Genomic DNA, 72,089 nt, shown 5'->3' on the forward strand with positions numbered 1-72,089 from the left:
TGTTTCTCGTTTTGTTTGGGGGGGGGGGCAGTTGAGCGAACTGCTTCTTCACCCAAAGACACTGTCTTTCTCTCCCTGCAAACTGGAGTGCCCTCCTGAGCAGTATTCACAGGGACTAAAATTGCTGCGCTGGGACACTTGCTTGGGAATAAATCCCATTCTTCGCCTGCTGCAATTTTCAGGAGAAATAGGCTCTGAAATAGTCTTTGAACGTGCTGTGGAGCTTTCAAAAGCAGCAGAACGGGAAGTGGCTTAAAGGGGGGGGGGTATTTAAACGAAGATGAATGACAACACTCCTTCACAGAGTTGCGTTTCTAAGAGCAATGGCGTAAAGGTTAATATGTCGGTAGATAAACAGATAGATAGATATAAATATATATAAATATAGATACATGTGTGTCTGTGTGTATACACACACACACATATACATATATCCTCTCTTTTATTTCTATATTCTCTTCCCCTCCGCTATTCAGTTCTAATTGCTTTAGTCTCCACAACTTAAGTGAAATACCTACCAACCTACCTACCTACCTACCTACCTACCTACCTATACATCTACCTATCTCTGATTTCCCTTAGTTTCCCCTCCCTTTGGAATGTAGGGATGCGAGGATAAGCTGTGGCTATCCTTCTTTAAATGAATTTTCATGGAAAATATGGCACCTGGAGGCAGTTGTTGATCACAAAGAAGGTGGGGAGAGTGAGTGAAAGAAAAACTTATCTACAACTTTCTCTTCAGGCAGGCATTCAATTACGCTTGAGTTTCATTAAAAATTTAGCTCTCTCTTTTCAAATATTTAAGCCCTCCTGACATTATACAACTGGCTGAATATGCTGAATATGCCTTTGGCTAAATTGGCACAGGGGTACCATGTCTGTATCACTGTGGGAAGAGAGGGAGAGAGAGAGAGAGGTGTGTGGAAAATAAGTTGAAATCCAGATCTATTGAAAACAATTGGGCAGAGGGGGGGGGTCAGTTTGATAGCAATTGCAAGTGTGAGTGTGTGCATGCATGGGATGAGTATGAGTGCCAAGACACCTTTCTAAATCACCCCTAGTGAGTTGACAGCTAACATTGCCTTCTACAAGACAGAATCGCTCAATCAATAAATCTCTGCACTTTCAGTTGCAGAAAGTTGGCTAAAGAGAGGACCTAACTCTAGAGAAGTTCCTGCAGATAATATAACAAATATACAAACAAATAAACAAGCCAGGCAGCGTCTTTGAAGCACAGTGTAAGCAGTGCAAAAAAAGTTTGAAGGAAGTTTCAGGCTGTACTGCCTGCTGCTTCAGATTAGAAGAAAAACATTTCCTGCTATATCTGGGTAGCCATCTGTCACCTAACATGATTGGGAAGAATGAGAGGGGGGAAAGCAACTTACTATTGCAGGAATTCATTCTCTGCATCCAAGGGTATACTGGCGTGGAGCACTTTTGATCCTCGTTGTCCCCGAAAACGTGCTTGCTCTGTGAGCATTCTGACTTCCGGGCTTGTTCCTGGCCGAACTGAACAGGCTCCTCTAGGCTAGAAAGAGAACAGCCTGTCTCTTTCTCCCTGTAAAAACCAGATGTCCCGTAATCGCAGGCTGGACTCCGGTTGTAAGCTCCGTTGGTTTGCTGGTAGTAAGGCGCGGCCGCGTAACCTTTATCCTGGACCCCACCGCCCCCAGTTCCATACGTGCTTGGATAGTGCCTTAAAGGATCCGCGTAGCCCGTGGAATATAAGGGGAGCTGTCCCAGGAAGGGTTCTTGACCCCCGGCTAAGCTCACCGGAAAAGTAGAGTTGACAAAATAAGAACTCATTGGAAATAATAATAATAACAATAACAATAATAATAGTTAACCAGAAGAACAGCGTCTGTTCTTTCCCTTGCTCTTTATGATTTGTTGCGTTTTATAGTCCAAGCGGTTTAGCTATTAGCAGTATATGGGAGATTGGGTTTTAGCTGAAGGGGGATGGCCGCGTGCCAACCAGGGACATAAGGGAAGAGAACCATCTGATCACGCGCTGACCAATAGCAGGAGTCGGAGGCTGCGAAATAGCACCCTAGAGGGGTTAGCTCTGCACAGGGGACCCCCCAGAACAAACCAGTGAAAGCATCTCTGCCACCAACACTATCACCTTTAAACAACAGAAACGCCCCCCCCCCATGCACCACTCTTTACCCCTGTTTCTCTCTCCACACTCTTTATCACATATCTAGGAAAATCTACTGGGGGATATATAAATATATATATGGTAGTAATAAACAAACATGGGAAAAGTGAAAGATATGAAAAATGACACCAATCTTATCCTTGCTGCTACTGTGGAGAGGGAGGAGGAAAACATGGGAAATATTTTCAACTTGAAAAGTTTGTGGTTTTCATATAAGTACCTGGAGGAAGAGAGTTGGAAGGCATATTATCTCCCTCCTCCACACACCTTTGGGTTCAAGTGGGGGCAATGGGGAGCCTTTTCTGTACAGCCAGTTCAAGCGCTCAATTGCTGCATCTGGAGAAGGGAGATAAATTCCAGCCAGCCTCTTTTGGTGCGTCCTCTGAGCGCAGGACAGAGCTCAGAATTATTAAACTCCTCGGGAGGTTCAACCGACCGGGCATCTGGAGGATGGGTTTACAATTTATTCTCCGCACACCCGTCCCATCTCCAACTTTCCTGCTTCCACCTGGGTATGTGTTTCTACCCTCACGCGCCTATTTTGTGTCTCGGATCTAACCCAATCCCTCCCGTGTAAGTTTGCGCCCGTGTCCGAAGTCCGAGAGAGCCATTGCCGGTGTTCGAGCTCCGCTCCCACGACATTCTGCGCAAAGAACGGTGCCCTCTTGCGTTTTTACAGTTCAGGCCGCATCTTTGGACAGGTTAGAGTTAAAGGCAGCTGCTGGTCTGACTGCCAACCCCCCTCCCCCATTGATCATCTAACATCAAATTATGAAATTCAAAGCAGGGGATAGTCCCGGGGTGAGAGATGTCAGAATGGTTTATATGAATTTTGGAGGCAGAGGGGGAAATTCCGGTTTTCTATTTAGTGCGTTTGAATTTGCAATAAATTCGGGAATAAAATTAAACTCGCTTCTAATTCTTTGGTCTGCTTTAAAACTTTTTAAAAAGATAACTATGAGGGGAATGAAAAAGTTGACCTAAAGGCTGGAGTTTGAAGTTTGACTTCTCCTCACCAGTTCTCACACTTGGCGGGCAAGCCTCGATCTCCAGCGATAAAATTACCCTGCCTTTAGCACGCTTATGGCAGATAGTTTTTAAAAGATGTGCCCCTTTATTCCACTCTCCCCAATTCCACTTCTTTTCTATGCAATTGTGAATTCAAGCACTCTTATAACAATGTTCCGGTTTCTTCTACAACAACAGGAGTAGTTTCAAACTGTAAAATGCTACTTGCCCTGTGTATCATATTGCCACCACTGTCATTCTCATTCTCTCTGTGTGTTCTCTGTCTCTCTCGCTCCTTTTACCCCGACCAATTTATCCATCCGTTCATCCAGCTCCTCTTCCATCTTTTCACAAAAAATAGCCACTACAGCGTGCTGTTTTCGATTCTTAAAAAACTTTGAAGCACTGTTTATCGATCTCACATCCTTCATCCCCAATCTGCAAACATACACACCTCTTTCTAAATTCACCCGTATTCCTGATTTCCTTTACCTACCACAGGATTTCCCTGGGCTTTTGAACAAATGAAACTGTAATGCAACTAATCTCTCTATCATCCCTTGATTACAGATGTGCAATCTGTTCATAAGAATTCTCTACCACACACCCTCAATTGCTCCCAGACCGGATTTACATGGCAATGCTATCCCTTTTAATGACCAATGCGATTTTTTTTTCTGTCAAGGGTTAAGGAACCACAAAATACTTTGGTTTACTATCTAATTTGTTAGCCTCTGTTTTAATGGCATAGAAACCCACATGGTCCCAACACTACTATGGTAGAACTCTTAGAATGAAAGGAAATTGCAAGCAGGGGGAGTAATTTTTGTTTGTTTGTTCAAGGCACTCTTTCCTTTTCTTTCTTTTTCTCTCTCTCTTACACACACACACACACACACACACGCACACACACACACACAAAACACACACACACACACACACACACACACACACACAAACTACCCAGGTCTTTGATTTGTGTTCCTGCTGATTCTTTCCCCCTTATCCTTTATGTTCTGAGTACCTCCTAACTTTAAACTAATCTGTTTTACTGATATGTAAAAATGGAGAAAATTGGGCGGAAGAAGAGTAAGAAAGTGGATCTGAGCAAAAACAACCCTAATTAATTTCAAATCAACACAATACTTCTGTTACTTGCTTAATAACAGGGAAATCTCACAGATTGGTGAGTGGATTATTTGATTATTTTAATATTTAATGTTAAGAACTGGTACTGGAAATACACTTTGTGGATGGGTGAATGTGGGCAAAGAGGCATTGGTCTGGTAAAGGATGGTTTAGGGAACAGAAAATAGCTAAAATTGAAATATATAATAAATACATTAAAGAGTCTCTAATTTATACTCTTTACAATGAGAAAAGCCTAGCCCTTTTCAGACCTTTTTGTGTGTTGCAGAAAAGTTCCACTATTCAAATTTGGCAATTCAGATGGAACATTTTAAACGATGCAAAATTTTTGAAACTTTAAATCTGAAAATAGGTAAACTCGAAAGTTAAACCACAGATTAATTTATGCTCCGCCAGTAGTTATTTATTGTCCAGATATGAAGAAAAAACTTCCTATGTGCCAAATCCTGGAAATAATAACTGCTTTCTATGTAACACATGTATTTTGATTTTACAGCTGTTAAAAAGAATAAATCAATACCAGAAAATGACTTGAAAGCCTGCTGAATGCTAGTCTATCTTTTAAGTTGGGTGTATGTTGTACTAGTGGGGAGAGAACAGTTTCAGTAATCAATATTTTGGGTCAGAATAATCCCTTTTTATTGCAATTTGTTTATCAATCTATTTATTTGTTTGATTTCTATATCAGCTATCAGATATTATCTAAGACCATAGGTAGTTGAGAATATTTATTTTAATGCATAGCCCACCAACCTTTTCTTCTTCTCTTCTAAATCTAATTTTTCTTCCTCCTTCCCCCTCTGATTACTGTGAAAATATAGGGGAAAATATAGGTCCCTTGGCAAACTTTTATGGTGGGCAAATATTTTTCAACTAATATTTTTATTAGTTGAAAATAACATGAGCCAGCTATAGGGCAAAGAAACTCTTTTCTATGCCCTGTTATTGTTAGGGGATACTGACAGAGCTTTTTTTAAGCTCAGAAAATTTATCTTCACCAGTTTAAGGCATAAGTATGTGAATAATTAATAAAAATTAACAGTATTTGTTTACAGAAGTATGTAGCTGGTGCTTTGCTGAAAATGTGCTCCATGTTTCTGACCCTCCCCCTCCTGTTTCCTCTCCATTCTTTCCTGCCTTTTTGCTTTAGCAAAATCCAATTTTAGAAAGCACCAGGAAAAGTGCTGGTGCTGATGTGAGATAAATGAAGGGATTAAAATCTACACCTAAATATTTCTTTAGGCACATGCTAGGCCAGGGAATTATTTAGGGGCAAAAGGAGGGGAGGGAAAAGTTGAAGCAAGCTTAAGCAATCATTAAATTTTCAATAAGATATAGAATGGCAAGCAAGTAAGAAAATTCTATTTTTCCTTTGTAAATGGGAGTGTTGGAATTCAGCAAACAGCATGATCTTTGACAGAAGAATCAAATTGGTACCATAAACTTAAGATTGGCCTTTAAACACACCCTGCGCGTGCGCGCGCACAAACACACACACACACACGGAGGTGGGAGGGGGAGTGGAATTGAATAGCCTCATAAATTTATTTAGGATCATAAAAGTATTCACAAGAGATGAGCTTCTTTTGTCTTACCACAAGTCTAACTGATGTTTATATTGTGGGCATTTATAAAACCTACTAAAGGCATACAACTCATCACACACACACACACACACATTTTGTCTTAGCCTCTCAATTTCCTCTTTTCAAACATATAACCATTCAATTTTAATTTTCAGCCATTTGTGTTTAATTTACCTCACTTCCCCTACAATGTATAATTATCTTTTTAATGGGATCACAGGGGATTTTTTTTCCAAAAAGAGCATGGGGAAACTACCTTTCATTACTTTATCAAAAGGATTTAGCTAATAATTAACTAGAAGGGGAAATGGGTGTTTAGAATAAAGTCAAGAAACAAAACAAAACAAACTAGCTGCCACCACATTTTTTAAAAAATCTTTGATTTAAAAAAAAAATGCTGCAAAACAATGTTTTAATAGATTTTCCAGCTCTCTGAAAATAACAGAAATAGTATTTGTCACTTGGCTATCTTGTGTGATGAGAGGTATTCTAAAATAAAAGTATCTCAAAAATCCTGAAAGAGGATTTACCCCATTATAATGATATTTACACAAAAATCATAGTCTATATTAACTGGAGGAATACATATAATTCAGGCATGAAGATAAAATAATTATATTTAGTCTGATTTGGATAATAAGTTTGTGTGTGAGAGCGAAAGAGATGGGGGGGTTTCTACTCCCCAATAGCCTATGATTAATAAAATTTTGTTTTAGAAAAATTTTGAACAGTAATCGCAAACTGTCTTTCTGTTGAAAAATGGAATAGGTCTGTCAGACATACATTGAAAAAAGTATCTCATTTTTATCAGAAACAATTTACCAGAAACAATTTACCAGAAACAATGAAGCAAAATATCTTACATAATTCCTTAGGAAAAATATTCTTAACTGTTACAAACATACGCAGGTCCCATCTTAAATGTTCTTAAACATTCTACAAAGCTGTAAAAATACTTCATGCAATTTAAAAAGAATAATTTGCTACCATGAATGCACTTTAACACATACTAACACAATCTTAAATAAAATAGACGGGTAGAAATTCTCTTCAGTCACTTTTCCAGATTCTGTAAGGCATGCCTAATCCATTACATGACAAAAATACATTAAATGTAGAAAATGAAAATCTTGGTCTAGTTAAACTAGTTTTCATGGGAAATTAATCATTGTAGAGCATGGAAAGGAACTCGAAGAGTTATTTAATTGGCCGGTAGATGGCAGCAAACAGCACCGAATGAGAAGGCAGAGGAAGAGTAAAAAGCCGAACAGTTAAAATAAAAGAATATGTGCTACATAGGGGAGGGGTAAATTGCACACATATAAACAACTTAGCTGTGTTGTTTAAGCAATAGGAATTCTTTCACGAGTGGCCTTTATCTAAATGGGTAAAACCCACTTACAGGCCATCTTTTAACCTGAGTGATACTCCCCCCTAAGAGCAAAAAAAAAAGAAAATGAACACATGAATATCGGAAAACAAGCGATTTAGAAATAGTACTAGTTTGAAAATGGAATAAAACCTATTGTATTAATACAACAACGGAAAACAAGCGGTTTAGAAATAGTACTAGTTTGAAAATGGAATAAAACCTATTGTATTAATACAACAACAACCATGATTCAACTCTCAAATGCCTGTATAGTACAGAAGGGTACAGAGAATCAGAAAGACCACATTAAATCTATGTCCAACAGTCATAACTGCATATGAAAATGAAGAAGACATATAATATGCATGTTTTCATTCCCCCCTTTTTTATTTCATGCAGTTGTGATTTATTTGCAGCAAGGTAATGTTGATTAAAAAAAAACCTTCAAAGGCTACGAAGTTAGATCATTTTTGTTTTTAAAATGTTTAACTAGCTGTTGAATACATTTCAAACTGTAGAAGCAGTATTCGGCACCAGGTAACAGTAATTATTTTTCAATAATATTTTTCAGATACTTAAACACTTCACTGGCAAATGGTTAATTGAACACATCAGTCAATAAACATGTTAAATTATTCTGTGAAGGTCCCTCCCCCTTTCAAAAAGAAGCATATCAATTAGAATCCATTCAAAAATATTATCATTTATGGAGCAACAAAAGGAAAAACAAAATTTCTAAATACAGATGGAACAACATGTTCAAACATTATTATCATCATCTCTATACAGTAGGGTTGTATCTTGCAACACATATACATACATGCACGTGCATTTTCTGTTAACGCCCAAATGTGGGCAGTGGATTATAGTCTGTTACCGCCCTTTTATTACAGTGTTGGGGTCTTTTACATCTTTCGTTTAAAACCTAGTGCAGTTGAAATTTTTCCTTAATTGTATTTATTAACTGTTGTGACCATACTCTGTGTTCTGTCTCTCCTCACCCTCCCAGCCTTACATAGACGAACAGTTCGTTAGAAGAAAAATCACCTACGTCCATACAGAACACCCTGGAGAAAAGGATCTAAATCGAACTGGCTGCTGTACAGAACTTCTTAAAATGAGTGGATTCTCTCGCTGACAAGTAAGTCTGGATAAATCGTTCTTCCTGGGATGGGGAAGAGATTTGAAGGGTAAAAAAAAGAATGAAAAGAAGCCTACAGAAAGGGTTGTATCCCCCTATGTTAATATATATATATATATATAATTATTGAGGTAGCTCGAATTCTCTAGGTGACATGGATATCTTAAGCCCTCCCCCTCCTCCTTCCTTCCTTCCTTCTTTCCTTCTTTCCTTTTTTCCTTCCTTCCTTCCTTCCTTCCTTCCTTTCCTTCTCTTATACGATACATTTAACAATAGCTTTTTACCATCTCATATTTTTAATGTATATATTTTCATATAAAAAGAAAGCAAATCTGTATTCGGTTCTTTGCTTCCTTCAAATAATATCAGCTTCAATTTTAGAAAATTATGAACTTACCTTTTGATGCCCATCCTTCTCTGGATTGGGAGGAGGAGGAGGAGGATGAAGAGGAGGAGGCGAAGGAGGAGGAAGAGGGGGGAGATTGAATTGCGTTTGCTTTTATATGTAAGCTGACAAATATTGTCCCAACCTGATAGCCGTCCATTGCGACTTCTGATAGCTTTTTCCTTTGCCGCGTCCTTTTGTACAGAAAACGGAGTAACTTCCCTCTTTGAAAAATGACCAAAGCTTCCAGACGGTACCGATTCTCCATTTCCCCCTCCATCATTAGAGAGAGAACCCGAATCAGTACAGAGAGAATTGGAAAAGGAAGGATAGGTGGGGAATCAATAATATTAGCTATTTAAGCTTAGTCCCAAATATCTGCGTACATCTGTGCGAGAGTATGTGTGTATGTGCGTGTGTGTGTGTGCATGAGAGAAACTGTGTGTGTGTGTGTGTGTGTGTGTGTGTGTGTGTGTGTGTTTGTGCCGGCGCTTCCCCTGCTCCTCCTCTATTTTTAGCCCTATTGAGCTTATACATGAAAGTAAAAAAAATGTTAAAAGAGACGACAGTCCTACAGAGGACAGTGATCCGACCCAAGGTACAGCGGCCAAAAGAATGGTAGAATAACCACATGGGAAATCATAAAAAGTTCATGTTCACGGTTAGCAGTCCACATGACCAGCTCTGGCCAATCGCAGAACCCAGCCACTCATAAAGTTCTATCACAAAGTTGTAAATTTTCATAAAACAACAAGGAATTTATTGCATTTCTTCATGACTGCTTTAACAGCAGTCTTTTTCTCAGCCGCCATCTTTTCTTTAAAAAAAGAGGGAGAGTAGAAGAGAGAAGAATATACGAAGATTGGGGGGGGGGGGGTTTCCACATCTCGGCAGGGGGCCTTAAACGACACCTCCTTCATTAAAGGTTAAAAGAACCTCCTCTGCGAAGCCACCTCTCTGCACAAGCCCTCCCAAGCTTTCGTCCCTTCTTTCGCTGTAGGGATCCACCACTGTCCCCATACCTGTAGTAGTCTGGAAATGCGGGAGGAAGGAGGGAGGGAGGCATGGAAGCACTTGTTCTGAAATTGTTTTGTTTCCTTTAAAGCAAAAGTGGTTCTCCACAGCTTAATCGGACTGGGGTGGGGAGGAATATTCTCTCCCGTGATTTCTTTTCCGGAAATTCTCTACGAAATTAAAACATTAAATGCCCCAGTTTCAAGACACAGAAGGAAAAAAACAAATATATAATCGGGTCGTAAGAAACATATTTACGGTGGCAAGCATATAGATGTAATTATACGTATGCATTTGTATATGTATGCATGTGGAACATGTATATTTACATATCTATGCATGTGTGTTTGTGTGTGTTTGTGTTTGTGTGTTTGTGATGTGTGTGTACACACAGACATACAAGGAGAAAGAAAAAGAGAGAGAAAAGAGAAAGAAAAAGAAAGAAAGAAAGAAAGAAAGAAAGAAAGAAAGAAAGAAAGAAAGAAAGAAAGAAAGAAAGACGGGGCGTATACCCGCACAGGCGCACTAAGGTTTTTGAAGGCGTACACACTACCGCAGTGGTACATGCCATGAACACAATAGTAGTGGTCCAATGCAGCAAAATCTCATAAGGTGAGTGATAGGACAGTTCAGGAATTCTGTTTCCGCCCTTAGAACTATCCACTGAAATTATTTATTTTGCTTGAGAAAGGAACATACATTTCTGCTTATTTGGTCTTTCAGATCCAACCCATTTCAAAGAAGAAATTATAGTATTCCTTCTCCTTATTTCTCTGGATATATTCAGAGGGGTACAATTGACATGTTTTTATCATGTAACCATCAATTAACAGCAAAGCGATTATTTTCTAATATTTTATTTTGATAATTTTATATGTGCGTATCTATTGCACTATATTTCTATTGCACACACATACGCCCAATAATACACATGTCTTCTGTGGTTTGGGTGAGGATAAGTGTAACTGTATGCAATATTATAAGATCTTATCTAAATATTATCTATTTCTTTACATAATCTGTAAAATCTATAAATGATCTTTTTAAAAATTTCTTTCTCAGAAATATTAGTGTACAGTTGAAGCCAAAGTTATAATTGAAAAATACTGGAGAAAATAATTTTAAACATCAAAATGTTACAGAAAGTGTGAGTGAGTAAAAATAATCTATTTCATCATTTTATTTTTACTTTGTTTCATTAAGAAATGGATGAAGCTTCACTTTGATTTTTCCTATTTGTCATTTATCTTTACATTTTGACCATTTAGCACCTTATCACCAATGAAAACAAAAGCAATTCTGTATTTTTCAGTTATAAAAAATAAAATACTAATTATTTAAGATACCACTCCTTCTAATTCTGCAATTATTGCTTCAGGATGTGAAAGTACAAAACTGAAAAACTAAACTGAAATGATGTGTTGAATGTTTCTGAAATTTGTTACAAATTTATGTTGCCTTTCTGAGTTAAATCACTCTCATTTGTACTATTTTTTATTAACTTTTACTTGCCACAGATAGATGTATCCCTATAAAAAGCTGAAAGGATAAATAAATATAGAAATTGAGATAAATCCAAGGAACTGAACATTCATATTTGGAATTTCATTTTGTTGGTATTATTATTAGTAGTATCAGTGTATCTTATTTACTGTTCTTTTGTCTTTGAAGACGCTGATTGAGAAAAAGGGAACCACAGGACACAGTTTCTCTTCTTTTCTTAACCAAGACTCTTTTTAGTCAACCCTTAAGCAGACCATCACAAACTTTAACCCTCCATTCTGTCCCCAAAGTGGCCAATCTACTGACATTGGTAAGCTCATATGCCGATATGCAGTGAGAATAAAATAACGTGATTTTAATATGATGTGATCAATTGAAGAGAATGCTGGATTTTTGCAATAGGATTGAGAGGAATTTTAAAATATGCCTAACAATACATGGAAGAAAATAGGAGTAGGGATTGGGAAGGAATATTTGAAATCTGCTCTCAAACATAGGCACCAGTTGGAGAACATAGGAAAACTTCCCTGCTCACATCAAATGAATGATAATCTCACCCATGTAAAGAAGCTCAGTGTCACTTCGCACTGTGAGATGAACGCCAATAAGTTTGACATAAATAAAAAATACAGTCATCACTGGACACAATATTCATAATGTTATTTTTAATTATTTTCCCCTTTTCTACGCATAGTAATCACAGAATACAAATCAAAAGGGTTGGTAAACTATTAAAGAATTTGCTATCTATCATATACATTGGTTTTACTCATCACAATATTAATTTCAGATTTTCTAGTGACAGTAAAAATGAAGTGGTCCATTGCCAAACATGTAAAAATACACATCAACAAAAACAGAATGAAATAAAATAAGCAAGAAAAAAAACAGCACCAGTAATCAGACGTAGAGGCACAAATCTACGAAGTGGAAGACAGGAATCTTATAGAATTATGTACAGCAATCGTCTTCTGCTAAGTTTTGTGTTCCCTTCATACATTTGGAGTTCACGGTTTTCTAAGGAAAAGTGCTAACCACGTCCACATTTTTACTTCATAAACCATTTCTTTTAAATTACAAGAGGATCAAAAAGAGAGGTTTTAAACAAGAAAATTTACAAATACTTGGACTATATGTATACCCACATAAAAACAAAACAGTTACCTAAAGAGACATTTAATAAGTAGATTTCTTTTTTGTTGTACAAAAACAAAATAAGAGAGAGTAATGTTAATATAGGTAGTTTCCCAAGTGTCAAGAAGCAGAAGAAAGAATCCTTTCAGTTTGCTTAGATGTTTGTTTCTTGTTTCAATGTACAGTCTATTATGTTAATTTTTACATTTTCTTCTAAATTTGTGTAACAGTGCGGGTCAGATTACTTTCTCTCTTTCCTTTCCTTTCCTTTCCTTTCCTTTCCTTTTTTCCTTTCCCTCCCTTTCCATTTAGTTCCATTCTCTCTCTTTCATTTCCACGTTCACCCTTTCTTTTTCTTTCACTCTTCTTCATCTTCTTCAGCCTCTGGTTTTTCCTGGCTATTTGAGCCTGGCCCTGCAGGTTTGTTTTCTTTTTTCCACTTCATTCGTCTGTTCTGGAACCAGATTTTGATCTGTCTTTCTGTAAGACATAAAGCATGGGCTATCTCAATGCGTCGCCTTCTGGTCAAGTAACGGTTGTAATGGAATTCCTTCTCCAGTTCCAGGGTCTGGTACCTGGTGTAGGTCTGGCGGCCTCTCTTTCTGTCAGTCCCTGCAAAACAATAAAATAGAATTTTACAAGCTTATTTTGGTTTTTCACCTTTTTATGTGCGTCTGTGTGTGTTTTAACATGTTTACCTGCAAGGATATATATATATACCTAGTTTTAATAACATATTTTACTTATATAAATTCTGTATGTTTGTCACCATTAAAACAAATTAATAGAAAAGTATAATATTGCATACTTTGAATGAATCTTTTTCAGGTTCTTTAGGCAGGAATTTAATATTCAGTTCCGTAGTTTCAAATAAATAATGCAATTATTAGGTGCACAATTTAGGTTTACTGATACTTATTTGGAGGCATATCAGGTTGAGTTCAGGACAAGGATTGAAGGAATTTGGGACAATTTAATGGTGATGCAAATTTTATTCAGGAAGATACAATACGTTATTTTTTTAAATGTCAAGATTCCTGTTATTACCAATGAAGATCAATAAAAATTCTTTTTGAAAAATGCACACGTGAATGAAAGGATCTATAAAAAGCTTGCTACTTGTTTTCTCATAAGATGTGTGATAAGAGTTAAATCATGCAAGAATTGAGGTGGATGAAATTACAAGGAAGCTTCTTCCCTGCAGAAATTTCCACATCTGGTAAACTTCTTTAAGTCAGTGAAGGTTAATGTTAGGGTAACTTACTTCCTTCCTTTTCCAGGTTGTGTTTTATTTTATTCTACCCCTTCCCCTGAGCGGAGAAAAATGGTATTTGGATTTTTTCATTAGGAATTTCGGAAGCTGCTGGGCTCAGTTAGTCGATATGGGAATTCCTCAAAGCAAGCATCCTGTCTTTGACCACAACTATTTTACTCGGGCATTCAAAGAATCTGGATTCAAACCAGAAATCAATTCTGCAGTCATTTCTTGCTGGCCTAATACAACTAACAAGGCTTTTGAGTAAATGGATTTTATCACTGGTTCTTGCCAGAGTTAAAAGACCCCCCACTTTACCTCTCTGAAATGTGCAGATTAGCTTAGTATGTTTATTGTTTAGCAAAAAAGGGAGAGGGGATGTGAGTCTTTGGCTCTGTAAAAAGAGCAATAAAGCAGGATATAAAGGGGGGGGGGGTGGAATAAGCTGTCTGTGGAATGTGAGTTGTAAACTCTGCTGAACGGAAGGCTGTAAATGGCCAGTCTTGCTTTGGCAGTGGAATCTCCTAATTCCAGGCAAGGCTCAAGGAAATGCAGGGGTGGGGGGAGGGGGAGATAAGAGACAGAGGAAATAAACCCCAGTTTTCATTGCATTTGTCCAAATGGGGAAAGAAGCCATCAGACCCTCAATAAGGAGTGGGGAGTGTTTCATGCCGTGCCCTGGTTGTGCTCAGTCCTTCAATATTGTCTTCTTCCAGCACCAAAGCATAAAGGAGAATTTGCCCTGCTACCAGGAGCTGCTGCTATTGCAGGTTTCTATAAAGTGGAGGGGAAAAAGAAAGTTCTTGTTGACTCCCACTCCTCTACCCCCACCCCACAAGACTACAGCTGGGCTTTAACATGCAATCTCTAAACCATGGTTTATGGATTACCTAATAAGAAAGAAAAGTTAATTTGTTATGGTAGCCCCTGAAATTACTGAAGCTACTGTGCCTTCATGTCCATACACACACAGCCTTTGTTTCCCCCTCATCCCTTTTGGTCTCCTTTCATGCCATTTGGATAGAAATCTAGTCTGAATTTTTGCCTCAGCTCCCACTTTCCATCCCAGAGGTATCAAATAACTGCATGGGGCATATAGTACTTTTAAATAGAACTTTACCAGGACATCCCCCACAAGCCTGGGACTACAGCTTATATTGTAGCTGACCATGATGGTAGGTGTAGTCAACACATCCAACGGGTATTGGAGTGAGGAAAGCTGCACTAGAATATCACTAGAAAATTGGCGGATTTCAAAATAGTAATGGGTGATAGAATTGCCAAAGAGGGAGCCCTTCCTATTCCTATAGACATCCATTTAGTTTTCTGCCTATTGATCTGTGGACAACCTCAAGACTGTTCACTCTCAGGCTGAAATGACCACTTCCACTAACAATTCTAGCTGTAGAAGAATGTGTGAAACTGGCCCTTTGCAATATTCTCATTATCTCTAGCCTTAATATTTGGGTCCAATAAAAGTCTAATCAATTTTCCTACATTCAGTTATTGAGGAGGGGGGAACCTCCCAATGGTTGATTCATGTCTTCTCCACCTGTTAATTCTTAAGAAGCACAAACTTGAAAAGGCAATATTAAGAGACACATCACCTTTTACAGTAGGTCCTACATATGACTACTTAGAGGTCAATACTAGTTATTTCCTTTCAGATATGAGTGCATAGGATTGCAACTTAAAACATATTTTCCTTCCACTTCAAGCTTGAAGTGTTCTGTGCTCCTTAGAAGTCTGCCTCTGTTGGTTTTAATACAATGTGCTTGTTCTACTGGGATCCTGTAACAGTAATTGGTATAATGGAGTTGATTTGTGGGAGTAAGAAAGGGAATCACCAATCCCACCAAGCATGGAAGAGAAATCTGACTCTCAAGAGTAGCACGGAGCTATTACTGAATGTGATAATGGTGCTATAACGGGTTAAGGACAGTTGAGCTTAGAAAGCCCAGTGATGGAAGCTTCCTTTCTTCCCTCTGGATTTTGCAAGGTGCCTTAGAGTTTAACTTACATTGCCTTTCCTAACAACAGTACAACATCAGGTAAAAGACAGAGAAAAGTAGGCAGGTAGGACTGTTGGTATTTAATAGACTACACACAATTGGGAAAGGCGATATTAAGTGTAACAAGCTCAACCGGTGCATCTGTTCTACTCTTATATTATAGAGTCCTTTGGTTCCACAAGTCTTTCATGTACATTTCTGTTCCAAAATCTGACATAAGCGCATATTTTAATTTGATAGGGCGGGTGGTGGTGGGTGATCTGATTCTCTTTCCAATTTCCAGAATCTGGTGAGTCTGAAGTGCATCTGCAATTGCACATCCTAAGGAGAGGAAGGTGTGTGTGTGTGTGTGTGTGTGTGTGTTAGGATTCCTGTTCTGATGGAATGGCCCTTTTGAAAACAAAACAACCCCACCGGGAATGTGTGTGTCCCCCATCTTTTTAAAAATATGAAATCTGTGAAATCAAAATTGATGGCTATGCAATCAACAAGAATCAACCTCCAGAGCAGGATCTGAGAGAAACTTCTGAGTTTATGTGTTTGCAATCCCTAAGGAAAGTAGGGAAGGAAAGGGAAAGGAAAGGAAGGGAAAGTGAAACAAGACCGACTTTTTAATAGTCTGTCTCTTTCTTCTTCTCTTCCACCCTCCACCCTACAGGGTGGTTTTCAGAAAACACCCTGTCTTCAGCATACAGGAAGCCAGAAGCAGAAACAACAGAAGAAATAAATATTTAACCATTTGTTTGTTTAAGGGTTACTTTTGTAGGCAACCTCAGCGAGAGAAGGGGGGAGGGGTGGGAGAGATTCCTTTGGAGGCAAACGTCATAAAAGGAGTTCAGCACCATCTTAGCCTCCCCCACCCCCAATATTACCTCTTCCCCCCCTTCCCCCGGCCGCTGATCCTGGTTTCTCCCCGAGGCTTTCCCGCCACCTCCACCATTCTCCCGAAGGATCTCACCTGTGCTTCGCATCCAAGGATATATTCGCAAGTTGCTTTCGTGCCGCAAGTCCGTGTCCCTCTGGTCGCTTTTGTTGGGCTTGGACGCGTCTCCCGGACACATCATGGAGAGGTTTTGCTCAAAGGGGGAACAGTGCATGTTGAAGGAGCTGGTGTCCAGACCGTAGCCGCTGGAATACATGCCGGGGGGTTGGGGGTGCATACCTCCCCCGCTAGGGTAGAGACCAGGCATGGAAGCAGCGAAAGAGGCCGTGGAACTGGAGCCATAGCCGGTGCGCTGGGCATTGGAAGCGAATGCGCAAGAAGTTTGCTCGGGAAATACTCCGGAGGGGAAAACCGAATTTGCGGCCTGATATTTAGAAAATAAAGCATTCGCATAATACAATGAACTCATAATCTGGCCGGGTGATTTGTAGGCCGGGACGTTTTAGTGTCGGTTTTACGAGGTACCGTGATATATTACGGAATTAGACTCCAGATTTACACCAAAAAGGACCCCCTTTTTCCTCCCTTGGCCACGTGACTCTAGTCCACGTGATCCGAATAGCACCAATCCGTTCCGACCTTCCTCCTCCCCTCCAACTCTCCTCCCCCCCCACTGGAACTGTACCCCCCCCCCGTAATATGGAAAAGGGGGGAAAACACTATGTATGGAGCATTGGCCGGAATTTATACAATACGATGCATTATTAATGATAGGATAGATACTGAATCTCCCAAGCTAGAAGCTGGGAAGGAGCGAAACCACGCGCAGCGGAGTCGGTAACCCACTGTTTGCTTTACCAGTTCTCAAGTGAAGCTAGCAGGGAAAAGGTGCAGGAAGGAGGCGGCGTGGCAAAGAAAATAAGATTAAGATTTGCAGTGGGCAATGGTGGCAAGCTAGGGCAAGAAGAGAAGAAATAAAAGAGAACTGCCGCGAAATCAACGGTGGGAAGAAGTGAGATGCAGCAGTAGAGAAACGGACCCACTTGGTCGATCCAAGCAAGGGAGGCAGCCTTAGGGATTACACAGGGTAAATTCTTCCCGTGGGTTTGATTTTGTGTTCCCTCTCTCTTTGAAGTCTCTCCAGGCTGGGTATACACATTACAGATATAATCTTCTCCTTTCTACCCCTGTTCTCCCTCCTGTTTAGTACCCAAGAGAAAAACGCGGGCTTGAGAAAGTCAGAGAGTGGAGAGAGATGCCCGCCCTAACTCGCGGTCTCGGGGCGGGTTTTATAAGCCGACATTCCACTGGCATCTGCCGCCGCTCCCCATCCCCACCCCCCGCGAAGATACAGTCTCTGACCCGCACCAGCATCGCCCATCCGAGCACTGGGAGACTTACTATTTACTATTTCAGTTGCTGCCTCCCCATCCCTCCCCGCTCCAGTAGCTCCCCTTCTGAATGCCATTCAATTCTATATGTAATTTATTCCACTGCCACAGGCGTTGAGCCTCGGAGCTCGCTTTGCTTTTTCTGGTGGCGGAAGGGGGAGCGGAGGGGGGGGGGGCTGCGATGGAAAGATTACAACAGATCTCTATTTAAGCGTGTCAGCTCTTCTGCTGGACTCAATTATAGGGAGAAGGAAAATGTGACCAGCTGGTTACTCTGTTTTTTTGCTGGGGAAGCAAGGAAAGCTTCCAGAAAAAAAGGAGGGTGGAATTGGGGGGGGCAGAGGGAAGAGAGATTAAAAGACACAAGTTTCACTGAAACTTATCAAAGCACTCTGTGACAAATAAGAATGAAACTGGCCTTGCAGATTGGCCGAGGACCTCCTTTCAAGGTTAAGTTGCCCCCCCCCCAAAAAAAGTGGAGAGGGATATGGATGGGCATGTACACATCACGAAGCTCCTCATAGAAGGGTGGGGAGTACCAAAACTGACAAGTTTCCAGAGTCTGTGGGGCTGGGGGGAGGCGGGGGGGGTGTTAAGTCTCCTATTAGGAGCAGCAAGACTGGAATTCAGCAGTGACAAAATAAAGGGACATGCAGACATCAATAGCATAACTTTCTGAAACTATTTAGCCAATCTCCTAACCTGAAGCCAGGGTAGGTCTGAGACAGCTTTCAAAGGAAAAGAAATCCGTCTTCTCTCTCTGCCTTCCTTCCCTTTTCCCAAAATCCCACCAAAATGTCAGGTGTATTTTTCCCTGAAAGCAATAAGTTTCTTCTGTGCCTCTTAGAAGGCTTTCCTGAATGGCAGTAGCTGTTTGGATGTGTGTTTATTTTCCCAACCCTTCTCTTCTAGATATCCAGGAGGAAGTGTTAAGCAGAATGAAAAAAGAACAATGTCATGGGGAAATTGTGGCTTGCAAACTTTATTTTAACTCCTTTCTTCTGCCGTTTCCAGCTTCAACAATAGAACAAGGTGAAGAGAGAACAACAAAATATAGCATTAGTTTCCCCACCCCCAATAAAGTAATTCACGTATACAGTATACATTCTCTTTTTTCACAGTAAACCTAGGGGGGAGGAGACAAAAAAAAAACAGAAGGGAAAAACACTTTTTACAACTTCTTCCACTGTGTGCATGCCAACTAAATGGGAAAGGCAAGAGAGAAAAGAGAAACACAACTTTTATTTTTCTTTTGTTTTCCTTTTTCTTTCTTTTTTAAAGGGTAAAAACACTTTAAAAGACAAACAGATAAATAAAACAAAATGAGAATTCAAAAGGTAAGAGGGTCTGTGACAATCAAAAATGAAGACAACTACAGCATAAATAGGCAGTTTCATGTTGTTGGGTATATTTTCAGAGCTACCTGCAGAAAGGGAGTTTAACCACAACACAGAAAAATGCAGAGAGAGACAAGGAATGAGAGGGATACACACACACACAGACACCCACACACAGAGAGAGAAAGAGAGAGAGAGAGAGAGTCAGAGAGAGAGAGAGAGACAGAGACAGAGACAGAGAGAGAGAGAGAGGTGTATTTCAGAGGAGGGATGAGAAAAAAGAAAAATAGAAGTAAGGAAGAAAGTCTTCAAAAGTGCAATGCTGTGTATATTTTGTACATCATTTCCATAGCACTGGTCTCGAACAAGAAAAGGGGAAGAGAAGGAGGGGAGGTGGAGAAAAAAGAGGGGGGGGGGACAGGGAATTTTTTCACAGCCATGGTTAACAGAAGCTATTGCATTACACTATTACTAATTCTTAACTGGCCAGAAGATGAAAAATAACAAACAACAAGGCTAAAAAGACCCCAGGATGTTTCGGTTTTTTTTTTAAATATATAGTTCATTGTATGTATCAAAGGACAACCGGGAGAAGAAGACGCTCACAGCTATATTGTTTTACAGCAATAAAAGGCGAGATTCCCCTCCCCAAGCAGTATTTATCCTCCCCCCATCGGAACCACCGCTCACATTAACTGGAATTAATGGAAGGATGGGGGGGGGGGGCTTTCTGAGGCTTGCCTGTCCAGTCTTCCAGCGCCTACTTTTTGTCCCCCGTCTGTGCTTCTCCGCCCTCTTCCACCTCCTGAGCCCTTTCCATTTTCTGTTTCTCCAATTCTTCTTGCTCACATTTGCTGCTGGGGAACTTATCTTTGTTGTTCTCCTTTTTCCACTTCATCCTCCTGTTTTGAAACCAGATTTTCACTTGCCTTTCGGTCAGTCCCAGGGCGTGCGAGACTTCAATTCTCCGCTTTCGGGTCAGGTAAGGATTAAAAAGGAACTCTTTTTCCAGCTCCAGGGTCTGGTAGCGACTGTAGGTTTGCCGGCCTCTCCTCCGTCCAGCGGCTGCTGGGGTGAGGGGAAAGAAAAAAGGAGATTGAGAAGACACAGCCACCAGGTTAGGGGACAGAGGGGGAGAGAGAGAGAGAGAGAGAGAGAGAGCGAAAGACGCGCGCGCCCGTGTGCGCGCGCCCACACACACACATACAGAGACACACAGAGACACACAGACACACAAAGGCAGCGGCGGAAACTGCCCTTCTTGTACGGTACAAAGGGGAGGTTAATTACACAGCTATGGATGGGGAGAGTCCCTGGCGAAGAGGTCCACAGATGCTCCATCTCCTCTGTTAGCCCGAACTCCAACCTCACCCGGGTTCTTAGGTAGCTTACCTCGCTCTCTCCTTTCCTCCCATCCTTGTCATTTTCTTGGGGAAATTATTCCTTTCCCGACATCCGAGGTTTCTGGCGAGAAAGCCCTTCCTGGCCGTTAAAACAACCGCCGCCGCCGCCGCCGCCTGCCCCCCTCGCATCTCCAGAGATTTAAAAGATAATAACCAAAGCGGCGAGAGGAGGGAGGGAGGAGGCGGAGGACGCCAAGGAGAGACACAAAAAGAGGGTCTCGGAGGTTGTAAAAGTACCATAAACTTTAGGGGAAGCTTCTCCGATTGAAAGAAGGAGGGGAGAGAAGTCCAGTCCTCTCCATTCAGGAGAAAAGGTTCCTTTCAGGGTAATTAAGCGATAAAGCAATTCAGAGGTGCAAAAGTTTACGCTCATAAAACAGTACAAAGTAACCAAGGGTTGGGGTAGAGGGGAAGGAGGGAGGGGATGAAAGATAGTGGAAGAGGTGGGAAAAAAGGAAGGCGAAATTGCTTTATGGGTTCAGGAAATGCCTTCTCGGCGGCTGGACGCCTTGCCCTTCCTGAGATGCCTCCTCACCTTGCGGTCTCATCCAGGGGAAGAGTTGTGTGGGAGACGGGCTCTGCTCCGAATTGTCTGCGTCCTCTCCCAGGCCGGTGGAAGCTAGTTTGCAATCCGGATACTGTACCAGGTCGGATTCCTGAGCGCTGAAGAGGCTTTGTCTTTGCAACGGGTCATAGCCGTAGAAGTTGCTGGGATCTCCGTGGCATGCTACAGCGCAGGGATTCTGTTGGTAAGGGGAGCTGGAGAGAGAGGACGCCCCGTGGTAGAACTCCTGGATCTGGGTGGGGTGCTGGAAAGTGCCCCCCGTGCTCGGCCCGTACACCACCGTCGGTCTCCCTCCGAGTTCCTGGGCGAACCCACAATCGTAGAAGTTGGGGCGCAGGGAGTCCCCAGTTTTGTACTTGGAGAAGAGGGAGTTGACAAAATAGGAGCTCATTGTCATATGAATAGCTTATATTAAATAGGTTTAGATCTAGGTACCAGGGTTAGGGGAGATGAAAAGCCACAGGATGTTAGAAGATAACGAAGAGATGCCAACCCACGGATCTTTGTGATTTCCAGGAATATATACAGATATGCATAGATTTTTTTTAAAAAAATTCTGAGGATGGAGTCAAAACTCTTTTCCAATGAACATGTATCGGATTCCGCTTTTTAAAATTGCTGCTGTTGTTGTTTGTGACTGTTGTTATTATTATTCCTCTCTGTATGTGTGTCTCTCTTTCTCTCTCTCTTCTCCTTTTTCTTCTTTTTTTCCACCTTCTTCTTTAACCCCCCCCTTAAAATATATATGTATATATATCGGCACTTAAAAAAAGTTCTCGCTTTACATTTCCAAGGCGAGGTGCCAGTTCATAAACAGTTTTCCGTGATTTACTTCGGAGCAAATGAGTTTGTTCATATTTCGCAGTGTCTTTTCTGGATCATTTGCATCTATTACGGAACCCTCATCCTATTGGTTTCCACATACTCCACACGGACTCTGAACAGCCTGCGAGCAGGAAGGAGAGTGAGTGGGAGACAGAGAAGGAAAGAGAGAGAGAGAGAGAGAGAGAGAGGGAGGGAGGGAGGGAGGGAGGGAGAGAGAGAGAGAGCGCGGAGAGCGCGAGGGAGAGAGGGAGGGGGTGGGTGGGGTAAATATAGAGATTAAATATGCTAAACTATCTACGTTAATGAGATATCTCTCGCCTTCGCCTCGCGACAAATCATCTACCTAAGCCCACCCAAAAGATTGATATTTGGGGAGGGTTGAAAAATTAAAGAGAGGCTTTGCTCCCATCGTTAATTTTCATTTTTTTTTAATTTTATTTTAACGAGGCAGTTTTAGCCCTTTGGAAAATGTCAGAGTTGCTTTGGAAAACTGTAAAAAGAGGCCGGATTTAATTGCTATCCCTTTTTTTTCTAAAAGCCTCCTATAAATGTAATTGGTATTTTAATACCAAGTTATCAAATCCTACGGCGTCCTATAGCCTCAACATATTTTAAAACAAACGAGATAGTCAGATTTAACATTTTAATGATCAATTTCCTTATTATTGATAAAGGCTTAAGCATCAGCGCCAAAAGAAAGAAATGATCCATTTGTAAGGGCCTCCTCCCCAAAAAAGACAGGGCCTTAAACTGTTTAACAAACTATACTGCACACAAGAAATAAAGCTAAGTAAAAAGATGTGGTGACACACAAACACAGACATACACACAGAAAGGGAGTCAAACAAATAAATATTTAAAAAAGCAAAACAAAACAAAACCGCACACACTCCAAGATGCTCTTGCTGGTTATATTGCACTACATAAAAAGCTGTTAGAGGGTTTTTATGAGTTCTTTCTTCCACAGCTATAAAAACCCAGGTTTCGATTGGCGCCTAAACACCATTATTGCAAGATGTTGGGGTGTCAATACTGAATTAAAATGATTAGAGTTTTTCATATATAACATTGACTTTTCAGCTCCCTGATATCACCCCTCCTACCACACTCTCCTGTTATGTCTCCCCCCCAATCCTCCTCTTCTGTTCCAGCAGAGAGGAAGATATCTCCCACCTCCCCTTAGCTCCCAACCAACACAGTTGTGAGTCTTATTAACTGAGCGTTCACATGTGCCATCTTCAGAAGTACCCCCCCCCCAACAAAGCCTAGTTCAAACCACAAGGTGCTTTTAACTAGGAAGGATGCTGAAGAAAAATGGGGGGTGGGAACAAGAGTGAGGTTATAGGAGAAAGGTGGGATTTTTTCCTATTTTCCTGACATCGCTTTAACTTGCTTTCAGCTTTTGCTAACTCAACAATCCGACCACCACCATATGACCACGGAAAATAAATTCTAATAGTCCTTTAGGTCTATCAGCAATTATTTTGTTGGAGCTTTCTGTGTCCTCCCTGCTCCAAAAGATACCAATCCTAATCCTCAAATATAAAGTTTCCCTACTATATAAGCTTGTTTCTCCAGGTATCTTTCACTGATATAGAGAAATGTCATTTCTGCATTATCTGAAATACAGATTTTTGCACCGCTGAGTTCTCACTTTTTGCATTGGGAAGGGCCCAACACTCCAGCTTCTCTTCTCTGCCTTCCTGCCATCGTACAGTTATATTTGGTTAACATCCCAAAGATGAATCAAAATAATTCCAATCCAAAACAGAAATGCCCTCTGAAAAGAAACCATTTCAAAGTCCTGTACCTCTTTTAAGTCAAAATCCTGAGATATATCTTTTGGTGGGAAAATAATTCATATTACCTTACCATGTTCAGCTGAGAGGGAAGGAAGAGGAAAGAAACAAAACAAAATGAGAAGGCTTAAAATTATATTTTAAATGTAAGAACAAGTCTGTTTCATTTCTTTAAAGGCTGTTTTTCCTCCAACCCTTCTCCCCTTTCTAAAAGATAATAATTCCTTGAAATACTTGAAATGAGTGCTTAAAAATAGAGCTTTTATTTCTATATTTTCTTTTCCCGTCCATTAAATGTAAGAAACACTTTTTAAAAAAAAAAGTTTGATTATTGCTATTCATAAATAACAGAACAAAACAGGGGCCAGCTTTTTTATTTTCCAATATTTTCTCAGATTTATAAGATAACCTTTAAGACTTTTACTGGGAACTTAACCCCCGTATTTCCTTAACAACTAAGCCACAAACTTTCTAACATTTACCTGTGAAATGCAGTCCTATACCACTGAATATAATAGGTATTATCTCTGAATAAGGATTGCTCCATAAGCTTTCTCAAAAACAATTCCTCACAACCAATATGTATTTACAACCAAGCCTCAAATACTTAGAATTTGCTGGCATTTAAAAAAAAAAGATCTACCTGGATGACATCTTGGAAGGCATTTGTTAATCTGCAAATGCTTACCAGGATGTGTCTGTGTATGTGTGCATGTATGTGTGTTTTGGGGGGGGGGGATGAAAGGGAGAGAAAAGAGAAAGAGGAACCAGAACCAAGATAAGATAGTTGAGTTATCCTGGAAGTTAGCATTTTAACCAACGTGCAGGGCAATTTAGTGTTTGATATCCTATGAAGAATTGTCATCAGCATTAAATCATTGGTATACTGTACTCCGGGCCTCTGATGAAAGGCAAATGTTTCTATTATAGGGGATATGGGAGAGGGGGGGGGAACCACTAGAGAAAGTGAGAATATAATTTACAAATACCCAGCGGAGGAAAGATTTATTAGAAAATCTTTCCCCAAAATACATCACTTGGTAAATTGTAAGTTCTCATTGTTTTATAGCTTCATGAGTGGATTAAAAAAAGAAGGTTTTTTTCTATTAATTAGCACAAAGTACATCTGGTTAAAAGATTGCAGCTTTTATCTATTTTAGAGTTGCTGAACATTGCCAGGAATTCCAGTAGAAAAGGGAGGATGGGACTCTCTGTTTTCTTGTTTTCTGACTACCCACATCCAATCTCTCTCTTTTTTCCCTTGAAGTTCAGTTTTGTAATGTAGAAAATCCGATGGGCGTCCTTTAATCAATTTATGGAATCTTGACTGTTTCTGACATTTTGTTACCATTTTTGTACATTTTTCTTTATAAACCATCTTTATTAAAATGGGTTCTGATTCTAGTTTTTAATATCTTTCCCCGCTTCCCATTGGGTTCCTTTGTGGGCTGACAGTGCCTTTGAATGGGACATTGGAAAATACTTCTTTCACCTACACACAGAGAAACCATGTATATAGATATGGGTGCGCACAAGCACATATGTATACTTTTACATATACACACATACACATTTATATCCTTAAAAAAAAACAGAGATAGGATGGTGTTGAAGTTACTTGGTCCTAGTTGTATTTTGAAAGAATCACATTACAGGTAAATTTGTCTTTGATTCACTACTTTTACACACACACACACAAACACACACACACTTTAAAAAAACAGAGAGGTTGGTGTTGCAGTTACCTGATCCTATTTGTATTTTGAAAGAACCACAGGTATATTTGTCTTTGATTCATTTAGAAAGTCCCTATCCTTTTCTAATGTAACTAAGCACAAACACAAGATATTCTGGAATTTGTGTTGCCAGAGAATTCCTCCACATTCTTCAAAAACTGGACAAATACACAGGAGAATAAACAGCTCTTGACACCACTGCAAATATTTAAGAATATTTATGACGATTCTCATAAAATTGCCATACTATATAATGATCTACAATGATTCCCATCAAAGTATGCCCAGATCTCTGTTGGCTGGACAACACATGTCATCTCCTAAAATTTGTGACCTATCTTTCCTCTCTAGCTAAATAAATCCTACATTTTGAAAATAGCCAAATCCTTCTGATATCACAACACAAGTAGCGGGGCCAAAGAACATTGCTTGGATTGTGTCGTTAATGCGTTAAAGAACTATTTGCTTACAATCACACACAGAGAGGGGGGTGGGAAACAGAAGCGCGCGCGCGCACACACACACAAACACACAAATACACACAAGCACACACACGTTTAATCATACTCTGGGTAACAAGTTCAGCATTAAATTGTTCCCACAAAGCTTTGTTAAGACAAGTGGAGTTGCGCAGAAACAATTATACAAACTCGGGGTGTGTGCTGGCGATCTTCTGGCGGCCTTTGTGTGACAAGTTTTCATCTTTCCTTCTTTGCTCACCTTCCAATGGACCGAGTATTTATACCTTCTGAGAAGAAACGCTCCAGAAAGATCGCCATGATTAGTCCTATATTTTATGCTTGGGAATTTATTCACAATGGTTTCGAGCAACAATTCCGTTTATTGTTCGTAATGAAATCAAGGTGTAGACTCAAGAGGGAAAGATACCGCGGTCCGGTTATTTCTACCATGGAGTGATAGCACCATCTAACGACCATTTGAAGTAAGACGCCCGTAAAAATAATAGATGGTAATAAGCAAAGATGGGTTAGGGAGATTGGTTGTGATGCTTTTATGGATCCCATCTTTTCTTTTCCATTGTGTGCATTTTAAACGATTGTTACCAATGATAAATCATGGAGGAGTGTATAAGAATTCTTCTATGACTGTAAGTGGAAAGTGACCACTGTCTCTTCAGAATTCTTGGTTAGTTCTACTGCGTTGCTTTCCATCCGGTCGTTTTCAGGGCAATAAATGACAGAGACGGGGATTTTGCTTTTGAAAAACCACCATTGTTTCAAAGCCCGAGACTAAACAATTGAAGTATTCTGCTCTGGAAGGGAAAATTTGGGCTGTAAATAGATTAAAAAGAGAGGCAGAAAAAGCTTTTCAAAACCAGACGTCTGGCCAGGACTTGGAGTATACGTCTACATGTAGTGGTGGTGGTGGTGGTGGTGGTGGTGGTGGTGGTGGTGGTAGTGATAGGGTGTTTTGGGGTGGGGGGAGAGGAAAGGGGATGTTGCTGAGAGTTTATGATCCAGGATGCTGGCAACTTGAAAGTGATAAGAAATGACCGACAAAGGCTGAAGCAATCCAGAACACAGGGTTTTCACAAGATTTGGATAAATTAAGAAATGCTTCCTTTGTCTCTCCCTCCCCACTCCTCCCCGTTTCATTTTTCTCCTCTTTTTAAATGTTCCTTATTTCTGGGTGAAACGGATAAAAATACTTCCCTGCTTCTTCTTCCTCCTCCTCTTCCCCCACCGTAGAAAGACGTTCTGGTAATTTAGGAGCTTCTGAAAGTTTCCTACTCTTGTTTGCTTTACAGTTGCTTAGTTCCTTAACCTTCAGAAATTTATACCCTATAAAGTTTTATGGCGGTCATATTCTTTTATTGCAGCCTACCGCACAGAGTTTTCTTCTCTTTTTTATGACAAGCTACTCTCCTACTTCTACTCCAGTAATATCCAGCATCTAGCAATCATTTCATTCACCTTTTGGAATACACCGCATTTGTGTGTGTGTTTGTGTACACATACATACACATGCATGCATGTATGTCTGTGCTAATGAAGATAATGTGCTTGTTTTTTTTAAAGGTTTCATAATCTTTCAATAAGTTGTACAATTATGTGGATTTTGGATATAAACAAAAATGGAAACAACTATGCATGATTTTCTTTTGAGTAGAGAATAAAGATATCCAAGTGACTTTTACAAAATCTAAAATATTATTGTTTTTAATCTGAGTTACTTTTTGGTTAAAATTACAAGACAGTTGCTGGGGCACTGGAAATTTTTTAGTTGGTCTTCCTTCTTTTCTTCCTTCCTTCTCTGAAGAATTCTGGATCATTACCCTTCCATCCCTGTGGAAAACAACCTTCAGTATCTACACTGCTTTCCTGTACCAGGTAAACATCACATTCATTCACTCATACATATTCTCACATTCATTCATTCATCAGTCCTTTATTATTTGTTTTCTGGTCTAAAAGTAACAAGAAAGACTCTTAACTCTTTTAAATTGAAAGACAGATAATTGCTTTATTTCTGTTTTGTTGAAGAGATTCAGGGATGGAGCCGACTTCACACAGAAAGAAATAAAAATACACTGAGAATGAGCTTTTTCTAAGGACAAAGGAGAGAATCTCCAACAAACCAAATAAAACCTAAAATATCTTTATAATACACGCTAAAGAGCCACTAAAGAAAAACAAACACAAGTGCAAATATTTCTGCAGTTTTAGAAGAAGCAGTATAACACAATGAGATATAGGTCAGGGTCCCCTTTAAATCGATTTTTATTCTGTGGGATCAAACAACTGTAGAAAATACATTTTGACCTTATAGAACTGAAGAAACAATTTTTTTCAACATTTTTCCTCTACAGAGACTTTTTTTCTAATGAAATCAACTAGTTTCTCTTATTAATCCATGCATTACCAAAAATGCAGCTTTCAAAAACATCTCTTGTCTTCACTAATAAGGTCTAGGAAAGCATCTATGTCTAAAATCAGTTAATATGCTAATACATGTGTGGAGAATGTTTTTCTTTACAAAATGTTCATATTAATCTCGAAAGAATTTCAGAGCAGTTTTTCTGCAATCCTCGGGTTGTCTGGTCAGCTTTGAGAATTATTGGAGGCAAATAAAAGCCGTGGATAAACCGGATAAACCGCCAAACCACTCCAAATCCTCCCATATTCTAGCTGGTGCGATGGGCTCTCTTAATGCTGGCAGTTCTGTCTAAAAACCAAACAATACTTCCAGCTTTCTTTTTATTAGGAGAAGTTAAATAGATAAATGCAGAAGCTCCGACTTTTTCCTTTAAAACCCAATATAAAATTGGTTTTGAAAAGAGTATGAAGTTAGTAGAATTTAAGCCTAGGGTATACCATATATATTTCTCCCACAGCAACTATTTGTTTGCTTTGTAGAGGATTCACCCCGAAATCCTTCTCCCCTGATCCAAGACAACTTGTCTAGGATGTGGGCATTTCAAGTTTTTGTTTCCCCACCCCTACCCCACCCCCAGGAAACAATTTTTCAAAAACCCGCTAAAATATTATTAAAAAACGTGAGGGAGTAAAAGGTTTATTTGCTTGCCTTTTCAGAAAATCCTTCAAACCAGGCAATGCTATTTGAAATGTAAAGTTAAAATCTGCCTATCAAATTTTGAAAGAATGACGGCAGACAAAAACAATGGTAGAAAAATTCTGTACATCACTCTATGAAATTAGATTTTTCTTCTGGGACTCCTGTCTACAAAGAGAAAGAGCCTTACACTTAGGCAAGTATTTCCCCCCTTTTCCCCCCTTCCTCATCCCTGTTATGTTATGAAAATTTCTCACCATAGAATGGCGTTACATCTAAAAAGTGGGAGTGCATAATAGCAGTGGAAATCAGTTTAGAAATGTGGAGCCTTGTCTGTTTAAAAGCTTAAAATGGTTTAAGCCCCATTTTACATTCTTAAAAGCCACAGAAAACAAGAGGAAGCTTCACAAGAGACATTCACAAACAGTTCTCCCTACAGAAACAACAGCCCTCCCACACCATATAAGCCTCTTGCACTAAAGTAACTTACCTACCACCCCCCTCCTACCTGAACTCCCCTCCATCCAAGCCCTCCAAAAAGTGGGGTTGCACCTCAATAATCATAAAGGAAAGAAAATCCCAAGTCTGATTATTTAAAAGTGAGGAATGGGGCTACCAAATACATGGAACCACCCTTTTTATCTAATGGGGCTGTTTTTCTGTTTGTAAACAAAGGAGATATAAAAAGTATTTAAAATCAAAGAAAGCAATTTCTATCTCAAAAGCAATCAACTACCCTTTTGTGTACGACTAAAAGTGAAATGTGGTTGTATCCTCCAAGACAAGGAAAGGAGGTAGATCCCACAACATTCAAGTATTAAAACTTCTCTGTGAAACTGAATAAGTGAGGCTTGATTCCGAGATCCTCTATCACACTTGGTACTTGAGTGCTCTTCTGAATAACTCTTGTCCTTAATAAATTATAGATACCAAAAGCAAAGAGTCCTCTGATTTTACAAATTTAGGTAAATTTAGCTTCACATGCAGCTCAAAGGGCTTTTGCTTTCTGACCCTCCTTATCTCCTTAAAAACGTCTTAGTGAAGAAATGTGAGCAAGCTGGAAAGTTCTTCAACACCAAATAAAGAGAAGGAAAGGAATAAGCAAATCAGGGAGTGTAGATTCTTCCCCAGATGCTGGTCAAAGTTTACTTGGGGCAATGTTTGACTAACCTATTTTTTTCTTTCTTTCTAAAAGCTGCTTATCAAACAGGCTAAGGGAGAAAAGAGAGATGCCTTCTGAATGCAAGCCCTCAAAAAGTTCATGGTTTATAAATGATTTTCCTGGCGTTTTCTTCCTTGTACTCCATGAGTAGAGGGGAGATCATATCTGTCTTAAGAAAAAGAATGTGGTATAGTGGTTGAATTGGGGTTCACTTGGGTATCTGCACAGTTGTTGGTTCTGGATCAATCCAGTTCCAGCCTGGGGATGGGTGTGGGAGGACATGCCCTTAGTTGATGGCAGGTTTAAGGTCAGCCTTCTTTTCCTTTCCTTTTCTTGGCTTAATCAATAGCATTCAAAGCAACCCTCCTGCAATGACTGCCTTTCCAATGCCTTGCATTACATTTCTTATTTATTTTGGCAAGTTGGGGGGATTTGAAGCTCACACTGCTTGGAACACTTCAAGTTTGAGAAGGTCTAGCAAACAAAAGGGAGTAGCTATGCTTACAGACTATTGCCTGTCAGCAATTACCTTTCAGTGCATAGCGTCCCCCACTCCCCTTATTGCCCCTTGTTGTAAATATATCAGTAAATATATATTAAAAGTGGGGAGGATGTTAAATGGAAACAAGCATGTGTAGTCTTCTGAATCCTTTGCCTACCACCCAAGAGGAGACCTCTTTCTAGCTTGCTTGCTTCTGAAGTCATCTCAAACACAGCTGAGAAGGAAGTCATTGACCATAAAAAAACATCTAAGTTTGGGAGGGATGAAAATTAGGTAGAACAGAGAAAGGGGAAAGAAAAGGAGGAGGAGGAGGAAGAAAAAGAAGAAGAAGAAGAAGAAGAAGAAGAAAGAAGAAGAAAAGGAGGAGGAGAAGAAGGAGGAGGAGGAGAAAGTTTCACTCTTTTCCCTGTTCCTTATTCATTTTCTTCATTTTCATTCTGCGATTCTGAAACCAAATTTTGACTTGTCTTTCACTCAGGTTCAGAAGCCTGGCCACTTCATGTCTACGGTCCCTGGTGAGGTACATGTTGAACAGAAATTCTTTCTCCAGTTCCAGGGTCTGGTACTTTGTATAGGGGCATCTTTTCTTCCTGGAGGAACGAGCATGCAACCAGTTGGCTGCTGGATTACCTAGAGGGAGGAAAAAACAAACCCAAAAAAGACAGGGTCACTCAGGAATTGACATCAAATCCTCCCAGGTTCTCAAAATCTATTTGGACTAACTTTTGAATTATTTGAAGACAAGCTCATGTGCAGTGGATACCTACCAAGTCTTGCCTACAATATATTGTTGGAAAAATAGATGTACAAAATATATCTGCCGCATATCAAAATAGTCATGTTTGACCTGCAAATAGCAAACAAGACTTTAGAAAGAAAAGGGAGGGAAGGAAAATCGAAGTGAGTATTTTATCTAAGAGATGGAAGAGTCTATTTATTTATATATAAAAGACAGGAAGGAAGGAAGGAAGGAAGGAAGGAAGGAAGGAAGGAAGGAAGGAAGGAAAAACGGCACTTTATTCAAATGTTTTAAATGAATCTATTTATATGGTACTTGGATAGGTAAACTATCCACACATATCTTTTAAATATTGGTGTGAAAAGGCATATTTTCTGTCAGTATTGGCAGAAAATAGAAATTCCTTCCTTCCTTCCCCCCCTTTTTTTGTGCTACAAGGGAGAAACAAATTGCCTGTCTATGGTCTAGAACACCCGTGTTTTCATCATGACCCTCCTAATCCAGCAAAGTAGGGGATCAAACAGAGAAGGAGGGGTATCCTTTCTTGGAAGCCACAACAGTCTCCCCAGCAGTGGCATATAGCACCTTCTGCTCATGGATATTCTTTTACCCCAAGCAGAGTTTCAGAAGCAACAGCCCTGATTTGGAGGATTCATGAGACCTTTTATGAGGGGTAGAGAAGGAGAAACACTGTGGCTGGAAGCCAAGTCAATAAAATGCTAGAGGTGAGTAAACAGGACTACAGTAGGTCTGCTGTGGCCACATCTTCACCAAAGGCAAAACAAAACAAAACAAAAAGGCAGCTGGATATGAGTGTGTTTCTGCATGTATTGTGTTGTTGTGCTGTTCATGTAAAGGCAAGCTAGTGTTCTTTCACACAGAGGGAATTCTGCTACCAAGGGAAAGGGCTGCAGCAGAAATGGCAGCTCTTGCCTGGTTTCCTGGCCTCCTGCTGAAATTAAAAGCAGCCTTGCAAGTCTCAATTCTTATTGAATGGCAGAAGGGGGTACAGACGCCATTTCTCCAAGGATAAAATGAAATCCATTCTCTCCCTCCCTCCCTCCCTCTCCCTCCCCCCTCTCTTACACACACACACACACACACACACACACACACACACACACACAGCTTAGTTTCCACTCTCTTCCTAATCATCTTAGCAACTACTTCCTTCACAGAAGTGGCTGAGTCTAATAAGCAAAAAATTAAATATTAAAGAGAGGCATTGCTGTTAATAATTAATACTGCTACCTATCTTTAATGGCAGTCTCCACAATTGTCCCGTTTTTTTGTTTTTTTTAGGGATATGGATGTGCGTGTGATTTCTTGGCATTTCATGGAAACATGAGGTTTGGCACAGGAAAAACAAGTTTATTTTTCATTTCACACAATTCCCCAAACAGGAAACAAAAGACAACAAAACAAGAGAAGGAAGGAAGAAGAAAAGGAGGGAGTGGGTGTGTGGAGGGGAGGGGGGGAGGTTTAGTTAGCAGGATATTCTTAAACCCAAGATGCACATTCATAAATACAGACACAAAAACATACATGCACATACAAAAACGGGGTGTGTATTAGACTCAAGGTAATGCTTTTCTTTCAATGAAGAAGTGTAGGAATAATCTGAATTGCACAGAGATGAAAGCCCAGCTTCTATTTGGGGCAAAATGGGGTCCTTCTCTCCTTTTGCTCCCCCTCCCCATTTCTGCCTTCCCTGCACTTTCACCCCACAGAACTTGATGCCCGACACCCGTGGGCAATTTGGATCTCTAGGAATTAAGTCTTTTCTTCACAAGTTCTCTCTCCATTCCGGGGCTGGTGAGAAGGTGAGGGGTGGAGGGGGGGGCACACAAGCTTTCTCTTCAATCTTCCCATTCTTTTCAAATGCTTCTTTCCTTCTGATCTGGATTTTCTGCAAATTCTGCAACACAAATCTTTCTTTCCTGCTTCGGTCCATTCCCAAGGGCAGGAGTTGTTCATGAAATGCTATCAAGACCAAGATGCTAGCAAAATGCACCGGGTTTTAATTTTGAGAAAAATTCAAAAAAAAACAAAAAAAAAACAAAAAACCACCACCGCCATCATCATCACCATCATTGGCGCCCTCTTTCCTTCAAAAATGAAATGAAATTAAATAAATAAACTTCTTGGGAACTCATCTTCTAAATGAAATAACCTACATCCTGATTTGAAACTATCAGGGAATTTACACATATCACAATATTGAAGTCAACTCTTTTATTGGAAACATCTCCGGCATTGGGCAATGGGCAAGGAGAAAGAAGCCAACTCGCCTTTCATTATAAGTTTAATTAAAAAAAAAAGATTCGAATTAAATTTTGTCGCATCTCCCTTCTTGACCCACCCCATCCTATCCCCAGTTTTTTTCCACAACATTTTTCCTAGAGTGTCTGTGTGGTTTTTTTTTTGGGGGGGGGGGGGAGATAATAGCGATGAAATTGCAGAAGCAAACATTATTAAGCTTAAGAGTTCTATGCTATATTTCTCTTAGTAAATTTGAAACAAAGAAAAAAACCCCTAATAAACCTTGCTTCTTTTATTTATTTATTCTGTTTTGGGGAGAGACAAGGGAAGGCATTGGCTCTGAAATATTCATAGCCACGCGGAATGCACATTTCATATCCAAACAATAATAAACAAGGAAGAAGATAGCGCAAGCTACCAGGGATCGAGGTCCTCCAAGGTAAATAAAGACCCTTGGAGAACTGAATCTCCCTTCTTAGTTCTCAATGGGACCCCACTTTCCACACTATTTTCATCCTTCGCGTCTATTCCTTTTTTAGTCTCTCTCCAAACATGCACATGGACACACACACCGAGGCACATTCAATACTCCCCCAATCTATTATCGTTGTCCTCCCCCACCGCCAATTTTTATACATACAACCGAAGTCCGCGAAGCAACTGCCTCTTCCTCAAGCCACCGGCTGCAAGCAAAGTCGAATCGCGTCCCTTCCAACCCTCACTGTCCAATTTCCACGCTCATATCACTTTCAACAATACACTAAGCCGAGCAAACCACCCACTCCAGAAGCCCCAGCCCTAGATTAACACCAGTGGCTTAGATGGGGGAAGGGGAGATTTCTCTTTTAAAATCTTTTTTTAAAGCTTCCCCTGCCCATTGTGTCTTTTATGACACCCCCTCTTAGGTTTTTATGATGTTTACTTCCTCACTTTTTATAACTTACTTTGATCTGGCCTGCTTTTGTCCTCGCTTCCTTCACAAACTTTATTGTCCTCGAAGCTGGGCCTTTGACTGGAAGCGATCCCTTCCCTTCCAGCAGAAGGGTCTAACTGGTACTCCTGTGTCCCCTGTTTACGGATCTCCCCGGGGTGTCCCAGCAGCGGTTCTGTTTTAACTGGTCCCTGCCCGGCTGCTATGTTTTCTGTTCTGGGCACTGGGTCCAGCCAGCTTCGTAGATACCTGCTCTCTGAGGTAGGGATGTTTTGATGCTGGAGGTAGGGATGGTAGACCGAAGGAAGGGTAGCAGCAGTGTGTGGCGGCAGAGGCGTCCAGGAAGCGCTGAAAACGGAGGATTTGGGCTGGAAACTACAGGAGGGGAACTCGAGGTGTTCAGTGTGGGTAGTTTGCCTGGAGTTTGAGTACTGCCCAGAAGAGAATTTAGCGGCGGGAGAGTCTTCGTTGTCATGGCTTATAATGGAGTCGACATAGTAATTGCTAAGAGTTCCAGAAATTGACATTCTTGGACATCCTACGAGCACCACGGTTCAATGAAGGGGAAAGCAAACCAGCGAGCGAGCGAACAAGCAATAAAAAAATAAGGAGTAGATCTCTAGTTAAGCTGCTGTACAGATATTAGAGTATATGGAGAGGGGAGGGGGGAGCTGGTTGAAAAAAAAACACAAAACAAAACAAAACACCAAACCAGGCGACACTCTCGCTTAACCCCCTTTCCTCCTCCAGCATCAACTTCCCAGCCAAGAAAAAGTACAGTCGGGACTGCCGGGTAGGGAGCTTCCAGCAAAATGATTGGTCAAACTTTTTTCGTGAGGCTGATAAAGCGTCAGGGCAGGCGTAAATCAATCCTGGCGGAGCGGGGCGGGCGGGCGGGTGTGTGTGTGTGCGCGCCCAGGCTGTCAACCGCCCTCTGCATTCCACATCAAAGATGGATTGCGTTCTGTCGAGGCGATGTTGCAAAACGTCGGGGGTTCAGAAAGCGAAACGTACAGTGCAAACGGGGATGGGAGGGGGGCTCTGGACTGAGAGGTGGAGGGATGCTGCAGCGGTGTCGATGTGGGAGGGGGATCGATTCCCTCCCCCGAAATATGAAAGAGAAATGCTGAGTTTTGTCCTCTCTTTGCCTTCCTTAAGGCTCTTCAGGGGATTTCTCCTGCTTTCCCCCCAACCCTCCGCTCCCGCCCCCACTACCAAATGTATAAGCGGCCATTCTGGACTCCTTCACTCGCCTTCGATATGTCAAGGCTAATTATCTCAGTCGGGAAAATGCAATATGAATTGTGCTTTCTTTTTTCTAAAGTTTTCCAGAAGAGGGCGGAGGGATGAATCGGGTTACAAGTCCAAGGTGTATGGATGCACGTACGCGAAAGATGCTTTCCACATGGTGGTTGTTGTTATCACTATCATTATTGTCGTTGAAAGCTGGCTGTAGATGGAGAGTAACCTATTGCAAGAGCTTTTAATACCGGAAGATTTTCCCTGTGTCCCGTTCCCCCCACTCCACCCGCCCTCCTTGCTCCGTTCAACATTAACTGCCAAGGATTTGTATATAATCCCTCCACGACTGTATATTAAACATTGTCGCGCGTGTGCATTATATATCCCGGTGTGGATGTACAGGCGCATGACCTGATGATGCCTGAATGAAATCTATAGCTTGTAGTAAAACGGTCGCTTATACGGTAAGCCTATCTACACACGGATACATATATTCACACTCACTATCTATCATCCCCATATATATTTTAAGCATGTGTATCTACATGCAGAATCATTGTGAATTATATGTTGCTCTGATAGGCAAGATTTTAAACAGGCAGAGCGTGAACTATAGGGCGGAGGGGGGGGGGGAAATGCCGGTTCCGGACTGCAATAGCCCCATTTGTTTGGAAAGCACTGGAGGGGCGGAGGAGGCTTGGGGGAGAGGAGACGGATTTGCACTGCTGAATCTCACCTCCCCTCTCTCCTTCTTCCCCGCCATATACACGCACTTTAATTTTACTACCCTTGTAAAATGTCCAATTCGGTACCGCTTCTTTTTCTTTCCTCACAGAAGGCGTTAGACCTGAGACGGTTAAATAGTTGAATAAAACTTACATTAGCTTTCTTTGATTTTTATAGCCTTGAATTTACTGCCTGTGGAAAGGGAGGGTATTGGGTGTGTGTGTGTGTGTGTGTTGGGACGGTAGAGAAGCCAGGGATGGGAGAGATGTCTTGAACCTTACAAGAACCCTCTTTTTGCCCTCCTGCTGTTCAACCTTCTTAATGCTGCAGGATGAATCCAACACAATTCAGATCCTTATGGATTTCCATTACTAAATCTGGCTCAATGCATTTGCTTCCGAAGAGTTCTCCCATTCAGGTCAGCGGCTGTGGAGCATAGATTGACAGCACAGATCCTAAAACATATAACTGCAAGTTTATGTTCTCTTTTCATTATTGTTTACTATCATTTACTTCTAAGTAAATATTTTTCATTATATCAGCATTGATTTATTATACCAATACGCTCCGGCTTAACTGCCTTGCCAAGCTAGCTGTCGGTCAAGCATCGTAACAATGCCTGGTCGTAAATTCCTCTTCCGTAACCTGGTAGATCCCGTTTTCTTTCTAATGGAGCAGGAAGTGTTGGGGGTGGGGATGTTCTGTCCCCCCCCAACAAGATTCAACTGTTCTAAAAATAAAAGCAACAAGAAAAGGAGAGATCTTTAGGTTTTCAGCAAAGAGCTTTAAAACGGTACAAATAAATATTCAATATGAATGCAGAAAAGGGTTGTATTCTGTGACTTTGGAAGTAAAAGCTCCCTTTTCTAAGCACTGGCTTTGACCGAGTAATTGGTCTCGCTGGGGCTTTGGACAACCCCATTAGTCCTTCTAGAAGAGGTCCTTCTGGCAATGAAAAGACTAAGTCCAATAACAACTATGACAGATAAAGAATCATTTCGCTCAAATATATTTTCTTCTTTCAGAGTGAAAGTGGCTATAGTGAAGATATGGACCAGGATGATGTGTGTAAGTGTGGGGTTTGCAAAGACCATAGTTGGGTTGGTGGATAGTAAAGTAGATCTCATCTGGCTTGAGAAATATTTCAATGGTCAAAAAATTGGAAGATAGGTGCTTGCATAGATAGAGTGAGGCATTCAGAGAACGAACAGAAATAAACTTTCTTTCTGGCAGAAATTAAAATATATTAATTAAAAGAGGGCCACTGCACTACAGTTCTGAGAATAGTCCAAGTAAAAGGTCCTTAGTAATCCTGGGACCTCATTTGAGAATAAAGGTATTGAGAAAGAAAGAAGTGGGGGAGAATGAGACAAGAATTAGAGGTCATCTGAACTAGTGGAAAGCTGATGCATTCAAATGCTGTAGTAATTGATTTCTTCTTGAAGTAATGTTATATATGTGTGTGTGTGTGTTGTATTTGTGCTGATAAATAAATAAAATTAACTTCCTCCCATATTTGGGCATACCAGGGGTTGTGACATACACACACACACACACACACACACACACTCACATTACTTCATATATATATATATATATATATATCAATCATTTACTTTTATATATATATATAAAACACATGGAAAACCAGACTGCATTCCATTCTTATCCAACTTATGATCTTCATTTATGGTTCAAAGAAAGGCAGAGGTGTATAATTGGAAGAGTTGGAAGAATGAAGACACTTTATGTCTTAACTTCAGGCACATCTATTTTGCACTAAGCAGGTTAATTGAGATTATTTGCACTAAGCAGGTTAATTGAGATTATTTTCAAATAAATCTTTAAGGACTGCAAATATCCAATCAAATGTAAATTATTTGACCTAATTGTTAAAAATAGTTTAAATAGTCAAATTTAGCTAGGTCTTCCTTCTCTTCCTGCAATCATTGGATTTAGTAATAGTAAATATCAGGGCACCTCATTGAGTTCAGTAGGCTATTTAAGGACTGAAATCTGAAGAGTGATTAAATATGGATGAATAAAACCCTTCAAAATGAAATATACAACTGGTATATGAAAATGATACATTAGTATTTGAGATAGATTATTCTGTTCCAGTTAGTATGCAGAACAATCCAATTCAGCTTGATTTGAGCTAATAAAGTAGGCTTTTTAAGTTTCTCCTAGACTCAAGGAACCATCAATGTCTATTGTTGTTCTTGCTGCTTCTAAGGCAAACTTTCAAAGGGAAAGAAAAAGCATCAAAATGTTTTCTTTTAAATAATCCCTTATTTAAAATGTGGCTGCTACTCAGTTTTGTGAACATGTTCTGGTGAGACCATCTGACAATGTATATATTCCTTGATTTATTTTAATGATTATATTTAATAATAAATATCATTAAATAATAACATGTTTAATAATAATAAGACTATAAAATAAATCAGATTTTTTATGTAAAATGGACATTTTCCAACAATTAAAATAAAGAAAGCATAAAATAAATACAGTTGCATGGCATTTTTTTATTTTTACAAAATCAGATTTGGAAATGTCCTCTTACACTTTGGGCATTCAAAAGTATATGTGGACTATTTGAAGGTATTATGGAAACACAGGCTTTCTCATTGGCTAGAATTTAGATCAGTAATGGATTAGCAAGCACTTTTGGAAGTGGTTAAAGGGGTTTTTAAAAGAAAAAGAAAAAAGCTATGAAATTTACTGAAAATTAATTGAAAGGAAACACCTGTTCAGTGGCTTTTTTGCAAGAGTATTTGTTCACATTTTACCTATAATGAATATATTCTTGGGAAATCCTCAGGCACCTTCTATAAATAATTATGAGGCATGCCAGCAGCTGAGTTCATAATTTTGTAGAGTATATAAATTTATACTCAAATGTCATCAGAAGAGTTTCTCTGAAAGAGAATCCAGAATTTTCTCTTGTAGAGAAACCACACAAGAAGACCTGCAAAAACCATTTGCTTTCCCATGTCCTGGGGGTTTTATCCAGGGATATATTCATTTTAATTTCTTCTCTTTCATATAAAAAAAGGACCACAGTGCTCATTCATCCACATTATCAAGACAGACTCTTTGGATATTCTGTTTAAAATGAGAGATCAACTTTAGTTCATTTAGTATATAAGGATCTTTTTTTTAAATTGAGGTACTTTTCATTTTTCATTTTGAAAATATCATTCAGACTAATGTCTGGAAAAAAGCTTTGCTTTTGGAGAACTCTGTTTCCCAAAGCCCTGGTGTGTTAAACAGGCTTCCCTCATCTCAAACATTTTCCAAGGCCATCTACTAAACACAGCAGGGATAGCGAGAAGATTACAGACAAGAGTAATTACTAAACAAGATTTCCAGATACTATCCAATCTAGAGAACTTTAAGCCAAAAAGGCTCAGCACACATAAATAAAAATCTCTTGACTCAGTTTGAAATACCCAAATTTGCTTGAGAGTGTAACTTATTTCTGCTTGTTAAGGCAAAGGACACATTCTGTTTCTTTTTTTTAAAGCTGGCTTTCAAAATCTTTGACATATTTAGAAAGTGATGGGGCATTTATAGCCAAAAAATTAAGAAGACGTATTCCATTTTAAACAGAGAACAATAGCTATCCCAAAGTAGACAACAGTTGTCTGTTCAAAAATACATTTACTATTTTGGGGAAGAGAAATTCAAGCAATGTTTATTTCAGAAAATTGATAACTATCAAGTTGCACGTTTCACAATCTCTAGACCTCTGTTTAATGTGTTACATATACTGAGAATTACTTTCCTGAAAATATCCAGTAACTTAATTAAATGTAGCACTATTATTTCTTTCAAATCATGGTTTCTCCACCAGTCTTCATTTATGTTTATTGCATTATAATTTCAGATAACATCTATCCTGTCTGACCAATTTTTCATAGAAATGATATTCCCACCAGGCAAACTTGGGATTACAATACTTATAAACTTTTCTTTTATAAATGGTAACTGGTGATTACTTCTTTTAAAAGATCACAAACATCACTAGCAATCCCTCCCCGCATTTTCTTTGTTAGTAATAAACCATGTCGAAAAAAAGTTATCCTTTTTCCCAAGGAACAGTTTGCCCTTTCTATGTTTTTCCTATCATACAACTAATAACTAAAAAGGAATCTCTTTACAGCTTCTATCTACCTGATTAAACTGTATCAAATATTACAATGCTCATTGGAAGTGCTGGAGATTCTAATAATAATTTCTCTTTCAGACTTTTGAATGAGCACCATTCAAAATGTAGACTATCCTTCCACATACCTTGGGAGTGAATCCAATGAATTTAGTGGCAGTGCAGGAATACATTGCATATAGATAAATTTAAATTATTCAGAGAGAAAGAAGCTTCTGTAAAAACCGGAGCTAGAAGTTTATGCACACGTGACTTTCATTGAAACACACACACCCGTCCGCTCGTCCATCCGTCCCCCGCCCCTCCATATGATTGTAAACGAATTCCCTTCGGCTATAATGGATCTAACTTTCAAGGAAGTATATTTGGGCTTCAGTTGCAATCCGAAGTAGCCAAATAAAGCCTAAATTGGATTAAGAGGATGAAGGACCGTAGACCCATGAAAAAGTTTCTCCCCTGGCAGAGCTACCGACTGTGACACACTCGCGCCTCGGCAGAGATTTCTTCCCCAGAAAAAATAGCCTAAGATTTCAACCTATTCGCGCAGCTCCTAAAGGATTCGCATCCTTTCGCTTACTCCGACATTGACACGCTTGGATTAATGGAGAGGACGAATTTCAAGGCGGAGATCCAGGCAGTTTTACATCGAAGCCGGCGATCTGCTAGTTTCCGTTTTTTCTTATTCTAAATTAAATGCCTTCTCTGAGGATCGAGTCAGTTCTTGACGTTTGTAGTTGTTCCTTCACAGATTAAATTACTCCTACGCACAACATGATTTGCTTTTTTCAAAATACTAATAATAATCGGGAAACAGAATTCCAAAAATAATTCAACCCACCCACCCCGCCCCATATTGGAAAAAAAAAGCGAGGGGAATAGTTCAGAAACAAATCTTTGTAACATCTCCTTTCGGTTGTGAATGAGACTTCAAAGTTCAGTGAGTTTAGGAAAAGAGGGGAGGTTTAGGGTGGTTGAAAGCTCTATTATATGTATCTAAAATATATATTTTTAGAAGGTTGGATTCGATCTTTCTGTATTTCTCATACTGCCCAGAATTCTGCAAGTTTGAAAAGTTTCTTAAAGAAGAAAGCAAGTGCAGTGATGAGAAAAGAGTCAAGGGAAAACTGCCTTCTAGAGAGAGGAAACAGATCAGCAGATGCAACAAAAGATCCCAGAAGTTGAAGCTGGAGGACTCAAATTGGAAAGGAAAGTTCCAAGCCAGGTTTATCTCCTTATCAGTTAATAAAGCATTTTGATATCTTTTCCTGAGATCTGGGCACAGAAGAAGAAAGAAGGCTAGTTTAAGAAAATTTAGGGAGGGAGGAGAAGGGAGAGGCAGATGTTGAATTTTGGTTGGGTAAGATTGGCTCACCTTCATTGAAAATACTTCCTTTGAGCCCAGCTTGACTCCTGGTGACTTCATGGACAATCCACACACTTTTGTTTTTCAGAAGTGGATTGCGTCTTTCAAGGCTGCCCCCCATCCCCCACCTTACAAGGCTAACCTATGACTGGTATTCTCCAGAAATCACCCATCCAAGTACCAACCAGGCTTGACCCTGTTTAGCTTCTAAGACAAGGTTAGTCAGAGAGGACAAAAACTCTACTTTGAAAAACAAAGAGAAAAGGACAAAAAAACCTTATCTGAAAGATAAATTTATAAACCAAGCCCTTCAGCAATTAAATAACTTTAACCCACAAACCCATGAGTCTAAATGTTGAGGGCTAATCCTTTTTATCAAGGAGCCCTAGTTGCATTGGTTTAGCTGTGAATAATAACTGCAGAAAAGTTGAGTGAATGGGAGCTTTCATTTAGTCAGAATTTTATTGCACATGCAATAAGAAAGAATACTAGGAGAATAATGGACATAGTTTCAGAAAGGAAGCAACTATATTCCCTAAACTAATATTGATTGCAACATCATTGTAATCTTTGGTCTAATTTAATGATTAACTATGTAGAAGTCATAAATTTCTACTTCACACAAGCACACTGTAAGTGTATCTGTAATTATAATTGATTCCAATAAAAAGTTCAGGTGCGTCCTGATTAATCTATTAGTACTACAAGGCAGAATGCAACATAATCAACTCCATAGAATTCAAGAGGTAACCTCTGAATTTTGTGATGAGACTTTCTTCCAAGTAAGTTTTGGGATGCAATATACTTTTTGTACTTCTTTGTTGTCGTTCTGATTTATTTGGATAATGGGTACAACAATTCCCCTTTAAGTCACTGCACAATATCTTAACCCACGATCTTGTGCTTATCTTCTACTTATGAATGAATTTATGTATATGACCATTCTGCAAAGGAACATAATGACATCCATCTCCATTAAGAACCCAGGAAAAACACTTACTGCATAATTCTTCACATATTTATTTGGGAATAAACCCTACTAAAGAAAAGACATTTCTGAGATTTCTTACTATGTGTCCAAGATTATGCTATCAGATCAGTAGCCTTAACTGATAGAAGCAAAGAAGAGGAAGAAAACATTACAAAAACTTTCTAACATATAGAGAACCCATTTCCAGACCTTACTGTATTTAAAACTTTCTTAGACTAGGCGCTGGTGTAACAAATCTGGATGTGCAGTGATTGGCCACACCAGCATGTCCTCACCAAAGGATGCTTGCATGGAGAGGCAGGTAATATACACACTGATATCTGAAGTATTGCTCCAGTACCCTGTGACACGGTGGAGGAGAGGCAAAGGGGCAGATTGAGTCCTCTATTCACACTGTGCAATATTTGAAGACATAAGGACCATCTGTTATGGGATGAAATGGAAAATCAGATTTTAAAAGTAAGGAACTATGATTTCAGGGGGTCAGGAGGTAGAAAGAAAAATGATGAGTTCCAGTGAATGGATTTATCAAACTATTTTTTTTATGTGGCATGTGCGTAGGAAAGGGGGCAAGGGAAGGAGAAGAAGAAATAAGCTTTAGCCCCCCAGAAAGAATGTGTGAACTTTTCATTTTGCAGAGACTGCATTTTAGGCTTTTAAGAAGTGAACTCAGATTCAGGTAAGACTGATCTTATTTTCTTACTTGGAGATGTTCAGAAAGACTTAAATCTTTTCTTGAATGGAAAGCAACAGGCTTAAGAAAGTTATTGCTTAGTATGGACGTCCTAGAATCAACTCAGTATTTGCCTAATGTAGTTTTATAGGACATGAGTATAGGTGTATATTCTTCTATTCTTTAGTTTGAAGGAATATTTTAACTCCAGTTGTAACTAGAGGACTTATTGTCTAAGCCTCTAAGGCTATTTAAGGATGCAGGCCACAGGAAGCAGGTCTGTTACACATAGGAACATGGTATAGAGGCATTTAGAAGCTGGGCGTTACTCCAAATTGCAATAAACTGCTCTGATTTAACTGGGTTGTGGGTCGAGCTGTGTCAGATGTGGATGCATTAATTTATTAAAATTAATCTGTGCAAATGGGGAAATGTAAGGGCTTGCTGTTGTTATTCAAATGCCAGCTCTGCAATCTACAAGCTATTTACTCCAAACCCTACTCTTGCTAATTGGACTGTTCCGGAGTGAGTTGTTAATTGCGGCCAATATACATTCATAGATTTACAGCCACAATATGAAGCATGTAGTTTTGGAAATAAATCCCATTGATTTCCATACTATTTGCTCTGGGATACCCATACTTCTATCCTAGGAATCCTTAACAAGTTTTAAATAAATCTTCCAATGCATATTTCCTTGTAACTTATTTTCATAACTGGGGATCCTAGTTTTGCTCTATATCATCTGAAAAGGTTATTTGAGAACAAGTTCAGCAAGTTCAATTCTGGGTTATACAATCAAGTTTGATAAAGGGCAAGGCATCATATGAACAACTTTCTCTACAAATGTGATGTCCTTTTCTTTGCTGCAGCGTTTCCCTTCCTGTATCCGCTGTTCTCTTCCTCTAAAAGGAAAATACTGCCAAAATACTAGTGTGTTTCTGGCACCATTCTTGTCTTTTTGCTGGGCATAAATGTATCCCTTTCTTGGAAAATAGTGACCAGGTTAGGAGGCCATATAGCAGTAGTTTCCCCCTTGTTAAATAAAAATGCATTTCTATGCATACTTACTCAGAAGTAAATCAGATTGAAAAAATCACTCTCCCAAGTAAGCGGATATAATAGGATCATCACAACTTTCATGTGTTTTAACATTGAAGAACTCACATTCACTAACTGAAAAACATTTGTGTGCTTGTGTTTGTTGACTACAGAAAAGGAGAATAGTGCCTTCCTTACCTTCTAGAGTACCAGAAAGTTCCCCCCCACTACCTTTGTAATGGAATTATTTATTAGAAATGTGTAAGACTTATTGAAAGCTATTGAAAAATACAGTAAAAAAGAACAAAGATGCAGTTAATATTTCCATGCTAGATTAATGTTTGGCAACAACCATCTTTCTTTATATGTTTTACAGTTGTTTCTTTTTAAAAGCAAATTTTAGATTATTCTTGCATGATCCAATGGTCAGATAAAGTCCTGGGTTCAGATGTTCCTTAGGATAACTTGGAATACTTATAACAATATGAATTGACATTCTTGTTAGAAGAAATAATATTGGTAGAGAGGACATACATTGAATGGAAGTTGTGTGAGTAAACCCTGCTGAAGTTCTTAGAAACTTTACAAGATTTGGACACAGAAGTCCCAAACTCTGGTTCACCTCAGACTAGACTCTCAGGATCTTACAATTGCTTTTTGCTAGACTCTCAAACTCCATACAAACCAGATGTCATGTAATGGGATATAAATGTGAACAGAGTTATTTGTTTTGGTTTTGGCAAGAGTAAGCCAAGGTTTGTAAAATCAGGGCATATTGGTCTCCTTGGAAGATGCTAAGTAAAAAATTGGAATTAAGGAATAGTGTACTGGGTCATTTTTTTTTTGTAAGAAACAAATTCATATTATTTTACATGGAGGAAAATGTCTGCTCTAATTTTTTTCCTGCTTTCAGCAATTGATTTTTATTTAACTTATTTTCTAAAAACATATTTTTATCATGAAACATAATTCCAAAACACTCAGTTATTATTAAAGATGTTCCCATTCCAGTTGTTTCTCATACAAAATTCTACTAGTAGAGACTAGTTTAGAGAAGAATACTATTTTTCTTAAATCACATCAAAAACTCTTATTATCTGGGTTAAACCTGAATATTCTTAATTTCAACCATCCAAAAGAGTTTGAAACAGGCAGAAATTCTCTAAAACTAAAAATCTAACTTTATCAAGATCTTAGGTATTCACCTAAGTGATTGACCAGCTTGAAAGTTCATTTGATGGGGCTTACAATAAAAAAAGAAATCAACTCATAGTCTGAAATTGCAAATACCGTAGTTACCAATTGGGGATAGAACAGCACAAATTTGTCTTCAGAATACAGTTTTATATTGAGAATAACTATTACCCAGGATGAAAAGGCAAACTAGCTGTTGATGGATAGATGGATGGATATATATAGTTGAATACACAAACCATAGATATGGGAATAGGGTAAGGGTTTTGCTCATGTTTACTGTTTAAATCCTGGCTTAGGATGGTATGTAAGAGATAGCCAATAAAAAGTACTGTTTGAAAGAAGTGGATTTGAAGAGAATTATAGTTCTATAGGCAAGCACATATTTCTGGCTGCTGAAAACACAAGTATGTGTAACAGATAAAATTTCCCTAAATTGTATTGAATGCAGAAGAATTACAAATGTTTTTCCACCAAGGAAACAAGACTAATGTGAAATTTCCTAATGAAAATTTGGCCCCAACCTCAAATCTTGGATTTATACTGATCTGATTACCCTTTTGTGTCAGTTGTAAATAAAATGTTTTTATGGAATAAAGATGTAAAGAAGCTTACTCATATTTAAAAATAAAGCAAATAAAGCTTGAGTTTTTTAATCTAGCCCTATCCCTCCCCACTCGAGTTTTGATAAAGTTCATTTCTGTTCCAGTTGACAAAAGATTAAAATAAAACTCATAAAGCCCATTGGGGAATCTCTCCTGCACTGATCTCAGTCTACTTAAAGAATAGTAGGTTTTGCCATCTATCTTCTTTCCTGGTCGATTTTCTATTGGCAAATTTACAAAAGGTTGTGCTACTTCAGGACGGAGGAAAAGAAAAATGAGCTCCTTAAAAACAGCTAAGTCTATATACTTCAATCTTATCGAATTCACTTTTTAATGCTGAAAAATCCTGAACAAAGACTAAGCCACGAATAAGTCTTTTTGAAATGTGCAGTGGCTCAACACTGTCAGTAGAATTGGGAGAAAGGGACGTAGAGGGATGGGGGGAGAGGGCTGAGATCCAAAGTTCCGTAAGGTTACGGACGGGGAAGGGGGCGGAAGTTGGAAAGGCAGAGTACAAATATCCCGAAGCCCCCGAGAAGAGGCAAACTAAACACGTGGTTTTTTTTTTCCAACTTAGAGCGAATATTTCGGAACCCGTCCCTAATTAAATGCAAGCTCAAAACAATCCGGATGGAAACCGCCTGGTTATCACGGGTAGGACCAGAGCACCGATTGCCATCTTTGCGGGGAGGGAGAGGGAGGCTCGCGCAGGAAATGCTCCCGCTGAGTTGCGTCGCAGCACTAGGAACTCGTGGGATGCACGGCGCTAACAAAAGCCGCCCCCCACCCATCCGGGGAAGGGGACTGTTTTAAGGGAGCACTTCCGGTCTCTGATTGCCTGTCAAAGATTAAGCCACAATCAAGCGGCTGATTCTTCGCGCGCTTCCTGCCTGAATTGCTACATTCCCTAGGAACGCACCACGCCTCCAGAGGACAAGATGTTGCCAACGGGGATGCTAAGGGGCGTGCATAAGCGCACCAGCGTGCCTACCGTCCCTGTCCTAATGTTCCCTTGTATTCGTATTCATTTCATGCATTCATAATTATGTCTAGACTTATATCTGTTATCGAATTCATATTTGAGGAAAATAAATAAATAAAAATAAATTTAAAAAATTAACCTGCTGGTAAGAGACGGATGTGAAGGATCCTTTGAAAGGTTCTTTAGGCTGGGAAAGGGCAGAAATAAAGCATGGTGCCAGATGTCAACCAGCCCTTTTAATTCATTTTGAGATGCACGCACGTTTTGCAACAATATACTCCGTTGGTTGCATGAGTTAAACTGGAACAGACAGCAAAAAAATGGATTGGCATAGGGACCAGCATCCCCAACCTCCGCCCTGTAGAAAAGCTTAAAATGCTCAAGGCACAATCTTAGGAGGACCTTCTGCGTAGGACGTAGGCGCTGCTTCCCCTTTCTTTAAAGACACTTTAGCCAAAGAATTGTCCGTTCAGTTTTGCTGTCACTGAACAACCTCCCATCTTTTTCAGATGTGCAGAAATCCAATTCCAGACACTGTTACCCACTTCCATTTCAACACAGCCTGCTGATGGGATGTTGAGAATTACAGTGCAACTCACGTCTGGAGATCAGCGGGTTGGGGGAAGGTGCTGTATGTACAATGTGTCTCTCGTTTCAGTTGCTTAATCTGGTGGTTTATAAATTGCTAGGTTGACTCCTTTTTTAAGCCTACCCCACCCTGAGAGAATTAATGGATTGGAAGATCCTAATCAAGAGCCATGGGTTTCTGCACATACTTCAATAGAAGTTCTGTGACTTCATCTAGTGCAAATATGGAGGGGGACGGGGTGAGAGAAGTAAACATTCAATTACTTCAAGATTTGCTGTACAGTTTCCAGGGAACAATAAACCAATTCTAGTTGCTCTCCCTTTTGGTTCTCAGGAGTTCTAAAGATTTTAGAGCTTATTACAAGCTCCCTTTCTTTATATTTAGACATTGTAAGAATTACCCTACCCAAGCAGAAAACTACATACATTTAAAAAAGCTTGAGATGAATAAACTGGTGTAAATCAGGTAGTTTTATGTTCTTGTATGTTAAAAATGAATTCCCAACAACGTGAAACTACCTAATTCACAGAGCAGTTGTGGTTCATTCCTGTGCCAAAATGTTACGGTGCTTCCTGCATGTGCCCGCCCAGAAAGGCCATTTTGCTTGGTCTCAAATGTGCTCCTTTGCACATGCACTCTTATTGTCTCTCTTGCTCTAATTCCATAATAGAAAACTGTTACTAGGAAATAGCTCAAAAAGAACCTGTCAAGGCCCAAATTTAAACCATATACATGTACAAGTCACCTACCTTTCCCCCAAACCACTATTGAAATTGTTTCCTTCAGTAGGACAAATGCAGTAGGGTAGACACTAAAAATGCTGCTGACTTTGAAAAACAATGCATTATTTCTGATTTTAGGAGGAGGGGGTAATGGCTTTGGCAAAATTTAGTAGAAAATGTATAGTTCTTTTCCTGAAAGACTGAATACCTTAATGGTAAAATGAATGTTCAGATTTGAGAGATTAAAAGCGAGCAATAATTAGGAATAAAAACCATGCTTCTACAGCACACAAATTGCAAAAACCTAAACGAGATGATGTAAAAAGATGATAATCACATTTCTTGAATAGCACCACAAATCTACCACAATAAGGACACAGTCTTGTGGGAGATTCTATGCAAATCACAATGAAACTAGCAGTTTCCTATTAAGATGTGTGTCTGTGTATACACATATGTGTATAAGGGGTTTAATCCTAGGTATGTACAAAAGTGCAGCTGTCTTCAACCATCATTAAAAGACCCGAGGTGGCACAGTGGTTAGGGTCCAGTACTGCAGGCCACTTCAGCTGACTGTTATCTGCAGTTCAGCGGTTCTAATCTCACCGGCTCAAGGTTGACTCAGTCTTCCATCCTTCCGAGGTGGGTGAAATGAGGACTCAGACTGTGGGGGCGATATGCTGACTCTGTAAACCGCTTAGAGAGGGCTGAAAGCCCAATGAAGCGGTATATAAGTCTAACTGCTATTGCTATTGCTATTATGCACTGCATAATGTTTAAAAAAAATTAAGTCAGCAATGATCTCCAAAGAAACAGGTTCTTTCACTTGAATTGTAAAAAAAAATGCTGTTAAGAAGTACTTAAAATTCTGATATAGTAATAAGGGAAATATACAAGATTAGATCCAAATTAATCTAGTTTAGTTTAGTTTAGTTTATTGCCATTGCACCTCGTATAACAAAATTAAATGCCATCCTCAGTGTACATTATAACTATAAAAATAAAACACAAACACATATCATAGTCATACTGAGGGAAGACGTTTTGGAATCAATAAAACATGAACTAGTAATCTGTCCATGAGTTATTCTAACTGATTATTTAAGTCTGGCTTGAGTGCTTCCCACATCAAAGTTTGTGCATGAATGCAAGTAGTCCTCGATTTAATAACAGTTCATTTAGTGACCACTTAAAGTTACAACAGCACTAAAAGTTACTTATGACCTTTTTCACACATACAAGTGTTGCAGCATCTATTTGGTCATGTGATCAAAATTTGGTTGCTTAGCAATTGGTTCATATTTAAGATGGATGCAATGTCCAGGGTTCATGTAATCAGCTTTTGTGACCTGAAAAGCAAAGTCAACGGGGAAGCTAGATTCACTTAACAACATTACTAACTTAATTATTGCAATGATTCACTTAACAACTGTGACAAGAAAGCAGCTGTTTTCACTTAGCAACATAAATTTTGGGCTTAATTGTGGTTGTAGGTTAAGAACTACCTGTATAGTGCAAGAATGGTCTGCATTAGGAAACTGATTCCACTGAATTAATTCCAGGCTGGGGAAAGAGAAAAAAACAGAACAGAAATGGCAGAGTCAGGCAAGATGGTGGCATTTAAACTTTCCTCAAAATAAAGCTGTTATTTCCTCATCAAGTAGGTTGCTAGGTAGAGGCTTTAAGTACTTCCGGTTATAACAACTACTGCTTGATTTTACTCTTAGTAAATCATATATTGACTACGTTTTAAGCAATAAGTTTAAGCTAAGCTATAAATCATGATTTATGATCCATAGCAGCTAGATTCACAGGCTAATGAGTAATGCCTGAACCTAGTCTGTGTCCCTGTTTGCCCATCGTATTAGGCCAAAACATCACAGTTTCGTCAATAGATTATATCCCCCAAACAGATCAAAGTTTATCTGAACTTGTTTATATATTACAATATGCTAAAATCATACTAACCAGACACACTTGAAGCTGTTCAGAACAGAAACCACATTTTAGTTGTGTGTAGAGCACAACTAACTGATATTTTTGGTTAATGGTTCTACCCTAATTATGAAAATTCAAGAAATAATTTAATTGACCCAACTTTTATTTAAGTTAACCAGGGGATAAGTATTTCATGTGAAAATTGTCGATGGCTGATTGAAATCTCACTCAGTGAAATGTTTCCTCATGCAAACTATGTTAAATTTATCTCATGAACTCTTACAGCTCCTATTCATTTTAACAGGGCTGTGTATATGCAGAAAAACATATGTGTGAATATTTCTCCGATTCTGCATAATGTCTTAGGACCGTGGAATTTCTTGCTCATCAGACTTACAAAAAATGCTTCTGGATTTCTCTCTGTCTGATAATTTTCTGAATAGGTCGTGTACTTATATGGTTCTAATTTAATGTAAAATTATCCAAGGAGAGATATGTTCCGAGTTAATCTCAAGATCTACAATATTACTTTGAGAATAATAACCCAGATTGTTTATGTCTCTATGTTATGCATGCAATTAGTAGTTAATCAAAACAATCAACAGTTAACTTCACATATTAGCATTTCTGTTACATATTCATCAGATTTGAAAGAATCTATACTGAATTGTGCATTGTGCATTTATTTGGGGCTACTAAATTGGATGTCTTAGATGTCAAATAAGAATTAGAGTTCAATGTGTCTCTTTGCTGCCATCTAGTAGACACCTAGATTTTTGCATCCCAAACTTAGTTGTCTTAATTTATTGTGGTCATAAATTGTGTGATCAATATAATGTCTAATATTAAAGCAGGAAAACATTAGAAAATTAAGTTTTTACCTTGTAACATAATTCTCATTTAATTTTTTTTTACAGTAGACAATATATATAGCAAAATTAATTGTCAGAGTCAAAAGAGTAAGCAAAAGAAAATAATTCAGTTCAGCCAAAGAAGGATGTTAAAACAATTCTATGTAAAATTACTTTTTTGAACTTTTAAAATAAATATCACACTGGATTACAGTATAACAATATGTGAAAGATAAGTCCTGTGCAAATGTAATCTTATAAAATAATGATCCTTATCTGCATAAATGCTAACTTTTGGAAGTAAACTTATATGACCTGCTATATATACATAGAAATTATTTTAATTAAACATATATAGTGTTTTAGAACAATTTAAGAAAATAAACTGGTGGGGGAAAAGAATACACACACACACACGTGTGTGTGTGTGTGTGTGTGTGTTTTGATGGGACAGAAAAGATAGCCTTTTCTGTCACTGTACCTGCTCCATGGAACATCTTCCCTAGAGCTCAAATTGGCCCCAATCTTGTTGACCTTCGCCAAGACTCCAAAGACTTATAGGCTATGGGGTGGAATGTCTATTAGAGCCTACTGATTTTTTTATTGAAACATTTGTATTCTAATGATGGGGTTGTTTTTTTTTTTTTTTGAGAAACTATGTCAACTTATAATTGTCTACTAATTTGTTTTTTTTGTTTTTAGTTTGTTGTTGGCCACTCATGGTCACTGTCTGAGATGGTGGCCACAAAAACTGAATACCATATTTTTTTGAAGAGGGTGAAAATTTTGGTTCATCTTATATACCGAGTGTAGCAAGCCGCCACCCTTCAACCTCTGTGCATTGCATTTTAGATCTGTTCCAGTCTGCAGGGATTGCCACAGACCATCAGCCCCTCTGTGGCATGCATTTTTCGCCTCTGCACCTTGTGTTTTCAGCCTCTGTTCAAGGCTGTGGGGATTGCCAGAGCATTTCACCGCCAATCACTGCCTCTGTGCATCACGTTTTATACCTCCACATGCCCCATTTTTTACCTGTGCGCATTGCATTTTCGGGCAGCGATCGGCAGTCATGTGCTTTGGTGATACCTACAGCCTTGGACAGGTCTCAAACAGAGGCTCAAAACACAAGGTGCAGAAGCCAAAATGGCAACCTGGAGCAGCTGCCGCTTGCCTGACCAGTTCCGTGCTTTGCCTGTTGTACTCACTGGAGCTCTCTGAAATGATCAGCTGTGTTTTTTAAGCTGCGTATCAGCCCCAACAACCAGCAAACCTATTGCTAAAGTTCACCTTAGGGAACAGCTGACTGTGAGTGTTCTGGGAGGCCGATCCACCCGCCAATCAGCTGCTCATGCTGAAGTTGACTAGGCTGTTTGCTAAGGATGCTAGTCAGATGAATACCAATGGATGCTGGTGTGCAGAGGCAGAATTTTTTTTCTTATTTTCCTCCCCCAAAACTAAGATGCGTCTTATACTCCTGAGCGTCTTATACTCCAAAAAATATGGTAAATAAATCCACAATTGGAAACACATGTAAAGTACTGACTGAGCTGGGATGTGCAGACATTGATGCAAAATTTAAATAAAGAAGTAGAATTAATGATTTCCTACAATCTTTCCAATCTACTACCCTCCAAATGTTTGAGATTGTACCTCAAAGCCAGCCTTGGTTGGAAATCTTTAGTTTTAACTTGCATACTATTCCTGTTATTATTAAACTTTTGGGAATCAGAATAATTTTATTTGCCGCTGTTGAAGTATTTTGAATCTGCAGATCATCAGAAATCTACTGGTAGCTTTTGATACATTTAAGCAAAAATTCACATATGTGTTACTTTTCGCACCTATGAATACATTAGGAAACCAGACTTTCCATTAGCAAACCAATATTTTCTATTTCAATATATGATAAAATGTCTTTTGTGACACCATTTCCATCATAGTACAGGGAGTGGCATAAGCACAGGAGGTAACTTTTTTATTAGCATATTAGGACCAGATGATGATTATTATTTTTTGCTTTTGCCTTTATTATTGTGGTAAAAATACCAATTTACAAGCAAAAAGTAAGATTTAGCACTATCACAGTTCATAAACTTATGGGTGATGCTAATTGTCTGGACCAAATTCAATTGAATTCTCAACCAGAAAAGACTGATTCTGTTTTGTTTATCTTGATGAGTGATTTATCCTTGACGACAACTAGATGTAATGGATGCAGCCACATTAATTTTCTTCAGTGGCTTTTAATTACCGTAAATCACCCATGATGATTTCACTCACTTGGAAAAGTGAGTGAAACTCTTCTAGTTCTTTTTATTGGGTCATATATCTAGAAAGCAAGACCTGTTGTCCCATAAATTATATCTTGTCTTTTAATTTTATGTTCTTTAGTATCTACATAAATTTGTTGGGAAGTTTGTTCCACAATTTTGGAAGAAGATGCTACTAATTACAGGTAGTCCTCAATTTAAAACAATTAATTTAGTGACTGTTCAAAGTTACAACAGCACTGAAGAAGTGACTTAGGAATATTTTTCACACTTAAGAACACTGTGGCATCTCCATGGTCATGCGGTCAAAATGTAGATGCTTGGCAACTGAATTATATTTATGATAGTTGCAGTGTTCCAGGGTCATGTGATCACATTTTGCAAACTTCTGACAATCTTCTGGCAGTAGGGAAGCCAGATTCACTTAACAAATGTGTTTCTAACTTAATCACTGCAATGATTCACTTAACAATTATAGCAAGAAAGATAGTAAAATGGGTGAAAATTCCCAACAAATATCTCACTTAGCAACAGAAATGTTGGGTTCACTTGTGGTCATGTTGAGAACTAGCTATATGCTAGCCTAAGAAGTCATTGAAAGCCAACCATGAAAATTAGCTAATGGGATGGATAAAGATGAACAAGCTGACTATTTTTTCCTTCTGTCTAATCATGTCTGATTCCAAGAGGCTGACTAGACAAGTCCTTGCAGTTTTTATGTCAAAGTTTTTCAGAAGCGGTTTGCTAGATTCCTTAACCACTACTCCAAACTGACTCTAAGATGACTGAACCAAAAAGGAGATGGCATTGGTCACTAGAAAAATTAGGTTATTGATACAACTTTTCCTAGAAAAAGGGTGTTCTTTTATTTATGAAAGATCAGGTTGGTAGCCTGGGAAATGGCTATGATCCTGTTATGCTGGTTTTGAAGATTCAAGGGATTGTATAACTATATGCATTGTAAATTTGCAGAATTCCATTTAAGGCATAAACAGCAACCTTCCTTTAATCAGTTTGATTTAGAAATAGTGTATATATACTCAAAATGCACCACTTTTAGACATGCTTACTGTGTATCTTTGTACACTTCATGCTTTATTCAATACAAAATTTGACAGTTAGTCTGTAGACTGGCAAACATATTAAGAACATATTATACCAATACTGAAATATTTGTTCTGAGATGCAAATTGTTTCTCAGGCTTAGTTAAAACTATTCTTTAATAGATTCTAATCTATTTAACAAACCATCTATCTCGGGGCTGTCAAAATTCCTAGCTTGCGGGCCAGATGTGTCACGCACTGGCCACACCCATACCCAGTTTAGTAAAGAGAAAGAAGTCCCTATACGTCATGTGACAACGCCGTGACAACGTGAGTTTGACACCCCTGATCTATCTCATCATGAAGTTTGAAATGGGCTCCTTCAGATTATGACTTTTATTATTTTTTTAAAATCTTAACTGTATTTTTTAAAAGTCACCTTTTAAATTACTTGCAGCTGCTTTTAATGTTTTGGGGTAACTGTCTATATTTCAACATATTCATTATTATGTTAATTTTAGTTTATTCTTATTTATCAGAGACCATATTGCACTTTTTGTAATATAAATATTGATACATAGCACCAACCCCCCCAGTAAATAGATAATTTGCATTTACCTTTCCTCCAGAAAACCTGTCTGCTTATGCCTTCATAAATTTGCTTTTTATTCTATGACTGTCATAAAGTAAGATTAAGCTACAAAATATATCAGAACTATTCTATAAATGTTATTGATGACTGGCAATAGAAATCTGGGTCTCCTTGATTCATGATATAATATATTCGGAACTTGATGTAGAAAGTGCATCCACATTAATTCTGTTCAGTGGCTTTCAATATCTTGACTCATGGTGCCCCTCAAATTACTCATGGGCTTAGTGCTAGTCAGATATTTTAATTATTAAAGGCACTGATTGTTAGATGAGCAAACTAATAGCAGACAACTTGCAACTGTTCCCAAAACTAAAACTTCAGTCTTGTTCTCCTCATGGATAAATGTACTTTATTGTTGTTGTTAGTTGCGAAGTCATGTCTGATCCCATCGACAATGTTCATCCAGGCCTTCCTGTCCTCTACCATCCTCTGGATCCATTTAAGCTTATGCCTACTGCTTCGGTGACGCCATCCAGCCACCTCATTCTCTATCGTCCCCTTCTTCTTTTGCTCTCAATCTTTCCCAGCATTAAGCTCTTCTCCAGTGAGTCTTTCCTTCTCATTAGGTGGCCAAAGTATTTGAGTTTCATCTTCAGGATCTGGCCTTCTAAAGAGCAGTCATGGTTATTCTCCTCTTGGACTGACCAGTTTCATCACTTTGCAGGCCAAGGGACTCACAGTCTTCTCCAGCACCATAGTTCAAAGGCCTCAATTCTTTGGCACTCAATCTTTCTTATGATTCAACTTTCACAGCCATATATTGCAACTGGGAAAACCACAACCTTCACTATACGCACTTTTGTTGGCAGGGGGATGTCTCTGCTTTTTAGTATGTTGTTTAGATTTGCCATAGCTTTCTTCCCCAGGAGCAAGAGTCTTTTAATTCCTTGGCTGCAGTCCCCATCTGTGGTGGTCTTGGAGCCCAGGAAAATAACATCTCTCACAACCTCCATTTCTTCCCCATCTATTTGTCAGGAATTGAGAAGCCTGGATGCCATGATCTTAATTTTCTTAATGTTGAGTTTCAAGCTAGACTGCAGCAAATTAGGCATATTGTTAGACTACAATTGTTAGACTGCAGCAAATTAGGCATATTTGTTTAGCTAGCTACATTCACAAAAGTGTTGAAGGAGATTATCTCTAGTTTTTAAATCTTGTTTTAAAGCAAAGTTTAATTATTCCATTACTGAGGCCAAATGGAGGATACCTGGCATTTTAATTGTTTTAAAAGAAACACCCTGAACATCTACTCCATGTTGTTTACCAGATTACAACCAAAGTACATGCATTACTCAACCCTAATACTAAGGATGGTTGTTCTTGATTTGTGTAAAATTAATAGGTTACTAAGAGTTGTTTTCACTCTAGTTATCAATGATCTTAGCATAGATTTTGCTTCATTCACAGCTGCTCTACACTTTGTTGATATTTCAGCATATATTTAACATTATCAATCTCTCTTCCTTTGATGTTCAACTGATCAATTCAAACTGATAAATTATAAACCTGAAATTAATAAATATATAGATCTACAGATGTCTCCTAATTCTGGATAATTATCAAATATGCAAAATAATAACTTTTTAATAATGATTCAGAATGAGTATTGGCTACACCTTGCTTTACTGAGGGTACCAGTGAAAGTGTTTTTTGTGGAGGGAGAAGAGTTTTTAAAATAAACAATATAAATCTTGCAAAAGCCAAGGTTGCTTTTGCAAGACTCATTAACTGTTCTTAATATTTTGCACATCCTTCTTCATAGAAATCCAGCTATACAATGTCTTCAGGATTAAACAAATCACAATTTCGATAGGGTAACTTGACTTGGACAGGATAACCTGAATTGCCCCTTCTATGTTCATTAAACTTTGCAAAGGAGACAAAATTTGCTTCTATATATACACAGCCTTTGGTTGATTATCTTGAAGAAAGCATTACATAAATATTGCTTTAGCAAATGCTTCTTTTGTCTGCTGTTTTGGTTTTTCTTCTTAGGATTTAATTTCTACCCTCTGTTTATATTTGTTTCTTCTCTAATCGTGCTCTAACTGCTGTCATATAAAGCCTAATATTCAGATGTTCAGAATTGCAATAAATGTGTAACTCTGTGTTTCTCAGTCTTGGAACTTCCAGAATTTCCAGAATTCCCAGCCAGCATGCTGGGAATATATATATATATATATATACATACTAACATATATATATATATGTTTTCTGAGGTTTTCGCGGGTGTTAGTATGTAGGTCTCTAGTTGTTCGGGTTTTCTCCCGCGTAGAATTGGAGATGTCTTGGCGACGTTTCGACGAAGTCACATTCGTCATCTTCAGGCTGCTGCTGACTACTTCAGGTTTGGTGTTTCCAGGAGTACTGGACTACTCCTGGAAACACCAAACCTGAAGTAGTCAGCAGCAGCCTGAAGATGACGAATGTGACTTCATCGAAACGTCGCCAAGACATCTCCAATTCTACGCGGGAGAAAACCCGAACAACTAGAGACCTATATATATATATATATATATATATATATATATATATATATATATATATATGTGTGTGTGTGTGTGTGTGTGTGTGTGTGTGTGTGTGTGTGTGTGTGTGTTTTATTTGTGCTGATAAATAAATAAAGGGAGACTAGTATAGATCTATTTCAAGCTATTTAGCTCTCATCAGCTAGCCATACCCTTACTGGGATTTGAACCTGGGCTATATTACATACTAGGTAGACTCCTTAGCCATTAGGCCACAGGCTCTTATCCGTTATCAGCGAAGCCAGGGTGAAAAGTATCTATTAGATTTTACAACCCCTGGTAAGCTCCAATTATGGGAGGAAGCTAACTGCTTCCATCATCTGTCAATTGGCTCGTCACAAGAGTCCATCACGACAGAAACCCAATATTTTTACTGTTGCCTTTGTTATATTTGTGGGTTTTTTTTATTTGTGCTGATAAATAATATATATATACACACACAGACATATATATACATATACACACATACATGCACACATACATACATACATACATACATATATGTATTTAGTGTCACAACCCCTTGTATGCCCCAATATGGGAGAAAGCTTACTGCTTCCATTCTGTCTATCGGCTCGTCACAAGAGACCATCCAGACAGAAACCCAATATTTTTACTGTTGCCTTTGTTACATTTGTGTTGTATTTATTTTATTTATTTATTTATCAGCACAAATATATATATAAATCTATCATTGTTCTGATAGATACATACACAGATACACTGGCTGGGGAATTCTGAGAGTTGAAGTCTACATATCTTGAGGTTGCCATAGCTGAGAAACACTGAAACATACATTATATCTGGTACAATTCTGAGCATCAGACTTGATATGAGAGAAATAAGTATGATCAGAGAAGAGGTAGTATTTGTATTTTTCTTACAGCCAAATCATATTGCTGGCTCATATTTGGTTTAAAATCAACTGTTCCAAGATTACTTTCATAGATATTATTACCAAGCCACATACACTCCACACATAAATTGCATATCTGATTTTGTTTCCTCTGTAAATAATTCCATCTGTCACTTCTTTTATTTTCAGCTTTTGATTCCAACCAATCAGGACATTTACTTACTTCTGTATTTTGGCATTTCTGCCATTTAGTATTTTATTCCTATAATTGGGGATTATATATTCTACTCAATTTTGTATTACCTGCAGATATGATTAGCATACCCTCTACCTCTTCAACCAAGTCATTAAAAATATTGAAGAACAAAAGACTGATTACTGAATCTTGTGTCACTTAATTTGATAGCTCTCTCTCCGATTTGATGAGAAACCATTAATGAACCATTTTAAATACGATCTTTGAGTTAGCTATACATCTATTTAATTGTCATGTTATCTAGCACACATTAATTAGCTTGCTAAGCAGCATCATGTCTTGGGTATTTGTTTACTGTCGCTTGTTTATTGAAGTCAAGGTATTTTATGTCATCAGTATTCCCACAATCTACTAATGAAATTATCCAATCAAAAAAATGAATTAACTTCCTGGCAAGATTTGTTCTTAACAATTCCATGCTGATCTAATTACAACATTGTTTTCAAGGTGCTTAAAGAATAAGCCTTTAATTATCTGATCTAGAATCTTCAGGGTGTCAGTGTCTGACTAATTTATCTATAGGTTATTAAAGTTTTCTTTCAGTGATACATGAAAATAGAGATAATTCTTACAGTGAGCTGGCACTTGTGACTGGTCACATCCTCTAGAATTTTCAAAAATAAAATCTAATAGTTTACCAAATCATCAGCTAATCTGTAATAGGCCAGAGTGCAATTTTTACAATACAATAATTTACATGCATTTAAAATACATTTTTAAAATCCCTGATTGTTTTATCTGTCACGAAATTCAGTCTTTCCCCAACATCCTTTGTTTTGCAATCTCTTAGTAGAAGACTTACTTCTAAAACAGTGGTAGAATAGCTATGTCTGTTCTTTGATAACACAGCTAGCCTTTTTATCTATTTGTCTATTGATTTATTTGGCTTTTCTTTTGAGCAAATCTAACCCTATTTTATTATTAATAATGTTTTTCACTACCTTTAACTTAAAACAACTTGCCTGAAAAAAAGTTGGGCTATAGTTCCTTAGTGAACTACCCCTCTCCCCATTTTCTATAGACTCATTTCTCTTCTTTTATATGAATTTGCCATTATGTAACTAATTACTTTTTGCACAAGAATTTGCTCAACATGAAAAAATTAATCACTTTTTGTCCCAGAATTTGCTTAACATGAAAAAAAAAAACACTTTTATTATATGATTCACACCAGTGAAATCAATTTGCATCAAAGATCTAGAAATATATCAAGACTTCTTTCTGCCAAAATTACTTGAATATTTTCTTGCCAAACCCTTTTTCTGTCCTCACTCACATCTTTCAAATGTATTATAAAATTGTCCTAGTCTCATATCCAGGCCGCTGAGACGATTATTAAGTGCTGGAACAAGGCTAATATGGGTCCCCTCGTCTATACATGCACACATTTTTCTGTTTTTTCTTGCATTTTTGAGATGACATTTCCTAAGTATTCATAAAAGGAAAGGAAATCTAAAATATATTCATAAACAAAATGAAATTGAACTTGCAAACTTAAATTAATAAGTAATGAAATTAAAATTCAATAAATTACATGAATAACTGTTAACTAGTTTCAGATTAATAAAGGTTATGTCAAAGAAGGCTGCAAGGCGGTTTTGCTGTAGACACAAAGTGTAGAGTATGAAGTATATATCCAATATTGTTTTGCTTTTAAAAAATTGGTTTTGTAATTTTTTTTAATTCCTCTTCGTGATTCCCCTTTGAGCTCCATGGGCCCAAAACAATGTACCGGCTGCACACCCCTCTCCTCAGGCCTGCTCATATCTTTCACCCAATTCTTCATCTGCAATAACTGCTCCTCTTACTATGGGAATTTTATCATGAAAAGTTGAATCTAACCCTCTTACTCAAAATGAGAAGGAAAATGACTTATGTAATACTAGAAGCCTAGTTGGACTAAAGTGAGTGAAGGATCCAGAGCCTTAGAACAAGCTTTTAACTTCAGCAAATCAGCTAGAATTGTTTATTATGTGGACAACAATAATAAAGAATGTGGATATTATTCATGATGCATTCTACCTCTTTGTCATAATAATCATGCACATTAGAAATACAGCTACAGAAAAGATGACAAAAATGCTTTCACTATATAAAGAGCATGTGTCAACGAAGAAAAATGTTTGAAAAATGTAATGTTTAAGAAAAAGACTCTACAATTATAAACATATCAGTCAATGTACATAGGTTACAACATTCGAATCCATTACCCACAACCCTTCATTTTCTATTGATCTTGCTTTATGTAAGCTTTTCAAGGAATGTTACTGTAGCATAAAGGAAAGACAGTATGCTCTCTTTTTGGTCAGAAGCTAAGCAAATTCACATTTGGATTCTTAATTCTTAATGGATACCATCTGACCTACAATGTGACTTGTTTCTGACACAGTGCAGCATCTGAACTTAGCCATTCCAGTGTATGACTTGATGTTCTCTATGAATACAGACATGGTAATTAAGCAATCTCTGATTTAGTATGCTTTTCAGGCTAGCGAGTTCTTCAGTCATATCTACTAAGGTCATCTAATCAGGATGGTTGTTCCAGTTCTTTAGTTCTACTTTCTGGGAAAGTCTGTTCAAGCATTACTTCCTCTCCTAGATTTTCTGCAATGAAGAGAGATATGAAGAATTCATCCAGGCATTTGTAATCCTTTTTAATCATTTTTAATGAACTCCCCAAGTTAACCAGTGCTTCCTTGGCCAGTTTACTCCCTTTCCGATGAAATCAAATAATTTTAAATGTATTTATTATTTATTACACTTCTAGACCAGCTTATGCTGACTCTCAACAAGTTATAAAGTGACAGCAATAAGCAAACAAAAAAATCTCCATAACATGAGTTAAATAATAACTATTAGCATCCAATTCCACGGTTAATAATTATGACATATAACATTTTCATTAAGGCAATTCAAAATCACAACAGTAATACATAAGTTATAGAGAATTCATCATGGATGTTGTATGTTATGTAGAAAACAATGGGTAGGAAAGGAAGGAATGTTCGAACCATGAAAGTTAATCATTTTTTCTTAAGGTTGATTATGTTTGCTTTCATGTAACAGAAAATACTGAATTCAGCCAATCTAGAGTGAGATCTTATAGGGGGAAAGATTATTTAATTATAATGAAGTTGTAGTCTCTGAAAGTACCTTATCTTAAATCTACTCAATAAAATTATTGTGCCTTATCTTGACTTTTCTTTAATAGAACATCTAAAATTATCTCTAGCTTTTGGTAACATAACCTTCAATTAAATCTGAGGAGGTTCAAAGGATAACAGTTTGATTTTACGTTTCCAGAAATGGAAAGTAAATTATTATTCATTCATTGATTTTATGTTCTCAGAAGTGGAAGGTCAATTATTATTCATTCATCTTCATCCCAGTAGCTGGATAATGTTGTTATATAACTCAACGCCTACCCACTATATGAGCTAACTTATTCTGAGTCTTTGCATTCAATTCTCATTGCTGAGAATTCTGAGACTTAAAGTCTATACTGCACATTCAGAAAGGACACAGATTGGGAAAGATAGTTATACAATAATAATGCATGTACTTCCCAAAATAAATTAGCAATATCACATTTTATAGTGACAGTACTTGCTTTCGAACTGTTCTGGTTCACAAGATTTTCTCTATAAAAAGAGTTAATTATACCTCTCTACAAAATTCATATAAAAGTTCTTTCATGATAATTCTGATAATGCAATCACTGAAAGAATTATTTAAATTAAATTATGCCTACAGCTAATTTAATCTCATTCTAAATTAGAGCTTTATGTTTAAATATGTAATATTTCAATTTGTCATACTTTATTACTGATATTTCACAGTGCTTAAGAATTTCCAAGGAAACATCTTTGCATATAATAATTATTCTTCACACAAAGCAAGCTTTTGGGACTTGGACTTTTTTTAGATGTTTAGATGTCAACTGAAACTTGAAATTTTTTAGCCTATCTTTGGTTGGTTTGCCTAGTGTTTCTGATTCAATGCAATCAGAAATAAGTATGATCTTACACATATTTTACAGACAAACTGCATTCCACATTCAACAGCTTTCCAGAAATCTGAAGCAGTGTAGAATAGGGATGCTAAAATGTTGATATGGGCAAAGATTGAAATCTTAAGATGTTTTTACTCTAGCAGATACCCCATCAAAGTAATAATTGAAGCCAAACAGTAAAAAGTAGCAATAGCAATAGCAGTTAGACTTATATACCGCTTCATAGGGCTTTCAGCCGTCTCTAAGCGGTTTACAGAGTCAGCATATCGCCCCCACAGTCTGGGTCCTCATTTCACCCATCTCGGAAGGATGGAAGGCTGAGTCAACCTTGAGCTGGTGAGATTAGAACCGCTGAACTGCAGATAACAGTCAGCTGAAGTGGCCTGCAGTACTGCACCCTAACCACTGCACCACCTCGGTAATGTAACAGTAATACTGTTACTTTTAGAATTTTAAATAATGTAGCTTCAATATCTGAAAATTCTGATTATAAGATCTTTTTTGTCATTAGCTACCTAGGCTTTAAGATCACCGATGTTTCCTTTTCTTCATTTGAGAAATACTTAACATTTACTATTTGCCATTTTAATGGCAACATTAAAAATGGTTAAGGAAGAATTACCCATTTTATTCGAAACTTACTGCTCCTAAAATTTCTCATCCTTCCTAACTGCAAATATTTATTTTCAAATAGATGCTGCCGCCATTGCTGGATTCTTGGTTTTAGCTCTCTAAGTTTTTTTTTTCTATTGTAATGTTTAGTTTAGTTCAGTTTAATAAATTATTCACTTTTTATGTTTGCGCCTTTATTTTTTATATATTTTTTATTTTTGAATAAACACAGACAAAACACACACACAAAAACCACAAAACCATCTTCCATTACAAATTGTAGAAAGTGTGTTGATTGGTTACAAAACCTTCCATGCACCTCTTCCACAGTCATCACCTACAATTCATATCAAATCATATATTTTAAATCAAATATATTTATAAATATATTACTATCATCATACCTCAACCTTCATTTGACTATAATTGTTTTCATGTCCTTTTATATAAAATATTCCAGATTTAAAGCAAGACCATATAATGGCATTCCATTAGCTCTTCCCAATATCATCCAACAACATTACATCTTTATAACATGTTCTAAATAAAAATTGGTTATATTTAATAACAGAGTTTCTAAACCTCCTATCGTAGTCACCATTTGCAATTTATATCAAATTTCCTCTTATCAAACCAATACATATATATGCATTATTATCATTATTAATCATTTATTTAACTATATCCATTATCACTTCATTTTATACATAATCTCTAAATTTAACTAAATTTGACTTAATTTTTTTTAATAAGCTTTCATTACATCAACCTGTCTTTCCAGTAATAGTGCAGTCATATGTCTCTTGCCATTTGTGGCATTAGTTTTCTGATTATTTCCTTAGTTAGTTTTGTATGAACTTCTCTTCACTTATTGCATATCTTGTATAAACTCAAAACCCTCCATCTGCTTCTTCGATCAGCTTATCTTAGGTTATCACTAGTGCTTCTGACAAAATTTCTCTCCTTAGTTCCATCAATTCTTCTCTCTTTTCTTCTTCTATACTTTGAAATCTGGGGTAGAGCTCCAGTCCATCTATCTCCCCTTTCCATATTCCACTCTTTCCATTTCCGACCACGCCAGTTCACTTGTCAGTATCAACAATTTTCTTGTCTCTTTGTTTATTTTTTCCTTCAGTTTTTAGAACTCTGAACTCCACTTTCTTCATTTGATGAACATTTTTCCATCAAATTTTACTGTTCTACGATCTATGTTCTTCAATCTCTTCTCAATTTTCTCTGTTACTTCTAATAATTTTTGAATTTCAAACATAATCTTTTGCAATGTTAAGGTTTCTTTTTCATGTTCTTCCAACTTGTAAACACTGCCACTCTGCCACTCAAAACTTTTTATTAAATTTAAAGCAAGTTCATTTATAATCTTTCAAGACAAGGCTTTGTTTTCACTCCACTCCAGCTGCCAATAAAGCTCCCAAAGAGCACCTGTATAGACAACCCAAGCTCTTCTCACTATCACTTTCTGTAAACAAGCTGAGGAACCTTGAAATGAAAAATCAAATGATCAAAGAGAAAAAAGAAAAGACGATATTTCCAAGCCTTCCAAGCCTCCAGCCTCCAAATGGCAGTGTTACTTCCTTTCCCTCTGTTATTACAGCCCTCTTTGTATTCCTTTTATATTTTCTTTATATTCCAGGCTTAAAGAAAACAAAATTCTTAAATGGAGCAAAAAAAAAACCCATCCAATCCAGCATTATAAAAATAAGGTAAAAGATTTTAATCCATAGGTATTAAAAAAAAGAATATAAAAAGTAGAAGAAGAAAAACTAATCCACTCAATTTAAAGAATAGGAAACATTTGTAAAAGTTCCATCCATAAACATTTTAAAAAAAAAGGATAACACACTGTTTAATGTAGCTTAATTTTGTCGCATACTCTCTTCTGTTTTCAAATTTAATTTACCTTTAATTTTTTTGGGGGGGTAGTCTCTTTTATAATAATAAGATTTCCTCACCAGATGGACATGCTTTCTCTTTCCATTTTCCTCCCGTTCCGGAGCTGTCCCAACTTCAGCAGCTTCAATGGCTGCGCCTCTGTTGGTGGCAAAAAGAGATTCTCCTGGATCAATCAGGGACTTTGAGATGTCCCTGAGATCAGCAAGATGTACTCTTCCCTGTCACCATCTCTTCGGGACGGTTTAAGTGTAAAAGGACCATCCCGCGGCAAAAGTATCGACTGCGATCTTGGAGCTCCAAGATCGTATGTCGTGTCGTTGCAAAATCAGTTCCTAACTCTCATTTGCGCCTTTGCAATTCATTTTAACTGATTCCATTTGGGAAGAAAAAGTATATGATTTGAAGTAAGCATCATGTGTCAGAGAAATAGCCACTATGTACCTTTGGTGAGAGGGAAATGAGCAACAAATAAGTTTCACTCATAGTTTTAAAAGTGAAGTGGCTGCAAAATTGGTTTGGCAAAAGAATGTAGTAGGGCAGTGGAAAGGAACTAATTTCAATACCTCTCTTTTAAAAATGTGGATTTATTGCCTCCTTTTAAAGGACAATGAAGCCAATATTTGTGGAAAAATGGAAATTAATATTTTAACATTCAAGACAACTACACTCATAGAAATGAAGTGTTTCCTTACTATTATCACTATCTCCTATGAAATTATAGATCTAGAAACTGAAAATAAATTGCAAACAGGTGAGGCCCTAAGGGTTGGCTACATATTTCTCATTAGAACTCATTCTGATGTCATTTTACTTGTGATGTTAATTCCAAAGGGTGACTTCAAATCCTTTAGGCTATTGATGGTTTGCAAAACTGCTGACCTAGTTAACACTTAAAATGACCTCTAGGGGGCACTCTCTCAAAATAAATTAATGATTTTTAAAAGGATATGTTAAAACATGTAATATTTAAGATTAAGTATTTGAAATTTTAGGATTTAATATTTTGTTTATTTCTGGGCATTTTCATGAATTAAGCTTTTTTTAAAAAAAAAGTTCAACTCTAAATCTGTCTATAAGGAATTATAACCTTATTAGATTTAAAGATCTATTTTGCAGATAAATCCTGTATCTATTACAGTCTAAACTAATAAACATGTACTTGATTTCAGGAATAATGCTTAAACTCACTACAGAATCTCTGACTGTAGACACAACTGCAAGGAACATAATGTTTTCAGTGAAAAAAATACGTTGATCTCAAAATGTGAAATTCTGGCTTTGAATACATAGTCATTGCGGATTTAGGTTTAGGACAATGGAGGAACTCATAATTTTACATGGATAGGATGCTTTTTTAAAGTTTTGGTTTGTCTTCTGATTCCTTGGGGCCTTTCTTTTTTTAATAAAGAACTGTAACAGGGCATGGATCTTCCCTTTAATGAATGCAAAAAAAAAAATGCTGTTAAAAATATGTTGCAACAGAAGAATGTAGTTACAATTAAGTATGAAGAGAAAGTCATAAAGTCAACTTCAAGGGAAATTTAGGGTATCAATAACTGTTTGATCTTTTTTCCAGTCCTAGATAAATAAAGGAAAGAATTCTGAATGGTTATTTTCAAAAACAGAAGCTGCCTAGAGTGGGATCTATTCATCGGACAAGAACTCTTTTCTGATTGAGATCAAAGCTATGTGTATTTAATAGTAGCAGGTACTGCTACTATTAGCAAGACTTCACAAGGCAGCTCTTAAAGCAAGTTCAAAGTATTTATTATTTTTGAATTTTTTATGTTTATGACTCCCTTTGAAGCTGTAGTCCCAGAACTGAAAATCTATGATTACTCATAGAAATAAAGTCAACTGTACAGCAGGAAGGAAGTTGCTTCTAAATGAAGAGATATAGGATGGGATTTTGTAAGCATTCACTCTTCTATGCAGGAGGAAACTCTGTTTAACTCAATAGGATTTATATTTGAAGGATCATGCATAGGTGAAGCTGTAGTATACTAATCCTAAATGGGCACATCTTTAAAGGAAGGATGAGAACCAAACCTATTTAAATTAAATTTGAATTAACAAAGGGAGATTATATATTTATCTAAAATAAAGAAGACGGAAAAGTGCAAAAAATGTCTACAAAGATAACTTTGTTATAACTTTTTAGATAACTTTGGTTCAGGATAACCAAATGCTCAATACTGTTTATAGCACAAAGGCCTTATATCAACAAAAAACAAACTCTTAAGATCTTATGATGTTCAAAGAATGATGTTGAATTATAAGATGCTTAATGTTTCCTTTCAGTTCTGTGACTATTAAATGTGCTTCTTTTTGGCACCACTCTGTCTTATATTTGCATTCCTATATCATAGCTAAACTTGATCTTGAAAAAGTAAGAAAAATCAGATCTGATTAATGTTTGGATGGGAGACCACCAGGAAATATCAGGAATGAAGACTTGGAAAGGGGAAAAATCCCCAAAAGTAGCAATGGCAATTTAGTATTGTTGGATAATATTGTTGTGAAAAAAAATACACTAATGTATCCATGAAGTTACCAGGAGGCAAATGTGTCTCAAGAGAGATTTTATCTTTAGGGAGATTAATTTGGATGGTATGAATTTCAATAAGTGAGTCTTGCCTCCAAGTAAATATTCATCCAAGATCCCCCAAACCTATTTACTAAATTGCCTTCTGACCTAAAGACAGTAGCTATAATGCTACTGTACATCTAGATGTATTGTGAGAAATTAAGAGATAGTTAGACAAACTAGCTTTGCATCTCTGAAAACTATGAAGATAACGCAAGAAAGCATTTAAAATTCATGCATATTTACTTATTTTTTAAAGCAAATAGAGACAGAGATGTATACTTATCAAAAACATCTCTTGATTATCATGAGTCCAACACTATTCTGCCAGCTGTTAAAACTGTTCAAACAGCACTTTACTGATCCATTCAATAGCACTGCATTCAATACGTGTCAAGGTTTTGAAAAGACTTACATTTTAAAGTGAAAGAAATTATGCTCCATTCAAGGTTCATGGTAGTTTGTTTTGTTTCAATGGTAGTTAGTTTGTTTTTTAAAGTATCCTATTAAATTGCTTTCTGCATATGCTTTGGAAGCTACTGATTCAAGCAATTAAGTCTTTATTTAATTAGCAAGCATGAAGCTGTTGGTTATTCTGCAGCAAAATGGTTAAGGGCAAAACCTTCCCTTTAAAAAAAAAACGTAATTTAACAGCAGGTAGAAAATAAGCAAAATTGTTTCTTTGAATGTTTCTTCCATCACCATAAATTGCTAGAATGTTTTTGAGCGACTTATTCGAAGAAGCCAATGCGGTCTCCATCTGTATAGCATTTTAAACTTTCCTAAATTGGATTCCTCCCCTTCCCCGATAAAGGATGGCTGACTCACACATCGCTTGGAGGAACCATAATGGAGGAACTTATTTCCATTCTGTTTGGATCCAGAGAGGCGGGTTTCAGAGAAGACTAGTTTTTAGCTAACCAAGTATAACCATATTGCATTCCAAGGTTATTTCAGGTTTGTTAATATTTGGAAAACAACCAGCAAATAGAGAATTTTTTTAGCGGAAGGTATAAATTATGACTGAGAGGAAGGGAACTTATAGCGCCAGTTATATTCCTTTAGCTCCAAGATTTCTATGCATATACTGAATAGTCAGAGCTAACATAAATCTCAGTGAGATAAATAGTAAAAAAAACCTAACTTAATTATATTACAATTGTAATTGTATATATTACAATTGTATAATACAATTGTAAAATAAAAATTGAAATTTTTATTTTGCCAGCAATTTGAAAAACTTTGGACGTTCAATCAAGAGCATAGATCAGGATAATTAAAAACATTCTCTTAAACCTGAGAGTGATGGAGGATTTCTAAGAAAACATTTAACTGATTTCATCTCTAAATAAATAAGGAATGATGTATTAAATGTTTCCTATTGAAACTTACACCTGACCATGATGTTACCCAATTTTTTCTTTAAATCCAGTTCAGCTCTAGAGCAGCCTGAAGTTCAGGTTGAAATCCAACTTCATGTAATCAGCCCAGTTGAAGTGCTGAACTCGTGTTTGTTTTATATTTCCATATTCTTAAGTGTTTTTTTAAATCAATGGAATGATCAATTTTAACATGTTTATAATATGCTCTTTCCATAATTTTTCTTTTTCTTTTCCTCTTAGGATTTTGTTAGGAGAAAGATTTTGGAAACCAAAGAACAGAAACTAAAATCCAAAGTAACATATACGAACATACAAGAAAACCCCTTTATTTACAGGTATCTTGTACTTTACTTCCACTTTCTCATTTTGGGAAGGGAAAGTGATAGAGAAAGTCCATCTTACAGCCTGGTCCCAATGTTTATCTGAAGTAAATCCTATTTCATTTGCAGGATTTACTTCTTAAGTAAATGGGACTAGGGTTCCAGTCCATCATTCAAATGCAAACCATGCAAAGCAATGATCTTAGGCAGCAGCTCCTTTTAGCTTGAACTGGCCTACTACAAGAGATGCACCTTAGAAATCCATTCCATCACAATGACTAGGCAAGATATTATTACTTCCTCCTTTTCTCTGGTCTTGTTCACTGCCTGTTTTTCTATTTTCCTTCACAGGAGACTTAATCTCTGGATTCCAGGAAGCAAAAACTCTTAGCAATAATTGGGAAATCAATTATTCCAAATTAGTCAAATTTCTGATTATATTAGTCGCAGAACCAAGCAGCTGTACCAAAATCTAAAGTAAGCACAGCCCAAACTTACACAAATTTCCTTAGAAATGGAGATTAAGAATTAGTTATTTTATACTGATATCTGGATAATCCCTACTCAGAGTTTGAAAGACCTTAAAGATCTGCCTCTTCACCCTGGTCTTTGGAGAAGATGACTGGCCCCTTTCTTTCTCTTTCCCTCTGAGTTTATATTCTTTGTCATTGTTGTCCTTTTGCCTTGTTTCAATTTTATTAATTTTGAATTGTTCTTTGCTTTTAATTTTTTTTTTTAAATGCCAATCACCCAGAATCACTGAGAGCCAGGCAGCATAAAAATTATTATTGTTGTTGTATTGTCCACCACAGAGAGAGCCTGGATACTCAGGCTGAATTTGGCATTTTTGTCTGCCTAGTGACTCCTTCCCAAGGACCTGGAATAGGCAGGTTTTGTTATTTGATAGGTGTTAAAGTTATTGTCACAGGATATAAGCTATTCAAAATAAAGCTACCTTTGGTCATTATTATTATTCATTTGAGCGGAGCATATTTACTGCTTTTACAGAAACAATCTCTTTTTGCATGCATGTGTGTGTGTGTTTGTATTTTTTTAAAAAATATCACAATTACTAGTAAATTTACTCAACATATTGTACCCCCTTATACCTGCACATTATTGTACAAAAATAAGCTCTGAATGCCCTTCAAAATTCCCAGCTCTAGATTCTAATTTTGTAAGAAACATTAACGCTGCTCAGGGAGCAGGACAAATAGTTCCTTTTCAAGTCAATAGCAATTAGAAATTCTCTTTGATTTTGAACTGCATTATTGCAACCGGCTTCCTATGCTTAGGCCTTGGGCGATGGGTGACCGTTCAAGTCCACTGCCTGAAGGTTGATTAGGGCTTGGGTAGGGAACAATAATTTTCTTAGGATTGCTCAGCTGTCTATTTGTTCTCATTTCAAGTCACCACAGGGGTAAAAGATTCCTGTCTAACTAAAGCATACTTAACTACTGTTATGGTATGATTTGTAAAAGTAGACATTAACATTTTAATTAAAAAGTTCTTTACAATTATTTGTAATATCCAGATTTTTATTTTATTTCTTCAGTTGACTATATAACACAGAAAGTAAGGGGCAGTAAATGTTTAAATATTGTTAGCAAGTTTAAAGATACTTGAGTTGCTCCTTCCAGGTGGTTAAGATGTTATTCACACAAAACTAAACCAGGTCAGCTAAATAGCAAATTCATTGGCCCAACTGGCTAATGTTGGTAAGGGTGGATGAGGTGTTTTGCCATAGCATGTACTGCAAACTGAACCCATTTCAATAGT

General features: G+C 37.9%; 4 protein-coding genes across 5 annotated transcripts in view; all 4 read right to left on the reverse strand.

Moving 5' to 3' along the window:
• The window catches only part of HOXB6 (homeobox B6), a 2,592-nt gene extending 786 nt beyond the window's left edge, over window positions 1-1,806 (reverse strand). Inside the window, exon 1 of the mRNA XM_032237716.1 lies at window positions 1,386-1,806. Within this exon, the coding sequence (XP_032093607.1) occupies window positions 1,386-1,806 (421 nt within the window). The remainder of the gene's footprint in view (window positions 1-1,385) is intronic.
• A 10,985-nt stretch (window positions 1,807-12,791) lies between these two features.
• Window positions 12,792-17,126, reverse strand: HOXB7 (homeobox B7). Its single transcript, XM_032237717.1, has 2 exons — window positions 16,679-17,126; window positions 12,792-13,065 (listed from the first exon to the last, which is right to left on the reverse strand). Exons 1-2 carry the CDS (start codon window positions 17,070-17,072, stop codon window positions 12,812-12,814), a joined length of 648 nt encoding a protein of 215 aa, XP_032093608.1. The 5' UTR covers window positions 17,073-17,126; the 3' UTR covers window positions 12,792-12,811.
• A 2,885-nt stretch (window positions 17,127-20,011) lies between these two features.
• Window positions 20,012-21,696, reverse strand: HOXB8 (homeobox B8). Of its 2 annotated transcripts, none has more exons than XM_032237188.1 (2): window positions 21,270-21,696; window positions 20,012-20,399 (listed from the first exon to the last, which is right to left on the reverse strand). In XM_032237188.1, the coding sequence occupies exons 1-2, from the start codon at window positions 21,694-21,696 to the stop codon at window positions 20,092-20,094; spliced, it is 735 nt and encodes a 244-aa protein (XP_032093079.1). In that variant the 3' UTR covers window positions 20,012-20,091. The 2 variants fall into 2 exon arrangements, with proteins under 2 accessions (XP_032093079.1, XP_032093081.1); XM_032237190.1 differs by having other exon boundaries at window positions 20,012-20,396; window positions 21,270-21,690.
• Window positions 21,697-31,251: 9,555 nt separating this feature from the next.
• HOXB9 (homeobox B9) lies at window positions 31,252-35,316 on the reverse strand. Its single transcript, XM_032237245.1, has 2 exons — window positions 34,803-35,316; window positions 31,252-31,487 (listed from the first exon to the last, which is right to left on the reverse strand). Exons 1-2 carry the CDS (start codon window positions 35,314-35,316, stop codon window positions 31,252-31,254), a joined length of 750 nt encoding a protein of 249 aa, XP_032093136.1.
• Window positions 35,317-72,089: the final 36,773 nt, after the last annotated feature.

This window comes from Thamnophis elegans, chromosome Z (assembly GCF_009769535.1).
Source record: "Thamnophis elegans isolate rThaEle1 chromosome Z, rThaEle1.pri, whole genome shotgun sequence".
In the NCBI taxonomy this organism is placed as follows: domain Eukaryota; kingdom Metazoa; phylum Chordata; class Lepidosauria; order Squamata; family Colubridae; genus Thamnophis; species Thamnophis elegans.

What these genes read in the sequence shown, in the direction of transcription:
- HOXB8 (XM_032237188.1), bottom strand. Translation starts at nt 21,696, where the DNA reads ATGACAATGAGCTCCTATTTTGTCAACTCCCTCTTCTCCAAGTACAAA. An exon ending in CCCCTGGATGAGACCGCAAG is followed by an intron (nt 20,400 to 21,269) that starts GTGAGGAGGCAT and finishes CCCTCACCCCAG; the next exon opens with CAGCCGCTGGACGGAGGAGA.
- HOXB7 (XM_032237717.1), bottom strand. Translation starts at nt 17,072, where the DNA reads ATGAGTTCATTGTATTATGCGAATGCTTTATTTTCTAAATATCAGGCC. An exon ending in TCCTTGGATGCGAAGCACAG is followed by an intron (nt 13,066 to 16,678) that starts GTGAGATCCTTC and finishes ATTGTTTTGCAG; the next exon opens with GGACTGACAGAAAGAGAGGC.
- HOXB9 (XM_032237245.1), bottom strand. Translation starts at nt 35,316, where the DNA reads ATGTCAATTTCTGGAACTCTTAGCAATTACTATGTCGACTCCATTATA. An exon ending in CAAAAGCAGGCCAGATCAAA is followed by an intron (nt 31,488 to 34,802) that starts GTAAGTTATAAA and finishes TCCTCCCTCTAG; the next exon opens with GTAATCCAGCAGCCAACTGG.